The sequence below is a fragment of the Glycine max genome, chromosome 1, assembly GCF_000004515.6.
Source record: "Glycine max cultivar Williams 82 chromosome 1, Glycine_max_v4.0, whole genome shotgun sequence".
NCBI lineage: Eukaryota > Viridiplantae > Streptophyta > Magnoliopsida > Fabales > Fabaceae > Glycine > Glycine max.
Genome location: NC_016088.4, coordinates 47,204,270 through 47,276,358, shown reverse-complemented (window position 1 = coordinate 47,276,358; position 72,089 = coordinate 47,204,270). Strand labels below are relative to the sequence as shown.

General features: G+C 32.8%; 5 protein-coding genes across 6 annotated transcripts; all 5 read right to left on the bottom strand.

The window, feature by feature from the left end:
• Nucleotides 1-10,756: 10,756 nt before the first annotated feature.
• Nucleotides 10,757-12,288, bottom strand: LOC102661578 (root meristem growth factor 10). The gene is made up of 2 exons (XM_006573355.4): nt 11,904-12,288; nt 10,757-11,254 (listed from the first exon to the last, which is right to left on the bottom strand). The coding sequence occupies exons 1-2, from the start codon at nt 12,018-12,020 to the stop codon at nt 10,964-10,966; spliced, it is 408 nt and encodes a 135-aa protein (XP_006573418.1). The 5' UTR covers nt 12,021-12,288; the 3' UTR covers nt 10,757-10,963.
• Nucleotides 12,289-24,559: 12,271 nt separating this feature from the next.
• LOC121174769 (secreted RxLR effector protein 161-like) lies at nt 24,560-25,033 on the bottom strand. Its single transcript, XM_041014833.1, has one exon. The coding sequence runs from the start codon at nt 25,031-25,033 to the stop codon at nt 24,560-24,562; it is 474 nt and encodes a 157-aa protein (XP_040870767.1).
• Nucleotides 25,034-40,384: 15,351 nt separating this feature from the next.
• On the bottom strand, nt 40,385-41,049 carry LOC121174038 (uncharacterized). Its single transcript, XM_041012142.1, has one exon. The coding sequence runs from the start codon at nt 41,047-41,049 to the stop codon at nt 40,483-40,485; it is 567 nt and encodes a 188-aa protein (XP_040868076.1). The 3' UTR covers nt 40,385-40,482.
• Nucleotides 41,050-41,107: 58 nt separating this feature from the next.
• On the bottom strand, nt 41,108-41,592 carry LOC121174768 (uncharacterized protein At2g29880-like). The gene is made up of 2 exons (XM_041014831.1): nt 41,467-41,592; nt 41,108-41,374 (listed from the first exon to the last, which is right to left on the bottom strand). The coding sequence occupies exons 1-2, from the start codon at nt 41,590-41,592 to the stop codon at nt 41,108-41,110; spliced, it is 393 nt and encodes a 130-aa protein (XP_040870765.1).
• A 22,873-nt stretch (nt 41,593-64,465) lies between these two features.
• On the bottom strand, nt 64,466-69,001 carry LOC100802848 (protein ACTIVITY OF BC1 COMPLEX KINASE 3, chloroplastic). Of its 2 annotated transcripts, none has more exons than XM_006573354.4 (8): nt 68,365-69,001; nt 68,027-68,254; nt 67,239-67,574; nt 66,218-66,773; nt 65,860-66,046; nt 65,388-65,754; nt 64,868-65,016; nt 64,466-64,683 (listed from the first exon to the last, which is right to left on the bottom strand). In XM_006573354.4, the coding sequence occupies exons 1-7, from the start codon at nt 68,749-68,751 to the stop codon at nt 64,897-64,899; spliced, it is 2,181 nt and encodes a 726-aa protein (XP_006573417.1). In that variant the 5' UTR covers nt 68,752-69,001; the 3' UTR covers nt 64,466-64,683; nt 64,868-64,896. The 2 variants fall into 2 exon arrangements, with proteins under 2 accessions (XP_006573417.1, XP_003516441.1); XM_003516393.5 differs by having other exon boundaries at nt 64,884-65,016; nt 68,365-68,996.
• Between the last annotated feature and the right edge of the window lie 3,088 nt (nt 69,002-72,089).

Below are 72,089 nucleotides of genomic sequence, written 5' to 3'. Positions count from 1 at the left end.
TGGAAGAACATAACCATGTGCTTCAAAGTTGTTACCCCCCTTATGGTGGTCCTTCAATTGGTGGATTCATATGTAAAACCCGCCATGTGTTTCATATATGAGGAGATGGAAAATGCAAAGGAGAAGATAAAATGCAACTTTAATAACATCAAGAAAGGTAAAATTTCTAAATTTTCTCACATTTAAAATTTACTTGTGTATTATTTTAACTATTTCTAATATAACATATTTGATATCTATGTACTATGTAGCTATGAGCCTATTTGGAAAATTATTGATGAGAGGTGAGATCATCAGCTTCAAGGCCTTTGCATGCAACTGAATATTATCTTAATCCTCATTTGCATTATGAACCTACTTTCAGACATGATGAGTTGATGACCCTCAGGTGAAAGAAGGGGTGCATATGTGTATGAGAAGATTGGTCAAGGATGTTGCAGAAAGGAAAAAAATTAATTTGCAACTTGTTGAGTTTCATTTTGCTAGAGGGATTTTCTCTATGGAAGAGGCAAAGGACACTAGAAAAGTTATGCAACCTGGAGAATGGTGGGAGATGTTTGGTGATGGAACTCCAGAGTTGAAGAGATTTGCTATTCATGTTTTGACCTTGACTTGTAGCTCTTCTGTGTTTAGCATAATTGGAGCTCATTTGAAATGGTAATTCAATTCAACCTTATGACTTTATTTTATTTGTTTGATAATTTTACTTATTTGGTTTATATAGTAATTAAAATTTTATTTTTAATTATAGGTTCATACAAAGAGAAGAAATCGCTTACATCAACAGAAAATGAATGACTTGGTTTATGTGATATATAACTTGAAGCTGAAAAGTAAACAAAATAAAAAAAAAAGTATTGCTCTTCCATTTGATGAGATTGAGTCTGACGATGAATGGATAATTGAAGAGGGATATAATGATGAGGATGAGCAACCTCAAGGTGAAAGTGATGGTGGCAATGTTGAATTAGTGGGAGATGTTGGAGGAAGTTCAAATGATCTAGTTGTAGACATTTTCGATCTAGATAATTTAATTTTGGTGGAACCTAATGATGATGCACAATCTGAGGAAGACCTTGATGATGATGGAGATGGTGATGAAAGTGATGATATTCATGGAGATGATCCTATTAGAGAATTGAGCAAAGTTCTTTAAAGACATTAATTGTGGTTTTTTTAGTTATTTAAATGTTTTAATTTTGAGAACTTATATTTTGTAATAGACTAATAGTATGAATTATAAGGTTATTGTCATTTTGTTTGCAAAATGGTGCCTTTTGGATATATTTACTTATTATTCATAGGTATTTTTTTTATGAAGTAGACTCTTACGAATTAATAAATTGAGTCTACGGAACTCTTAAGAGTCTATGTAAACTCTCAATTTTGATAATTTTAATCTCTTATCTTTGTCAGCATTTTACTACTTTGTACTAGTAGTATTAACTATCTTCCATATATGCCAAATAGAATGATCAGAAGAGGCTTGATGAGTAGCTAGGTTCTTAAAACGTTCAGAGTATAAAATATGCTAAGCCACATATAGCACAATAATTATTGTAATTCACCAAACAAATTAATACTCAAGAAAAAGATTCATCTGCGTATATAAAACTTGAATATATATACCCATAATCCGATCCCTTACACCAAAACATAGTAACTATAAGATTCTTTTAATTAATTTATGTTTTTTAAGAAAAATAATTAATCAAATTAAATATGTTAATTATTTATATTATCATTTTAAAATTATTCTTTTTTATCTCTTTATTTATTTAATTATTTTTCATTAATATTTGAAGAGTGAATAATTAAGTAAGTATATCTAAGAAAAAAAATTATACATCTAAAAATTATAAAAAAATTCTTATAAAAAAAGACAAATAAATTTATGAAAAGAATCTTATAATTATAATTAGAGACTAAAGGAAGTATATAAATTGTTTTGTTGAGTTCACATTTGGAAGAATTAATGCCTATAAAAACAGCATCCGTCTAATGTGTCAAAGGTGGGGCATATGTAAGTGTTCTCGTTTTTTTTTTCTTTGGCACTATCTTATGTTCATAATTTGAGGCAGAAAAATCGACCGCACTTGACGGAGGATATTTAACTACGTGACACACGAGATTTCTCTTCGGGATTCACCAATGGAAGTCAGCTAGCCATGAGCTTGAGTTGAGAGAGACAAACGCACTTCAAAAGGCTGTTTAGTTTAGAGAGCAAAATTTTACGATTTCCATAATATTGTTGGGAATGTCACGTTCTTGTTGTTGTCACCTTCGTGAAGACTAGCATGTGTGTGTGTGTGACAAATATATACAATGCTTGTGCTAGTTTCAAGAAACTGGTTGAGTTACCCTTTTCTCAATCCCAATTGTCTTTATTGGGATTTTATGTTCCATCCGAGTTGAATTCATACTATATTCATATTGCTTACATAGGAGACATACTTGGAACTGTTGCATCTCGTGTCCCTTCCCCTTTGTTTGGTGCGGAACGCCCTGCAGGTTTTGGCTAGTTCCCGCCAGAGACTTAATTTGCACTAAAGCATTAAAAAAAAGTTTCCAATTTTTTTTTAAAAAAAATCTATTTTATGTGTAGAAAGGATCGAGTTTCCAACTAGTACAACAAAATGGAACTTATCTATTTTGAAATAGAAAGAGATTTTTATAACCTCTTCGAATTAATGAAGCTTGGTTTCTAAATATATATAACTAGGACATGTACTTTATATGTGTAAAATTATATTTCTATCTAACAATGCTATCATATAACTTAATGAGTTCACGCATAAAAAAATTAACTTAATGAGTTTAATATTAAACACGTTAAATTATATGCTAACAATTAGATTTTAAATTTGTGCGATACACGGATTCGATTAAACTATATATTTTTATATTTGTATATTTAGTATTTTTATGTTAATTTTTAAATATTTAGAAACATATTAAATAAAATTAGATTAAAATTAAGAAAGATAATTAATTATTTTTAATATATGTTGCAGAAAATGAAGTTTATGATCATTTATTTATTACTTTTAATTTTAAGGCTTAGGCTTAATTAAGTTTTTCATACCTAGAAAATAGGTTATTTTCATATTACTACCTAACATTTATTTTTTCAACTAAGTACCTGAAAAAAAAAATGTTTCAATTTGCTACTTGTCGTTAGTCTCCTTCCGTTAAGTGATGACGTGACAGACAGAATGTCACGTCGTTCCGCCTTGTTAATGAAATCTCAGTATCACGTCATCACTTTCCTTTCCTTCTCCAACGGAAGCCACCACCACCACACCACCATTGTCATCGATTGCCACCACCGTGCCGTCCAACCCCTCTCTTTCTTCTTCCCTTTCTCCAACAGAAAACAACCCACCCCACTCCACCAACACGCGCCGCTTGAAGTCTCGGTGTCGTCTTCACCTTTTTCGCTACCATCGAAGTCAGCGACCAGTACAACGTTGAGTCGCTGACGCACACTTTTGATCCCCCTCTTCGACTGCGAACATCAACAACTTCGGCCTAAACTCTAAAAAGCCTTGAGGATCTGTACACTGTTTCACGAGATGAGTATGGAAAATACGAATCTGGGTCGTCAAACAAAGGGGGAATGTCGTGAATTGGGTGCACTCACTTGCCATTTTGGCTCTCCATCACTACCATCGAAAGTGGGTCATTAGGGAACTAGAAGCACGACTACCATCGAAAAAATGTATGAAACAAAATAGAAACACAAACATTTTTTTTTTGCAACATCTATTTCGTTCCATGTCAATTTTCCCTTTAAATTTTTCTCATAATCCAAACACAATCATAATTGTTTTTTGTTATCTTTGTTTCATTCTCTGTGTAAATCTAGTAGGTTCAAAGAGTTATCTAATTCCTCAAAGAAGAAAGAGTTCACTGGAGTAATGCGGTAGTGGAAGCGGTGAGGTTCAGTTGGATTGGAGGTAAAAAGTAGAAAGAAGAAGATAAGGGGAAGAAGGGGAGAAGGGGTTGGACGGTGCAGTGGTGGCGGTCGGCGACGGTGGTGGCGCAGCGCGGTTGACGGTGGTGGCATGTGGTGGTGGTTTCCGTTGGGGAAGGAGAGCAAGGAAAGAAGGGGAAGAAGGTAATGACGTGACACTAAGATATTAGTGATAAGGCGTGAGGACATGACACTCCATATGCCACGTCATATTAGTGATAAGGCGTGAGGACATGACACTCCATATGCCACGTCATCACTTACTAGAAGAAAACTAATGATAAGTAATAAATTGAAACATAAATTTTTTTCAAGTACTTAGTTGAAAAAAAAATGAATGTTAAGTAGTAATTTAAAAACAATATATTTTTCAAATATGAAAAACTTATAGGGGTGTATTGGATTGGGATTTTGAGAGAATATTTTGACAAAAACAATCTTGAAGATTTTAAAAGATTATGTGGGATTGTATTGATTTTGTGGGATTTTAAAAGATTTTTTTTAAAAGACTTTTTACAATTAGGATTCTTAACCCAAGATTTTAATGGATTTCTAACACAGATTTTTAAGATTTCAAAGTACTTTATAGATTTTTAAGATTTTGAAAGATTAAATACATTTTAAACAAAAAAATAACGGAAGTTACAAAAGTGAATGAAAAAGATGATAAATAAATTATAATGTTTGAATAAAGAAAATAAAAACGATAGAAATTTTAAACCTTTTAATAACAAAGTCATTATTGCCTAAAAAAATAATAACAAAGTGATTCTCACTTCATGTTCGCCTAATTATTAGCATTTCTCCACATATCTGAACCTATATTAGTCCTCCATATATTAGCATCTTCTCGTTCCTGCTCTTGTGTTTGAACAATGGGTTCATGATCATTGTCTTCATAATTTGGTAACACTGAAGATGAAGATGAAGACTCGTCAGTAGGTTCCACTGGAAATTCATCAGAACGACATTCTTTGCGAAGAAAATTATGAAGTGCTGCACATGCCAACACAAGCTCTGCTTGTGTTTTAAATAGAAATGGAGGTGCTGACTTAAAAATTGTGAACCGCGATTTAAAAATACCAAATATCCTCTCAATCACATTCCTTAAGGATGCATGCCGAAGATTAAATAATTCCTTTTCATTTTCAAGGTCATTACCGTGACCTGCAAAATCTTGTAGATGATATCGTACACCTCGATATGGGGCTAAAAATTTGCGTCGATTAGGAAATCCACAATCCACCAGATAATACTTACCTTGGGGCACTTTATGGAAAGTGTTAAGTGTCTTAAGGGCACATGTTAGCATTTTCCATAAAAATAATACTCATATATCATAAAATCATTTAAAAAAAACTATTAACAAAATAACAATAATAATAACACAATAACAATTAAAAAATTATTAACACAATAATAATAATAATAACACGCTGTCAAAAAAATAATAATAACACATTAATAATTAACATTTTAATAATAACACAAGAAAATAATAATAATAATAATGGACGTTGTAAAAAAACAAGTTGAAGAAACAGAAAAAAAAAAAAAGAGTTTTTTATTTTGATTTGCATATACAGTACTAAAAAAAAAGCAATATGAATACGATATGAATACAAAATCTTGAAGCATATACAACACCCTTTTCTTTTGATTTGCGTAATATGAATAGTATGAACAATATTGACTATCAATTGCCATTAAAAAAAATAGGTAAAATTGATTGAAAAGTTGTAAGAGAATGAACCTGGTAGTGGTTTGTGTCTTGTTCGGCAGGAGAAGAAAAAGTCTTTGGAAGATTATGAAAAGTCTCAAGGGTTTGGGTGAGATTGTTGGAGGAGTATTTTATGTGTATTTCTAACTAAAAAGTCTCTCAAAATCCATTCCAGAAAAGAATCCATCAAAATCTATTTACTTTTGAATACCAAAAGACATTTTAAAAGTGGTAAGAAATCTCAATTGAATACCAACAGATTTTGTTGCCCTGAAAAAAAAATCTTTATTGTCTTAATTGAATACCACAAGATTTGTTTATATTTTATAAAAGTCTTGATTGAATACCACAAGACTTTTTAATCATAAAAAAGTCTTTTAAAATCCTTTGAAATCTTAATCCAATACACTCCCCTTAATTAAGCTTAATTTTAAATATTACTTTAAAATTAATTTAATATCTATAAACATCTTATTTGTAGACATATAAAAAAACTCCTTATTTGTAATTACAATTGTTCATAAAATATATTTTAATAATTATTATCAATTTACATTAGTGCAACTTTACACTATACTATATTTTAAGATATTATACATTTGTTTGACTATATTATTATTATTATTATTATTATTATTATTATTATTATTATTATTATTATTATTATTATTATTATTATTATTATTATTATTATTATTATTATTATTATTATTATTATTATTATTACATTGTGTAACTTCCAATAATGTTTGATAGAATTAATTCAAATCAACGGTTATTAGAGTTTAGATTTTGATGAACAGTGAAATTTTAATTTTAGATTGTTTCTTCAGATCAATGGTTATTATAGAATTTACCGTTTGATATAATGGTAGTAAAAGTTTTAAGTGAATCTTACTTTTATATATAAAGAGAATTTAATGAGCTTATTTTTTTACATATTATCTTTATTTTTAAATATAAGATTTTTTAAGTTGTTTCTTGCATTATTTTTTTATTATCAAAATATCCTTAATTACTTAACAATAAATGCTAAAATTAATAAGATAGATTATGTTTGAAAAAATTAACTAAAAGTTAAAAAAACTGACTACTAATACTTAACTAGTAATACTTAAGTGAAAGCTGAAAATATAACTTATTATATTATAAGTATTCAACGTTGAATTAACTGAAAAATATAAAATGACATAAAAACATTAAAATTATAATTTATTTAAAAAGGATAATAAAAAAATTGATAAATATATTAAGGATAAAAATAAATAAAATATAAAAAAATTAAAAGTTAAAAGCATTAGAATCTAATAAAAAAACTACTAAAAGTAGCATTTTAAAAAACATTAAAATATAATAAAAAAACTACTAAAAAAACTTATTTATTGAATAATCAAACAAGTTTTTATTTAGTAAAAAAAATGTCTTGCAATCATAGCCATAAATTCATTCTCTATTTTATGTGAATTCGAGTAGATGACTAACGCATATTAATTTATTACTCCTAGATAGAAAGTTAATTAAGTGGAAAAATTGAGATGATGAGTCCCATAATTTTAAGGGTTTTAATTTTAGGAAGATAATAGAAATTGTTAACAAATTTGATTTTATTTACTAAATTAACCAAATTTTTTAAAGGATGTTAATTAATTAAAACAATATTGTATTAAGGGGCCAAGGTAATAGTTTAATGAGTATAATATTTATTTGACTTTAACCATTTGCTTCCTATAAAATATTTTGTTTTTTGTTTTAGTCCTTAAAAAAAATTGAAGTCCATATAAATTTTTCTAAGCTCTACTATCAAGTAAAGTGTTAACCACTGATTATGTAAAAGTGAAGTTTGGTGTACATTAACTCGTCATATCATTAAAGAGTCTAACAAGTTTAATTTTTTTTTTAAATTATATGTTTTTAATCTTTCATTAACTAGTTTAACATTACAAATTATTTTGAGTAACACGTTTTAAAAACATAATTTATCAAAATAAAATTAGAGGTAACTATTTTGACAAATACATTAATTATGTAACAAGTGTATCAAATCAATGAAATGTTAATGTTGTTATATCATCCGTTAATGTTTTCACTTAACAAACATAGACTAAAACAAAAACAAAAATCCCAGAGCTAAAAAAAACTTTAAAGGATTAAAAAAATAAGACATTTTATCGGGACTAAATTTTTTATTTAAGTATATTTGTTTTAAATTTTTCATACAAAAGTTGATAATATAGATTAAAATATTCTTAAAAAGGTATATATATTATCTTTTAAAAAAAATTAAAATATATTAAATTTTAACACATTGATTTCTAAAAGGAGAGTAGTAAATTGTAATTTTTTTAACTCAAAGTAAATTCTAATTTTAAAAATGGAAGGAAAGACAATGTCATTTTTTTAAAAAATGAAGCAAATGACAGTGCAATTTAATCGTTTTAATTAAAATAAAAAGAAGAGTTTAATTTCTTCGAAATCATTTATTAAACATTATTTTAAATATGAAATAGATTAGTCCAATTAAAGTGCTGTCCAATTGAAAATTTCATGGATATTCCCGGATAGTTATAAATTCATAGGTGCCTCTTTCATGTACCCCACTTATCTATATTTAGTTTAGGTTCAATTACTTGCCTTTCTTTTTCCGTCAATTAATAAAATATGAAAAAATTATCTTCTATTGTTAACGTATTTTATTTTAACATTATTTCCTAGCTAAAACAATTTTTTTATTTTTTTAATATAGGACATCAAAGAAGACAAGTTCCCTCCTTTAATTTGTATTGTTGTGGCAGCAATGGCTTGTAACTTTAAATTATTGAGTGTTTTCTTAAAGGAGTAAATTGAGTTACACGTGTGAAACTACATCCTTTTATGTTAAAATTCATGTAACTTTATCATATGAAAACTTATAAATCTCATAAATTTTGACATGACCCATGCATTGAATGTTTATAAATATACGAATAGATTAAAAGTTGAGCATATTTATAATATACTAAAATATCATCATTTTATTATAAATTATCATATACATAATTTAATTTAAAGCTTTATGGAGTAGCTTTATACAAGAATTTTAAATTATATAAATAATTTCGCATAATTATATACTTAGTCTAGTAATTACATGGATATTTAATTTAAAGCTTTATGGAGTAGTTAGCTTTTCAAATTAACTTTAAAAATCAATACTCCCTTCTCTCATTATAATTATCGTGTAACATAAAATTATCTCAAAATAATTATTATTTAACTTTCCAATTACAAATATTATTTATTTATTTTTATTTTTATCCTTTATAATATTAATGATAGATAAAGAATGCATAAATAAATTAATAATAATATAATATTAATTTTAAAAAATTATTGTATTTTTTTTATTTATTTATTACATTTTTTAATTTGTGTAAAATAATTTAAGATGATTATTATTTTTGAACGGATAGAATACCATATTTTAAAATGCTCAGCGATCTCTCTCTCTCTCTCTCTCTCTCTCTCTCTCACACACACACACACACACACACACATATATATATATATATATATATATATATATATATATATATATATATATATATATATATTTCCGGAGGAACAAAGAGCTAGAAAAAGAAAGTCGGCAAAAATACCAAAACCATGTGCGAAAGAAGATTTGTTGGACCTATAGTTATTGCTATCATTTTCCCTCATTTAAGAAGACCAACTACCCACGTCTTAGAATCAACTTGTATTTACTTGGTTTCTTTTTTATTAACTGAATAAAACGACTGCAACCTCATCACATGATAATGATGTGAGTACGTACTGCAACGTAACCTTTAATGCATCAATTGTATATAAATGCTCAGAATTTTTTTAAAAAAAGGGAAAATAAATACATACAAGATTTCCTACTCTGAATAGGGCACATATATCCATATTAAGGAACTTGTTAGAAAAGTATCTAAAACACTAATGGCAGTCATACTAACCGGTTGGTTTCAGTAGAAATTAAAGACTAGTCCCTTATAACGTAATTAATTAAAGTTTAATTTTTTAAAAAATAAAATATCTTGAAACTGATTATATCTTAAAGAGGATAGATGTGTATAAAAAAAGAAAAAAAAACACTAATAGCCAGTCATGCACATAATTATAAAGTATAAACAACTATTATTAATTAACACACCGTGACCTTTGCACTCTTCTCATATATTTTCTCTTGATTATGATCCTCTACAACTCTTTAGAAAAGCGTTGATGTGAAGTTAGTTAGCATTTTATCAGAATCCTTTTCATCAAACTTCTAGGACCATGAAGAAATTAATGAACTGTTTGACTTCTCAGGTTTTGCTCTCTTCCCGTTTCTTTATAATCTTTATGTAAGAAAAAAAATTAAAAATAATTATTATTTTAATTTTTTTATATAACTTTAATTATTATTTTTGACTTATATCTCTTATAATATTAATGATATAAATTATAAAATTTAAAAATAATTTTTTTATTTATTATTTTTTTAGGTCTGCTTAATTATTATTTCCATGTTGCTACATCAAATATTCAGTTATAAGAAGAGGGAATTTCCCCTTAATAATTAGGATCATATACATTATGGCTTTAAATTGGGATTGCAATCATCCTTTACATTGCAAAAAATTGTAAAAAGAAAATGTTGATGCAATTACAATTGTGGTTGGGATACGGTCGTCGTGAGTCAAGAAACTTTTACAACCATGCAACTGCGATTGCTGATCATTCTCTTAAAACTATGCTGTATGTACTATATACGGAAAAATTAAGAGAAAGAGAGAGCATGACTCTTCATTTAGCCATTACCATGATAAGAGAAGTTAAAGTGAGGATAATGGTATCAATTGCCAAAAAATACAGACCTAGAAGACGAGGGATATAAATTATAGTCATGAGTAATTGTTCTTATAATAATATAAACTATAAAGATCAATATATATATATATATATATATATATATATATATATATATATATATATATATATATATATATATATATATATATATATATATATATATATATATATATATAGGCAAGTACTTTCTGGGAACAGGTCTGATGTACATTATATAATATATATAGAATTAAAAAAAAAGGAACACTGTCAAAACAGTTATTAAGTTTCTGTAGTTATGCTAGCGAAACTTAACATTTTTCAACTAGAATGAAAGGCCCTTAATTTCTTCAATAATGCTGTTCTTTCTCTTCAATATTTCAGGGCTAATTCATACACTTCATTATTGTTGCTTAGTTGTGATGAGGAGGGTGTGTCTTTGGTGGCGAATAGTCCAAGTCAAACCCAGAGTGTTTCTGACGAGGTTTCTTATTATTATTGTGAGGCACACGCCATGAAACTGAAACAAGAGACTTTTGTAAAGAACTACCTGAAGCATTTTCAGTAGCTTTGTGCACCCTATGATGGTTAGTGCTTCTTCGGTTTCTTGGCTTCACAGAATCACCAACCAAGCGAGTCTCCGTCTTGTTGTGGCCTTCATTGAGCTGCTTTGGAGAGGAATCAAGTCCATTTTTCTCATCACTCTGCATAAAATAAAAGCCTAATGAGTAATGAGAGATGTAACTCTTAAAAATGAAGGTTAATATAAAGCACAAGTAACATTATTGTATTAAGAGAGTTCTTGTGGTTCCCGCAAAGAAATCTAAGAGTTATTTGGATAACATTTTTCGTAAGTATTTCTAGAAGAAGAAAGTAAGAAGAAAAAATAAAATGAATTTTTTCATAAATTAAAATAAACTTATGTATAAATTAATTTGTAAAAATCCTCTCATACTAGTTTCTAAAAGTGATAACTTTTAAATTAAGCATAAGCTAATTTTAATTTATAGAAAAATTGATTTCATTTTTTCTTGTTATTTTTTTTTCTTCTAAAAGTGTTTATGAAAATGTTTATCCAAATTTACAAGGATATCAAAGAATTTCTCTTTCAGCCATTACTATGATAAGAGAAGTCATGAGAATTGTTATGATATCCTGAAAACTTTAAAATTTTTGGTACGATTATTTTTTAGGGCCAATAATTGAATGGGTTTGGACATATAACAAAAGAGAAAGAGGGAAAAGTTTCTCAACGTCAATACCAAAATTCTTAAAATTCTGAAGGTTACATATAATTTCTATATATATATCAATACATAATAAACAAATTATAGTACTAGGTAGTTTAGAAACCTTGATAGAGAAGTGGGACTTCTCTTCCATCTTCTTATTCGGAGGGCTAAGATGCCGGGCATAACATGCATGCAATGAAATGCACAGAAAGAAAAGAAGGTATGCAGTTGATGACATGCTATGATGTCTGAAATATTTTTGCGCAAAACTTTGTTGTGGGGTGAGGAAAATGTAGGGAGGGTAGCACGAATATTTGTAGTAGCAAGGAAATAAATGTGCATTAAATGTAATATCTTAAGGAAGAACAAGGAGTTCTCTTATAGAACGTGGAGTTGTAGGGGGTGAAAAGAAGTAAATGAGAGAAAATGTAGATATGATGGCCACCTCTCTTTTGTCCCTTCGTTCTGTCATGCCAATTTATTGGGTGCCAAGAGAGGGGAAAGAGAAGAAACACAAATCCTTCCTCAGAGATATATACAAGAGGAGAGAGAGAGAGAGAGAGAGAGAGAATAGATATTTAATTTTAATTTTGAAAAATGGCATTAGACTCGTTTGAGGGGATATGTAAAGTGAAACATGAACCAAAATCAAGAATGCCACTGCCTCCCATATAGGTTCGACCGAGGAACTTTTCATTAATTCCCTAGCCTGTCCTTTTTGTTTAGGGCTCTCGAACAATATCTAAATGGCTAGTGCCCCCTAGTTTCTTGTCATTCTTTTTTGTCATTTTTTAGTTTTAGAAATTATATGTATAACTAGTTGGTGCACCCGTTCATTATATTCTTAAATCTATTTTTCGTTATTTATTTATTCCTTTGCAATATTGTTATTTTGTTGCTTTTTTATCTTAAAAGAAAATATATACTTCAGTTTAATATAAGCCTGAATTTTTTTATCTTAATTATTACTATCAAGTTTATTGCACCGCATACATAAATATGATCTAAATTCAAGTTGGAACTTTATATTATAATATTTATTTATATGCACAAAATGTGACACACCCCATATTTTGACTTTTTAAATTTATGTTAATATTTTTCTTTCTTTAAACAATTTCTTTATTTAATTTATATAATATATTATAATTGAAATTAAATATTGGTTTTATAATATATAATTAATAATTAATTTAGAAGCATATTAATATAATACATTACAAATTGAAATAACACATGAGCTTCATAAATTTATTTATTTAGTAAAATGACTCTGGATCCACATACCATGAAATACAAAATAAAAATTCCATGAGGATCACTCATTTGTAATTGTTATGAATCAGCCAAAGCTATCACACCAGCCAATACTACCAGACCTAGGGGAGACAAGCACTCACCTGCGGATCAAAAGGCAGAGCACTTGTCCTTAATACATGAGGGACTTCATAACAAACTGAGACCAGAAATGCTGAGCTGGCACCTTAGTATTGGGCAATTAGAATATTCTGTTTGCTGGAATATATCTTTCTGTTAGGATATTTCTAAAATCCGTTATTACTAGCCTCCCTCGTAGGACCTATAGAAGGAACTAGATAAGCAATCGGTGCCTATAAATGGACAATCATTGTAATAGAAATGCAAGCAGGAAAACAAATCCTTCTTTTATCTTGTTTTTTGGAGGACCCCTAAGCCTCGAACTCTAGGGAATTTCACTTATCATAATAACTTGGTGCTTTCATTGAGCACTACCACCATGGTTGAAGCAACTCGATCCAAAACAAATATGGAACACATGGAGGAAGCCATAGCCAAGCTTGCCTCTAACCAACTCCATGCCACCACCAAATTAGACGAACTCATCCAACACATTACTATGTTGGAAACCAGCCAACAACACTCACCCACACCTTCATCTTCCTCAGCTAACCCTCACCCCCCTTCCTATTACCCCAACCTCCCTCGCATGAAGCTCGAGGTTCCTTATTTTGATGGCTCTGATCCTTCGGGGTGGACCTTTAAAATCAACCAATTCTTCAACTACCACGCAACTCCTGAGCCCAAACGCCTAGTCATTGCTTCCTTTGCCATGGAAGGCCCTGCGCTTGCCTGGTTCCAATGGTTTACTCGTAGTGGACAAATTTCTTGCTGGGCAGGTCTCCTTCACGCTCTGGAAGCTCGATTTGCTCCTTCTCAATATGAGGATCCCACGGGGTTGTGCAAGTTAACACAACAAGGATAAGTCAGTGCTTACCTCTCTCAGTTTGAGATGTTAGCCAATCGCATCATTGGCTTGCCGGCACCATTCCTTCTAAGTTTCTTTATCTCTGGATTGGTCCCGGAAATACGCAGGGAGGTTCAGGCGCTTCATCCTCTAACCCTGGTCCAAGCAGCGAGTCTCTCGCGTCTCCAGGAGAAAAAATTGGCTGACCAGTGTCACGGTGTCCTTGGTGGCCTTTGTGGCCGAGCTCCACCCAACCTTGCCTCTCTTCTCCCACCGCTACCACCAACTCCTCCATTATTATCCTCCCCTGCGAAGCCACCACTGCCTCACGTTCGTCGTCTTACGCTGGAAGAGATGACGATGCACCGGGAGAAGGGTCTTTGTTTCAATTGCGATGAAAAGTTTACTCGAGGGCACAGGTGCTCCTCTCGAATTTTCCTTCTCATCGCAGACCCTGAAGAGGAAGATGAAACCCCTTGCAGCGTCCCTAATGTTGGCCCCAATATTCAAGACCCGCCCGCACTAGACCTGACTCAGGCCCAAATTAGCCTCTATGCTCTCTCGGGTCACCTGGCCCCTGAAACACTGCACTTGTTGGGCAGAGTCCTCCAACAACATGTCGTCATCCTCATTGACGAAGGAAGCACACACAATTTTGTGCAGGAATGATTGGTTCATTCTCTCTGTCTTAAGGCCCAACACACACACCCCTTCGGGTAGTCATCGGTAACGACAACGAGTTAGCTTGTCATTAGCTTTTCTCCGATGTGGCCATCCACATTCAAGGATAGATGTTCACCATCGATCTCCATCTCCTTCCTCTCTGTGGGGCGGACTTGGTCCTTAGCGTTCAATGGTTAAAATCCTTGGGCCCATTCTCACAAATTATAATGACCTCACTCTAAAATTCATTCATGATGGAAAAATCATTGAATTAAAAGAGAACTCAGATAATAATCTTCATGCAATCACCCCGACCCAACTTCGCGGAATGGTCCAAACTGACAGTGCTAGTGTCTTCTTCCACATTCGTGTTCTTGAGCCAGACACCCCTACCACTAAACCAGAGGTTACCCAGTACCCAGAAATAGCTAACTTACTTAAACAATTTTTGACCATTTTCCAAACACCGACAACCCTTCCCCCCTCCCGCAATACCAACCATGCCATCCACTTACTACCTAATTCTGAACCCATCAATGTCCACCCTTATCGCTATCCCTATTTCCAAAAGCAAGAGATTGAAGCTCAAGTCAAGTCCATGCTTCAAAGTGGCATCATACATCCAAGCACTAGCCCATTTTCCTCCCCTATTCTATTGGTAAAAAAATGTGATGAATCCAGGCGTTTTTGTGTTGACTAAAGAGCTTTAAATGCTATCACGGTTAAAGATTGATTCCTTATTCTGACTATTGACGAGTTACTGGATGAATTAAGGGGCACATGTTGGTTCTCAAAGCTTGTCCTCTTATAGGGGTATCATCAAATTCTAATGAAGGAAGATGACATATGCAAAATCGCATTTCGTACTCACCATGGCCACTACGAATTCTGTGTGATGCCATTCGGCTTGTGTAATGCTCTATCGTCCTTCCAAGCCACTATGAACAACATCTTTGGACCATACCTACACAAGTTCATTATTGCCTTCTTTGATGATATATTGATTTATAGTAAGACCTTTCCAGAGCATATTGATCACCTCACAAAAGCTTTTGCAGTTTTTCTCGAAGGAAGCTTCTTCCTCAAGCTCACTAAATGTACCTTTGCCCAACAACAAGTGTGGGGCATATTGTATCCCGACAGGGCATAGAACCTGTTCCCACCAAAGTTGAGGCAATTCAGGCATGGCTAGTTCCGCGGTCAACGCGCGGATTATGGGGTTTCCTTGGACTTTCAGTGTTCTATCGCCACTTCACCAAGGGCTATGCATCCATCATAGCTCCTTTGACTCGCCTCCTAGTCAAAGATCAATTTCAATGGTCGTCGAAGGCTCAGCTAGCCTTCGAAACTCTCAAAGACGCCATTTGCAGAGCTCCGGTTTTGGGGCTGTCGGATTTCTCCCAACCATTTGTTGTCAAGACAGATGCTTCCGGTGTTGGCATGAGGGCGGTTCTCACTCAACAGAACCACCCTATTGCTTTCTTCAGCAAACCTTTTTGCACCAAACTTCTTCACTCATAGACTTATGTCAGAGAGTTAGCAGCGATCACGGCGGCCATGAAAAAGTGGCGCTAGTATTTGTTGGGGCACCACTTCATCATCTTGATCGACCACAGGAGCTTAAAAGAACTCATGTCCCAAGTCATACAAACGCCAGAACAACAAGTTTACTTGGCACGCCTTATAGGCTATGACTACTCCATCCAGTATCGATCGGGAAAAGCCAACTCTGTTGCTGATGCTTTATCTCGGGTGCACGAGACCTCAACGGGCCAAATGATAACATTGATTGTTCCTCATTTTACATTTTTGCAAGATCTGAAAATGGAGCTCCATCATCACTCCAGCTATCAGGAACTCAGGCGAAACATCAAGAACAATCCCTAAGCTTACCCAACTTATGTGATCACTCAGGACTTTATCCTATAGCAAAATCGAATTTGATTACCACAAGGGTGTAGCTTCATTCCATTAATTCTGGCAGAGTTCCATTCCACTTTGACAAGGGGTCATATGGGGATTACCAAAACGATGGCTCGCATTGGTTAAAATTTCACTTGGCAAGGAATTAAAGATGATGTTCACAACTTCGTGCTCGCTTGCCTTCAATGCCAACAAACCAAATACGATCACCGCAAAAGCCCAGGCTTCTTATGTCCGTTGCCAGTACCCTCCTAGCCATGGGAAGACTTATCGCTTGATTTTATCGAGGGACTCCCAGCCTTCAGAGGACACACCGTTATCTTGGTGGTGGTTGACCGCTTTTCAAAGGGGGTCCATTTGGGTATGCTCCGACCTAATTACACGGCATCCACCGTAGCCAACCTTTTCATGAAGATCATGGGGAAGATCCATGGCATGCCAAGGAGCTTGGTTTCCGATCGTGACCCTTTGTTCGTGAGTGGTTTCTGGCAAGAATTATTTAAGCTCTTAGGAACGAAGCTTCGGATGAGTTCCGTGTATCACCCTCAGTCAGACGGGCAGATAGAAGTTCTAAATCGGGTCATAGAGCAATATCTCTGATCATTTGTTCATCATCAACCAACATCGTGGGGGAAATTCCTCATTTGGGCAGAGTGGTCATACAACACGTCAATTCATTCCACAACTGGGCTTACTCCATTTGAAATTACTTTTGGCAAGAAACCCCCGAACATCCCCCACTACCTCGCCGGCACCTCCAACATTGATGTTGTTGATGAATTCCTTGTGCATCACGATGCAGCTTTTGCCATGTTAAGGAAGAAATTACTTAAGGCAAGCAGACCATGAAGAAGTTTGCTGACAGCAATAGGCGTGAGGTTCACTTTCAGGAAGGAGATTGGGTGCTGGTTAAGTTGCGACCTGGCCGGCAAATGTCAATCACCGAACAGACAACATCTAAACTAGCCAAATGATACTATGGGCCATTCCAAGTCTTACAGAGAATTGGTCCAGTCGCATATCGACTCCAACTTCCTCCAAATTCAAAGATACATCCTGTCTTTCATTGTTCGCTCCTCAAGCCCTTCCATCAGTACACCACTCTGGACATGCATGCCATTGTTTTGCCTCCTCAGTCAAAAGATAACAAACCCATAATTGCTCGCCTTGTCATTCTGAACACAAAATGGATTACGTCAGACACAAGACCTGAATTGATGGTCCTAGTCCAGTGGCAGGGACTGTTACCTGAAGACACTTCATGGGAACCATGGGCCAAACTAAAGGAAGCCTATCACCTTGAGGGCAGGTGCTTTCAGATGCGCAGAGGGATATTATGAATCAGCCAAAGCTATCAGACCAACGAATACTACCTGACCTAGGGGAGACAAGCACTCACCTGAGGATCAAAAGGCAGAGCACTCATCCTCAATACCTGAGGGACTTCATAACAAACTGAGACCAGGAATGCTGAGCTAACACCTCAGTATTGGGCAATTAGAATATTCTGTCTGCTGAAATATATCTTTCTGCTAGTATATTTCCAAAATCCGTTATTGCTAGCCTCCCTCGTAGGACCTGTAGAAGGAACTAGAATAAGCATTTGGTGCCTATAAATGAACAATCATTGTAATAGAAATGCAAGTAGAAATAAAATTCCCTCTCTTATCTTGTTTTCTGGAGGACCCCTAGGCCTCGAACTCTAGGGAATTTCATTGATCATAACAGTAACATTCGATTTGGTTTGACAACTATCCAAATTTGTTCAGCTATATAGGATAATGAAATCATATTTTGTAGCCTTCTTTGGGTAGATTAGAAATTTGAGATTGAGATCTATAATATTCATCTTGAATACCCCTTGTCCTTTATAAGAGAGAAAAAGCCGAACTCCATGATGCAAATTATAATGTTTTATAACATTCATGAACTCATGAATAAATTCTCCGCTTGTGTTTAATTTGTGTAGCTTGACTCCAAATTTAGTACCCACTTCATCTTCTAACCAAACATTTTTAGGAAACTCATCCTTGTATGATTCATAAAATTGCCATGGTGCATCCTTTTTAACCTGTAATAATCGACAAATATTATTATTAGCTTTTTCTAATTTTATCAATAAAATTTAAACCAACAAAATTGATAAATTACAAATAAATTATAAATATACGTACATCTTCTTCAATATATAGTATAAAATGAGGAAAAATCTTTGCCTGAGATGGTCCACACTCAATTTCCATGTTTTCCTATTTAGACACTAATGGAGTAATTAAAATAAACTTTGCATAAATCATAGGTCATTAAAAACATAAGAATGAAAATACAATACCTGTTTTGGTTTTTTGAAAGAGAAATTTTTAGTTTGATTGATCTGAGCGACTCTTAATAGAAATTTGCTACCAGATGTGTATTTAAATAAAATCCAAGCTCTGATAGGTAAATTTTAATGCTTTAATAGATTATCAGATCCATTTTAGAAAAACCCAATTGTATCGAATTTGGCCAACGAAACTTTGAATTCAAACTTGACTTACTTTGTGAGCAACACAGTGGTGGACATATCTTCCTTGTACATTTGATAGACATAGGATGGAAGGACAAAAATTCAATAAAACCATAAGATTATTCAATTAAGTGGTTAATGAAGACTTTAGTAATTACACTGTTAGACTTGATCAAGAGATAAAATGAGGAGTATGCTAAGGGTCGGGTTGCAATCATGTTAGTTTGCCCCTACAAAATACAAAAATCATCATATTAATATAAATAACAAAAACGTATAGTTTTCAAGAACTTTCACGAACAACAGTCTAAAAAAATTAAAAAGCTTAACTCAATCACATTAACATTATTCGAAGGAACTCTGACCATTTATCTTAAGTGAAAATGACTGAACTATATGGAGTACTCAAACTTATGCTTTTATAGAGGTGCAAGGGCCAAAAGGCATCTATTTGCATCTCACATTTAAATATTCAATAGCATTTACAAATATTGAATTTGAAGGGTCCCGAATGTTTCATAATTAAAAACATTTATCATACACTTTTTTGGAACGAAGAAATAGTTTTGGTGAATAATAAGCACTTCATTATATGATTTACACATGGATATTTTTTTGGGTTTATATTGATTACTTTATTTACCGTCTAATAAAAATAATAATATAATCTACTCTCTTTTTTACTTATTTTAGTTAAACATTATTTTATTATCTAATGGTTTCAGTTTAATATATCACCTCAACAAATTAACAAGTTTTTGACAGGAAGCAATTGTTTAGTTTTTAATACTTCAAACAAAATTGATTATTTCTGTAGTACTTTTTAGTCTCGATAATGGTTTAAAAATAAGTCCATTCATATCACATTAAAAAAAAAAAACATTCCTACCGTAAGGAGAACAAAAAGTAAACTGCTTACACTAACATGAACGTCATTTTTTAAAGTTTAAATAATTAAAATCATTGATCTATTACAAATTTCAGAAAAAAATTTGATAAAAACTTTAGAAGTAATGTTTGTTTCTTCACTCTCACTGTTTGTGACCAATATCTTTAATCATTTCGAGACGTGACTCTTGAAATTGCCAAATTTAACTGTCCATGAGAAAACATTTTTTTGTGGCAAATAAATTTCATCGTACTTCAAGGATTTGCTCTGGGAAATCTTCCTAAAGAGTAGATTAAATAGATTTATTCCTAATACACAAAATTTGAAACACATCAGAAAGTGCAATATGTAAAATAACTTTTGGTAGAGGGTTGTTGATTTATAGATTTTACTCAAGAACCTGAAGCATGATGTCAATGGCTTTGCTTAGTTTGTCATTTTTATGCGTTTCTTTGATGTTGTCTTTCTCAACGACATGACCGATGCCGTCGGCAAGAAAATAGATCATTTTTAAATATTATTTGCATGAAACAAAGTTGATTTAAACACTAAAAAAAGATACTTTATTAACAGATATTACCTAGCAAGATATCTTCACTTGTAGCAGCAAGTATGTCTAGGTACATCATGAAATCAAACTGATATTTAGGAATATCTTCTCCAACTATTTTTTTGCACTCAGATGTACCCATTTAATTCAGTTTGAATTTGTGTTTGGTTGTTCTAAACTGATGATCATTTGCAGCAACCAATAAATTTTCCATCACGTAAGTCTGCCCCTCTTCCAAGACTGTTTTGAAATCATTTATCACACTTTTCTTCACATGAGCATGAATCTTGCCACCCTGAAAAACAATGTTATTAAAACATCTAATTATAAAATTGAAGTGGACATTTTGTGCTCTTAAATGGGACCAAATGGATTATTAGTGATTTCTAATGAGAAGCTGAAATATAAATGTATGTTCATACCTTTCCATCAACCAATAGCATCTCCAAGCTATTTTCTGTGGACGGATTGTTGAAATCAGTCACTATCCACAAACACATTATCCTACATTTTAGCTCCCAATGTATCCTACCACCACAATGTTCGAAATCGAGTTAAACCTTGACACCATACTCAATTCTATCACAGTAGTTAGAGTAAAACATCAAAGAAATCATTTTTACTACGGGTTCCAAAGAGAAAAACAAAATTAAGATGAAAAAAATATGTTCTCGACTTTTTAATTACAATAAACATCAAAGTTTAAAAACTACCAAGGGAAGTAAAAGTAAAAGCTACAAATTCAAAATTGTTATTGTTAAACAAATTTCGCAGAAAATGTATAAGGATTCGACATTTTAATCAAAATAAATATCAATGCTTAAAAACTATAAACATGATTTATATCACAGAAGTAAGAATGAAAGCTACAAATTGTCTGTTATTAGTGTTTTCCTATTAAAAATGGAAAATTCCAATATGAAGAAACAATATAAGGATTCAACTATCATATAGAGTTTACATGAAGAAGAAGATGAAAAAACAATATACAGAGGAAGGAAACTAAAGGGAGAGGAAGATAACAAAATATCACTTTGTTATATAAAAGAGAGTGAACCATAATCGTAAATATAAAACTTACAGGAAAAGGAAGATGAAAAAACGAAAGAGGAAGGGAACTTAAGGTAGAAGAAGATAACAAAATATCACTCTGTTATATAAAAGAAAGTGAACAATAATCGTAACCAGCTGGTTGTAATTAATATAGTTTCGGGACTATACAAAATAGGAGGAATACAAAAACCCAAATCAAGTTTCCAGAGAATAATATATCAATGCAATAACGTATATTCACATTTCGAAAAAATAAACAGCCATATTTAATGTTTAATGTGATAAAAAAAACAGCATACAAAGAAGAAAGGGCTTTAAATGATGGACTTTTCGTTTAATGATGGACTTTACGGAATGAAGCATCGCATGAAAACCTATGGGAATAAAAATATTTACGTAAAACAAGCGGCAAAATAACATGCAGTTTGAGCGGGAATGGAATAAGTGGAGAACTTCTAGGATTTATAATAAGAAGATATTTTAGAAAAATTATATTTTTTAGTTCATATACTTTCACGAAATCTTGTTTTTAATTTTCTTAGTTTCATATCATTCAATTTACAAAAAACTTGTTTTTGGTTTCTCCTCAAGAGATGATATTACTGTCATTTCCTACCTGACAAATATATTACATTGTCATTTATCGTGTGAATTCATAAAAGTCACGCTCAATAAACAAAAAAAAAAAAAATCCAGAAGAAGACGTAAAATACATATTAATAGCCTGTTTAAAAAAAGACATAAAATAAAGCCCTTGAAAGTTATGATTCAATATATTTGGGGGAAACATATTAATAGCTCCTTAACAAAAAATTTCACATCAGTTTAATCAATTTTTAAAAAATACACTTTGTTTATCACGTTAGCCATAAGTTAATGTCGTTTGTGAGAATTTTGTGAGGAGTGATTAAGTTTTCTGTAAAATACAAATACTAAATTGGATGATATGAAACTTTGAGAACTAAAAACAAGATTTCATGAAAGTAGAAGAACTAAAAACATATTTTTCCTAAGTATATTTTTTGTGCAACTTTTCTTACAAGTGAAAAAGATGAAATGAGAAGAGATGAACATATAGAAAAAGTTAATAATGTAATGGTATAAATAAAAGTAATAATATTAGCATGAGTTAAAAAAAAAATGATCTCACTCTTTTAATTTTAACATAATATTTACGGTGGAAATTTGTTTAAGTAATTGAAATGTAATCTGTTATTGTTTTCACACTTGATTCTTATTAATCACAAACAACTTATTTTATTTAGTGTGATAGAATTGCAATTATAAGTTCTTTTTATTCAAATTAGCAGTTGGTATGTATAACTTTCAATCCAAAGAATTATGAGATTAGTAGAAAACATTAGATTTTCATTTAATCATGTAGTATTGCATTGTCATCGAAAATAGTCATTTTGATGCTTAGAATACACAAATGATTTTCAATATTCAAAAGATCAATATGTTATAGATCGAAAATACATTTTTTATCAATATCACCAAAGTAGTTTTCTATTAAGTTTGTAGTTTTTTCATAATAAATATGTTTTTTTGAAACAATTAAAAGTTCAATTAAAAAGTAAAGTTATAATGTAAATAGATTAAAAGATTTGTAAAGTAAAATGGTTCGAAAGTAAATCAAATTGAATGTAAACAAAGATGAAATGGAAAAAAAGTAAAGTGTTGTCGAAATGTAGATCGAATTGAAATGCAAGACAAGATAAAAGTTGCAGAAAAATAAAGAACAAGTAAATGAGTATGAGTTTAGAGAAAAAATGTAGAAGAAAAAAATTGCATGAAACGTAAATTAATCAAAGTAAAGCAATTGTAGAAATTGTAAATTGCATTAAGATATGGGTTCTAACATACACTTCATCTAGGTGACCGGTAGCCATTTTCCTTGTGCGGCGTGTTGATGTAAAGGTCTATGTGTGATCTTCATAACCAAGGAAAAATGGCCATCGTTGTGCCTATTTATAATCTAATTTGACTCAACGACCGATTTATAAGATTCGTACAAATATACAACTTATTCAAACTAATTATCTACGATGTTGATGTAAGATTAAAGGTGATCAAAACATATTAACAATTAACAAATAAACACATTTAGATTAAACTGATAGCAAAAGCATAATTGAAAACTAACCTCCAGCCATTGCAAGCTCCAACATACACAGACCTTGGACAATTTTGGCTTTCCTAAACCTTCGCTAACTCAACACGATGGTGTTTCATTTTTTGAATGAGCAATAGGCTTAGTGAATGTGATTCAAAACAGTGAGCAAGACTTCTTATGTAGAACTCTACCCATCATGGAGTTCAAAACGTGGAGAGGTTAGTGGGAACCACAAAATCCACACATGATCTCATTCAGAATGTTAGTATTGATAATAAGTTTGAATTCAGGTTGAAAAATGGACCAAATTCAATATAAAAAAAAAACTATCAGATAATTGTTTCCACTCACTTTGAATGTAAAACAAAGCATATATTTTGTTCCTTAAATATCAAAAACAACCAATAACCAACATTCTCTCACTTGGTCCATTTATCCCATTATCAATCATAACAAGGAACCAAATATATGAATCATAATGATAGGTCCTCTAATAGTGAGTATTATGTCCCATGTATTATAATATATCAAGTCTCTCAACACTAACTTTTAACTTAATGAATAAATCACATGTTTTTTCTATGTCAAAACTAAATGATGCTTCTCAAGATAAATAAATGAGAAAACATCAAACTGAATAAGAGTTTCATTAAAACAATAATTGTACGTACAATAAATATCACATCATGGAACTAAGTCTCACTCGTACTACATGATCCTTAAAATTCTTTGGTGGCATGCCTTTAGTCAAAGGATTAGCTACCATCAACTTAGTGCTAACATGTTCAATGAATACTTTATTTTCTTTAACATATAGTCTTATGGCTAAATATTTAATGTTGATGTTCCTACTTCAACTTTCACTCTTATTGTTCTTAGCCATAAACACCACAACATCGTTGTCACAGTACAACTTCAACGGCCTAAAAATAAAGTCTACAACTCTGAGCCTGGATATAAAACTCTTCAACCATACATCATGCGAAGTAGCCTCAAAATAAGAAATGAACTCAGCCTCCAAAGTGGAAGTAACAGTCAAGGACTGCTTTGCACTTTTCCAAGATATAGCTCCACCAACTAGCATAAAAACATAACCATAAGTAGAACTCCTGGTATCAATGCAACCAACAAATTTTGAATCAGAGTAGCCAATCACCTCCAAATCATTAGTTTTTCTATACATGAGCATGTAGTCCCTTGTTCCTTGAGTATATCTCATTACCTTCTTTGCATCTTTCCAATGGTCAATACTTAGATTACTTCGATATCTTCCCAAAACTCCAACAGCAAATGCAATGTCAAGTTTGATGCAAACTTGAGCATACATAAGGCTTGCAATAACTTAAGCATATGGAATATTTCTCATGTGTTCTCGCTCAAGATTATTTTTCGAGCACTGACTTAATTTAAGTCTATCACCCTTCACAATGGGAGCTACACTCGGTGAATAATTTTTCATGTTAAACCTCTCTAAAATTTTGTTGATATAGGTCTCTTGAGACAAACCTAAAATGCCTCGAGATCTCTCTCTCTATGGATCTTATGGCCTATGACATAAGATGCATCACCCATATCCTTCATATCAAAGTTCTTTGAGAGAAATTGTTTCACCTCATATAGCATACCCTTATCATTAGCCTCAAGCAAAATATCAAAGTTCTTTGAGAGAAATTGTTTCACCTCATATAACATACCCTTATCATTAGCCTCAAGCAAAATATCATCCACATATAAAACAAGAAAACAAATCTTACTCGTACTAACCTTTTGATATATACACGAATCCATGACGTTCTCTTCAAAATAGAATCAAGATATAACCTCACGAAATTTCAAATACCATTGATGGAAAGCTTGTTTCAATCCATATATGGATTTATTAAGTTTGCATACTAAGTGCTCACAGTTACTAGAGAAGAATCCTTCAAGTTGTTTCATGTAAACGTCTTCATCTAGATCACCTTGAGGAATGTTGTTTTCACATCCATTTGATGTAACTCAAGGTCAAAATGAGCTACTAATGTCATAATTACTTGAAGTGAATCTTTCTTAGATGCAGGAGAGAATGTCTCCTTGTAATTGATTCCATCTCTTTAGTGAATCCTTTGGCAACAAGGCTTGCCTTATGTCTCTCAATGTTGCCTTGTGAGTCTTTCTTTGTTTTAAAGACCCACGTACATCCAATAGCTTTTACACCATTAGGCAACTCAATGAGATCCTAGACTCGATTTAATGTCATAGAATCCATCTCATCTTTCATAGCACTATACCATAAAGCTTATTCTTTAGAACTCATGGCTTCAGAAAACATTTCAAGATCATTTTTGGCTCCAATGTTATATTCTGATTCTTACAAATAAACTTAAAAATCACTAAGAATTGCTGACCTTTTGACTCTAATAGATCTTCTTAATGTTGTATCATTATCTTGTTGAAGAACTTTTTGTTCAACCGATTGTTCAACATTGACTTGTTGTTCCTTGTTAACAACTAGATATACATGATTATCTTCAACGACTTGTGAAACTTCAACTATTGGTTGTCTAACACCCACTTGAACTTGAGGGGGATGAATGACTACCAATGTGTTACTTGATCCAGAGGGTTAAGCCTCATAGTGATCCTTTTCAAAAGCAATGTCTTGAAATCGATCACACCTACTGATCAAGTCATTTTCAAGAAATTTTCCATTTCTTGATTCCACAATTCTAGTGTTGTGAAATGGACAATAGAATCTATAACCTTTAGACTTTTCAGCATATCCAATGAAATACCACTAATAGTCCTCGAGTCTAGTTTCTTCTTTTATGGGTTATAAATTCTCACTTCAAACGGGCATCCCTGAACGCATATATGTCACAAACTAGGTTTCAAACCTTTGAATAACTCAAAAGGTGTCTTTGAGACAACCTTGGTTGGAACTCTATTAAATATATACACAATCATCTTAAGTGTTTCAATCCACAAGAACTGAGGAAGTTTTGTGTTACTCCTCATACTTCTTACCATGTCCATTAAAGTTCAATTTCTTCTTTCTGCCACATTATTCTAATTTGGAGAACTAGACATAGTGTACTGGGCAACAATCCCATGTTCTTAAAGAAATTTTGCAAATGGACCAGGTGCTTGTCCACTCTCTGTGTACTTACCATAATACTCTCCTTTCTATCTAATCTCACAATCTTAATTTATTTTCCACATTGTTTCTCTACTTTAGCATTAAAAACTTTAAAGGCGTCCAAAGCTTCATCCTTAGAATGAAGTAAGTAAAGATACATATATCGTGAGTAATCATCTATGAAGGTGATAAAGTATCTCGTATTACTTGCTTCCATGTTTAGACAACAAATATCTGTATGAATAATATCCAATAGGTTTGAACTTCTCTTTGCACCAATTTTCAACTTGTTAGTTTGCTGACCCTTAATGCAATCCACACAAGTCTCAAAATTAGCAAAATCTGAAGTACTAAGTACCCCATCATTTACTAATCGCTTAATTCTCTCAATGGAGATGTATCCCCATCTCTGGTGCCACAACATAGAGGAATCCTCATTTACAACACATTGTTTTAACCCACCAGAAACATTCATAGAATTATAAGCAACACCATTTTCTAAATTAATAGAGTAAAGATCATTATGTAGTTCACCAAAAACCAACAATTTCATATTTATTCGATAAAGTAAAACCAGAATTCAAAAAATTAAAATAAAATCCCAGAGGTGCAAGTCTTGAAATAGAAATCAAGTTCTTAGAAAAACTGGGAACATAGAAAGTCTTTTCTAAATGCAAAATAAAACCACTACTTAAAACTAAACTGCAAGTCCCAACAGCCTCTACATGTGAAGTCATCTTGCTTCCTGAATAGATATATTGATCACTTCCCATTGGCCTCCTTAGGTTTTTCGTACCCTGCAAGGTATTAGAAACATGGTTTGTAGAAACAGAATCAATCCACCATGTATTATGGTTAACATTAATCATATTAGATTCATAACAGACAAAAACAAAAGGAGTATTTTTCTTTTCGAGCCAATTCTTAAACTTCTAGCAGTCTTTCTTCATGTGTCCCTTCTGATGTGAACCTGACTAGGAGCGGATCGCTTGATACAGGCTACGGAGATTTGGATGACGCCACTTCCAGTGAAGGAAGATAAGTCAGGGTAGACGCCACTTTCGGTGAAGGAAGATAAGTCAGGATAGACGCCACAAGGATTACCTTGATAAGTCTGAGATTGGTTCAACAAGGAACCCAAAGAGAAACTCTCACCAAATTTTATCAAATGCCAAAAGTTTTTTTTATTGAAAATAGAAATCAATACTTATAGTGTATCTGAACAAAAAGATAAAAATAGACATGGGCCTTCTAAACAGTTTGGGCTAAAATTACAATAAATAAAAATTATAACTAAAAACATATTTAACTTGGGCTTTTAAATTAGTTTGGGCCTTCAGCAACAATTAATAGTCTTGATAGTGTCTCTGCCTTTGGGCCTTCATCCTTCTCCACTTGGACCTTCATCCTTCTTCACTCGGGGGCTTTGTCCTTCTCCATTTGGGCCTTTAGCCTGTATTTGGTCAATTTCATGATTCTCATCACCTTCTTCTTGCAGAAGAAACACTTTGACTCCTTCTTTATCACTTGCTAAACAAAAATCTTTCCCTTGTGATTAACTTGATTCCTCTTGTTCTTTCAAAGGTGGTCAAGTTCACCCTGTCACCCTCTTCCATTAGTAACATGTCCTCCTCCTGAACGCACATGGTCAACAACTTATTACCAAATCATTTATCCTTATGTGTATTATAGGAGATCTTAAAAGGGGCATAATGATAAGGCAGGATGCACAAAATGAAATGTACTAGGAAAGAATCTGACATGATAACCTCCAAGGGTTTCAGTTGAGCCACAATGTCCTTTATGTGCATGATGTGTCTAATCCCAATGAGCTTCATGGATGAAAACTGCATTATAAGGGTACTGGCAAGGGATTTATCAAATGTCATAAATTGCTCGTCTATAGCCTTTAATAAATCCTTGACTTTATCATGCTAGTCAACAAAACCCTGAATACCAGTAGAAATGTTGGTCTTTATGAATGTCACTGAAAGTCTATTAGACCTTTCCCACTTTTAATAAAGATCAACCACATCTGGAGTATTGGTCTCAGTGATAGTTTGTTGTTCTTCCCAAATGAAGTAGAACTTTCTCCTTCCAAACCTTATAATTGTCACCTCTTAACTTGGGAATGCCACATGTGATATCATAAAAATTCACAGATTAAGAAACTGCAAAATTCAAAAACACATGTTCATCATCACAATTTGAGACTAAATAAATGTCATGTTTTGCCGATGCAAACACGTCCTAATTCTTGAATCTAGCGACATAAAACTTGCTCGTGGGCTATAGTCCTACTCAACTAGATTCATTTAATAACCTTGTGACAAAACTATCAAATTATGTTCCTTTCCTTAATTCTTGTAGGTAGATTAAAAAATATAATCTGATATGTTATGCAACCAAGGGGGTAAATATCAAGGAGAATTACACCCATGGGTCATGAGCAACCACATAAGCGAACTTGACACCACACTTTAACCCAAAACCTTAAGGTTCAAGTTTATGGGTCTATCCTTCACTTATATGGTGTTCAACCTTCTCATTCCTACATAATATGGGACTTAACCTCACACTTGTGGACCAAAAATCTCTCCCTCAAGTGTGAGTCTCATCCACATGGTAGCCTTGCCCTCGAGCGAAAGCCATTTTCATCCATGAGTATTTCTATGGTGGCCATTAGAGCCTACATGTTCTAGATATTTGCACCGTCGCTCCACCCACACAATACCAATTGTTGTGTGTCTAAGGAGGGTAAACACCGGGAAGATTTACACCAATGGGTCATCAGCAATCATATAAGTGAACGTGACACTACACCTTAACCCAAAACCTTAAGGGTTAGGTTTATGAGTCTTTCCTTTACTTATATGGCATTCAACCTTCTCATTCCTATACAATATAGGACTTCACATCACACTTATACTCCAACAATCTCCCCCTCAAGTGTGAGTCTCTTTCACATGGTAGTCTCCCCCTCGAGCGAAAGTCATTATCACCCACAAGTATTCCATGGTGGCCATTAGAGTTCACATGCTCTAGATACTTGTACCGCCACTCCACCCACAAGACACGTTGCCTGGACCTACTGCCAGGATGACTTTTAATACAAGGAATCCTCAAGCCTACGATCCACTGTCATCATCTTACTCGTTTGAGCTGGTCGTTGGTCACCAAGTTGAACCATCAATTTTGGTAGCAATCGTTGAGAAACTGAGGGATACATACCAGGGAGATTTACACCAATGAGTCACGAGCAAACATATAAGTGAACGAGATCCTCAAGCCTACGATCCATTGTCATCATCTTACTCATTTGAGCTGGTCACTGGTCACAAAGTTGAACCATTGACTTTGGTAGCAATCGTTGAGAAACTGAGGGGTACATATCGGGGAGATTTATATCAATGAGTCACGAGCAAACATATAAGTGAACCTGATACCACATCTTAACCCAAAACCTTAAGGCTCAAGTTTATGGGTCTTGCCTTCACTTATATGGTGCTTAACTTTCTCATTCCTACACAATGTGGAACTTCACCTCATACTTGTACTTCAACACTATATTTTATCCCAATTAATCATACAAACATAATAAAATTCCTCTAGGTATATTTCATCACATTACATATGATTAATTACAATTAATGTTTCTAATATGGTTCTGAAATTTAAATATAATTATAATCAATTAAAGATGTTGTGGCTACTCTCTAATTCGTTAAAATTATATCCACCACTTAACATTAAATCTCTGAACTGTTCATACAACACATAAATATTTAATATTGCATGTTTAATTAAAGAAGAATAAACATACAATTTTTTTTACCAAATAAATATCTAATATGCAATTTGTAAATCCAATAAAAAGATTATATAAACTTAGAAAACACTCTAATTATATGAAATTGTGAATATGGCATAGTGGTAGGCTCACATGCTAGGCACAAAAGGAAATACGGTTTTACTCTGGTTAGGGCAAAATTGCTGGTTTTATTTTTATTTTAAAGAAAAAACACGTTAAATGGTTGAAAAAAAACACATAACTAGGTTTAAACTCAATTATAAAGACTTTAAGGAAACATGTTATACCACTGCACCACATTCGCTTTTGTGCTTAATATCCAAATCGTGTTGATATAACTTTATACGCATTTCTTAATTTAAACACATAAAACAACCAAGTATCCAAAAACTGAAAAATTCAAACTCAAACGAAAATAAGAACAAGCAAGGCAAAGGCATAAACACAGCTCTGATACCAAATGTATGACTTAAAGGTGATCAAAATATGTTAACAATTAACAAATAAACACATTTAGATCAAACTAAGAGCAGAAGCATAATCGAAAACTAACCTCCAGCCATTGCAAGCTCCAACGTACACAGACCTCAGACAATTGTGGCTTTTCTAAACCTTCACTGACTCAACGTGATGGTGTTTCATTTTCTGAAGGAGCAATAGGTTTAGCAAGTGTGACCCAAAATAGTGAGCAAGGCTTCTTATATAGAACTCTACCCATCATGAAGTTCAAAACATGGAGAGGTTTATGGGAACCACAAATTAAAATCCGCAAATGATATCATTTAAAACGTTAGTATTGATAATGAGTTTGAATTAACGATGAAAAATGGACCAAATTCAACAACAAACTATCATATAATTGTTTCCACTCACTTTGAATGTAAAACAAAGCATATATTTTGTTCCTTGAATATCGAAAACAACCAACAACGAACAGTTGACCAAAACAATATATCTTCGATGATATTTTCTCCACGCTTTTGACGAGTATACAACTTCAATAGCTTGTCTTCAGAAATACTCTTTATCTTGCAAGCTTTCTCTTCTCAACTTATCATCGAACCTGATTAGCTTATGCCATTTTCGATGACTAATCAAACTTAACATCAGTATTATGTTTTTCAACTCCATTCAATCTCCATAGACTTTCTAAGTTCTATACTTAGAAAATTCTACTTACACTCCTAACACATAGATTTTAGAAATTAAATTCAATGTATTTTAAGGATTGGTTCAAAGCGATACTAATCATCCTAACATAGTTTAATGTTCTATATTTTTTAAGAAATAATATTTCTGGTATTTTTATAAGAAACTATTAAGTATATTCTTTGTCATCGTAACATAGTCAAACAATCAATATTCCTTGTTGTTTTTGTTTAAGGTTTGAGTCTTGTGAATGGAGAAAACATGATTGAAAGGTGAGATTTTACTAAAAATAATCAATTAGGTTTTTAAGTAGAGATTAATCATCAACAAAATTAATAGATACTTTTCACCAATGTTATGGCAAAAAAAAATTCTAAATGACTAGTGCCCCCTTAGTTTCTTGCCATTTTGCCTAATTCTTTAGAAATTTTGTTTACTAAATATTTTTATGCAACTTTTCTTACAACTAAAAAACGTATAAAATGAAAAGAGAGAAAAATTCAAAAAAGAAGAATGAAAGGTGTATCAACTTCATTGGTGTGGCTTGAAATTAGGTGCGATTAATATAGTGTTATTAAATATATAAGTACCACTTAAATCATTTAACTTTTTATGTATTTTTAAAATAAAATATGATATTATTAATTAAAATTAACTGACTTAAGTATTTTTTTTAATCTTTATGAATTAATTATTTATTTCTTGTAAAAATCAGAAGTATGTTTTTTTTAAGTTATATATTAATAATAAAATTTCTTATTAATTTGGTGAATAATATTTTATATAATATGATAATATATTTATATAATTCTATTTATCTTAATATATATATGTGTGTGTGTAACAAACTTAATATTGATATGCAGTAAAAATTGATCGAATCTTATTTATATTTTATCGAGTGTTATGAATTGCATTGGGATTCAGATAAACAACCTTATCAAAATTTCAGGTAAAAGGTAGAATCAGAGATAGACTCATTCTACAAACACCTAGCTAATTTCATTCTCTTCTAAGTTTTCTGTTTAACGTAGTTGTATGGTTATTTTAAGGTGCTCAACAACATCATATACATCTGAGTCTTTCTTGACAATTGTGTGACACATTTCTCTCCTTCTCTCTTATTCTGAAATTTTCTGTGGTAGGTGTGGATTATACGTGTTTTGCCACTCTGCTGATTTGTTTACCCCAAGCAAAGAAAAACCTGTTATTATAGGAATAAATCCTCAAGAGTAGCTCTTGTATATGTTTCACGCTAAGACTTTTGTCGTTATTAATTTTCCTACCGAGAGAGTTGGAACACTTCCATAAGAAAACCGGTTATGGAAAAACTGAGGGCAAGGTTTAGAAAGTATACTATATTTGGTATAGTTTGAGAAGGTTAAGGTAGAGAGAGGGTCGGCAATTATGTGAGCCCTAGCAAAATCGGTGTTGTAATCTTCTTAACATATATAATATATAGAGAGAGAGACGATGATGTACCTCGATCTGACTAATTTGTTTTGTAAACTTACTAGTTACTTTCCTTTCTTTTTTTTAATGTATTGTATATATATTCTTTTTTATTAATTCAATCATTAATATTTTTAAATTAATTTGTATGCAAAATTTTATATGAAATAAATATTTGTTGTTATATATACTTTTAAAAAAAAGTATTATAAATTATTAAATTTATTTAATAAAGTGCCAGATAATTTTAATATTTTATAATAAGTGCCGACTTTACTCATTACTTTTAGTTTAATGATTAAATTAATAAATATATATTCTTTTTTATTAATTCAATCATTAATATTTTTAAATTAATTTGTATGCAAAATTTTATATGAAATAAATATTTGTTGTTATATATACTTTTAAAAAAAGTATTATAAATTATTAAATTTATTTAATAAAGTGCCAGATAATTTTAATATTTTATAATAAGTGCCGACTTTACTCATTACTTTTAGTTTAATGATTAAATTAATAAATTTATCTCATGGGTGTGACAAACAGAAGAAATCAACTTATACTTGTGTGAGTTGTACTTTATTTTATACGAGTTGTACTTTGTTTTATGTTGGACATTTTAGTGTAATTGATCTCTTTATTATGTTAAAATAAGAGTACACGCTTGTTTTAATGTAATAACGAGATGTTCGGTTTAGGCAAATTTTGGAAATTACATGGAAGTGACTTTCAGGAAAAGGCAGTTTTTAAAAAGATAAAACTTCCATCAACCGCCAAAAACCACCTGTTGGCAGTTTTTTTTTTAAAAAGATAAAACTTCCATCAACCGCCAAAAACCACCTGTTCTTTGATCATAAATAATCATTCTGGTTCAGAAAGTATAGCGGGTGACAAAACATACAAGACCAAAACAAAACTCTTGAATTATAACCTTCTGATTTTATCCGATTGAACAATTTTGGTTGAACCCCGAAATTTGATTCAATCTGAAAGTGTTATACACGACTTCAGATTTATCCAGTATTATCTCGATTTTCAAATTAACCAACAAAAGATTGAATCAAATTTTTCGAGATGACGAACGATAGTTCGAAGATGACAAGCAAGTTTGCGAAGTTGGACAAGTTTGAAGGGCATGATTTCAGAAGATGGCAGAAGAAGATGCACTTTCTCTTGACAACATTGAAGGTGGTATATGTGTTGAGTACACCAATGCTGGTGTTTATGGAAGACGAAACTCTAGATCAAACAAGGAAGCGTTCGAAATGGGAGAACGACGATTACATTTGTCGTGGACACATTCTGAACGGTATGTCTGACTCTCTCTTTGATATTTATCAAAATGTTGAGTCTGCTAAGGAATTATGGGACTCTCTTGAATCCAAGTATATGGCAGAAGATGCCTCAAGTAACAAATTCTTAGTTAGTAATTTATTTAATTATAAAATGATTGATTCGAGGCCTGTTATGGAACAATATAATGAACTGCTACGGATTTTGGGTCAGTTTACTCAATATGATTTGAAAATGGATGAATCCATTGCAGTTTCATCTATAATTGATAAACTGCCTTCTTCTTGGAAAGACTTCAAGTATACCTTGAAACATAAGAAGGAAGAGTTGACTCTGGTTCAACTCGGTAGTCATTTCATGATTGAGGAATCGCTGAGGGCTCAGGAAATTGACAAAGTCAATGATAAAAACGTAGCAAGTTCCTCTTCCGTTAATATAGTAGAGGAAAGTGGAACAGTTAAGCAAAATTACAATGCTAAAGGTAACAAACGAAAATTTCAAGGAAATAAGAACAAAGGTCCAAACAAACAGACAAAATTGTTATGTTGGAAATGTGGGAAACCTGGTCATTTAAAGAGGGATTGTCGGGTGTTCAAAGGAAAGAACAAGGCTGGTCCAAGTGGGTCTAATGATCCTGAAAAGCAACAAGGTCAGATTGTAGTGAATAATTTTAATTCGAATACGAATTCAAATTATGTATCACTAATATCTGATGCATTCTATGTGCAGGATGATGACGTTGCTTGGTGGTTTGATTCGGGAGCAACAAGCCATGTGTGCAAAGATCGTCGTTGGTTCAAGGAATTTAGACTAATCGATGATGGCTCTATTGTGAAGATAGGCAATGTTGCAACTGAACCAATCCTAGGATTAGGTTGTGTAAATTTAGTTTTTACTTCCGGAAAAAGTTTGTATTTGGATAATGTCTTATTTGTACCTGGTATTCGTAAGAACTTATTGTCTGGTATGGTTTTAAATAATTGTGGTTTCAAGCAAGTACTTGAAAGTGACAAGTACATCTTGTCAAGACATGGTTCGTTTGTTGGATTTGGTTATCGTTGTAATGGAATGTTTAAATTAAACATTGATGTTCCTTTTGTTCATGAATCTGTTTGTATGGCCTCGTGTAGTTCTATAACTAATATGACAAAATCAGAAATTTGGCATGCTAGATTAGGACATGTTCATTACAAAAGATTAAAAGATATGTCAAAAACAAGTATGATTCATCCTTTTGATATGAACATTGAAAAATGCAAAACTTGCATGTTGACCAAGATCACTAGGAAACCTTTTAAGGATGTTAAAAGTGAGACTAAAGTCTTAGACCTTATTCATAGTGATTTGTGTGATTTGCATGCTACTCCATCATTAGGTCATAAAAAATATCTTGTTACTTTTATTGATGATGCATCAAGGTATTGTTATGTATATTTATTAAATACAAAAGATGAAGCTCTTGATAAATTTAAAATTTATAAGAAAGAGGTAGAACTTCATCAAAATGGGCTAATCAAAACTCTTCGTACGGATAGGGGAGGTGAGTATTATGATCCGGTTTATTTTCAATCTACTGGAATAATACATCAAACTACAGCTCCCTATACACCATAACAGAATGGTGTAGCCGAAAGGAAGAATAGAACCTTGAAAGAAATGGTGAATTCCATGTTATCCTATTCGGGTTTAAGTGAAGGATTTTGGGGTGAGGCTATGTTGACAGCCTGTTACTTGTTGAACCGAATCCCTAACAAAAGGAATAAGGTTACCCCATATGAACTTTGGCACAAAAAGACATCAAATTTGAGTTATCTCAAAATTTGGGGATGTAAGGCATGTAGTCAAGTTATAATGGGAAGTCTAGACACTTGGGTGTTAGACACAACATGGTTCGGGAGTTAATCATGCATGGTGTGATATCAGTAGAGTTTGTGAGAACTCAGCATAATTTGGCCGATCATTTAACCAAAGGGTTAAGTAGAGATCTCGTGAAAAGATCGGCTGTGAGATTAGGATTAAAGTCCATCTGAAATTTCTTATGTTAAGATACCCAATTCCCATCTAATATGACATTAGGTGCTGAATTCAATGTGGAAAGCTTAACATGTAGAGATTGGAACACATCATCGAAAGTATCCCAAAAGGTATGTGTTCAGTTCTGTAAGTTAAGGAGGTTGGAGTATAACTCCTCAATGGTTCTTTTGAAAAATTGCATTTGTAGGTGCAAGAAAGAAAAGGACTAGCTATATAAGCATGAAGTTTAGCCGCTTCAAGAAGCTGGGACTTGGCTTTGATATGCTTATGAAGGATAGGGACACAGGCTAGTATACTAGTGTCGAGCAAGAGTAATGTTATAAACTATTGTGCAGATTATCTTCATGTATTCATTATGAATAGAAAGGGTTCAATCCTTAGTGACACCCTGATATTCGAATATTTGAAACGTGTAATTTGCTAAGATGAAATTCAATCGTCACGATATTTCATCTATGCAGTAGTTTGTTGTATGTTATGACTTTGGTGATTTGATCGGTAATTACACTAAAATGGGGGAGGTTTGTTGGACATTTTAGTGTAATTGATCTCTTTATTATGTTAAAATAAGAGTGCACGCTTGTTTTAATGTAATAACAAGATGTTCGGTTTAGGCAAATTTTGGAAATTACATGGAAGTGACTTTCAGGAAAAGACAGTTTTTAAAAAGATAAAATTTTCATCAACCACCAAAAACCACCTATTGGCGGTTTTTTTTTAAAAAAAAGATAAAACTTTCATCAACCACCAAAAACCACATGTTCTTTGATCATAAATAATCATTCTGGTTCAGAAAGCATAACGGGTGACAAAACATACAAGACCAAAATAAAACTCTTGAATTATAATATTCTGATTTTATCCGATTGAACAATTTTGGTTGAACCCCAAAATTTGATTCAATCTGAAAGTGTTATACACGACTTCAGATTTATCCAGTATTATCTCAATTTTCAAATTAACCAACATTTTATACTCCAGTATAAATTATACTAATTTATACATCTTCAATAACTTTGTATAAAATATAATTTTTATCACCAAGAGATTTGGCTTATTTAGTTAAATAACAAATGTGAATTGTTATGAAGTTTTTAATATATGTTTTTGATTCTTACTCATAAAATATATATAATTTTTATTAAATCAATCATTAAATTATAAGTAAATATCACCTAAATTATTCGTATCAAATCTTATTATAAAATGGAACAATTATAAGATAATTAAATGTTTCATAATTTTTTCATAATTTTTTTATTGTGAAAGTTCATATTATATTAATTTTGATGTATATTTTTTTATTCATAGAAATTGAAGATAAATATCAAACAATTTGTAGTAGTTCATGTATTCCACTGGACCAATTGAATTAGACTTAGTAATTTTGATGTATATGCATGAATAATGTATCAACTAATTTTAGATTATCATATTATTTTGTAATTTGAGTATTATTCATAATACATCGATTTTATCATTAATGTGGAGCTGAATTTAAATACAGAATCGCAAATCCCACTTGGCATTGGTAAATTGGTTTTAAAATATCTTCCATAGGGGCATACTGCATATATACATACGCGCGTCTTTAGTCTTAGCTTTCTTTCAAAAGTTTGAAAAAAACATGGCTAGAAAAAAATAAAAAGTGTATTAGTACTACAGCAACCCCTGAATTTTCGTGCCATGGATTCGACCACCCATAGCACGTATTTCTGAGCAAAAACCCTCTTCTTTGCAATTTATTGCATAGCTTTCATCAAATCTTGTGTAATCTTAGTATGTAAGAGAGTTAGGATAGTGATATATGGGAGATACGATTTTCAGTACAGATTCATTTTAGGAATGGATATGGAACCTTAATGGAGAGCTTCCTTGGCTTCTTCTTTGTCTCCTTATGTTATGTTATGTTGTTTTTTTTTCATTTGTTTTGTAATGATTGAATCAAAATTTTATGAACTTTTAGACTATTTAGTTGCGTTTTAAACACATGCTTTATGTTTCAATTTCCTTTCTTTGTGCTTAATATTATATGGGTGTGAAATTAGGCAATTGAATCTAGCATAGGGTTAACTCTAGATTTTGAGTTGAACTGAGATTTGGAACACATAATTTGCATAAGCAATAGGAATGAAAATGTGTAGGTTATGTGCACTCTTTGAGAATCCAAGTGTAATGGACGAGTGCTTAATGAGTGCGCCTAAGAAATTAAGGTTATTTGCTTTGCCAACAAGGGGACACATTGCTAAGGAATTGGAACAAGATTATTTAGTGAATTTGTGCATTGAACTAAGGTGTAGTTGAGATTCAAGAGAACAAGCCTAGGAGCTAAGAGTGGAGAATCACGAGTTATTTTGTGTATTTATTTTTATTTTTTAAGTCTTGTGTGTTGATTTTGTGAGGTCTGAACTCTAACATAGATAAATTTAATTTTGACAATTAACCATCCGTCAGAATTTAACCTATATATGATTTGTTTTACTAATGTCAAAGATTAGTGTACGGTGTTCATCATCCTAGTCGTTTGAGACGATGATACTTTTTTATCACTTTATTACTTTTTGACTAGTACATACTAATGCAGCAACACATGCCATAGGGTAGAGTCCAAAGGAGAAGAAATCAAGAAAAGAGTGCTAAATCTAAACATGAATTCTAAAATTTCCTAATTCTTATTTTCTTAATGTTTTACAGTTAAAAACAATAGTAATGTACCATATCAACCCATCTTGATCATATTTATGATGGTTTAAAAAAGATGGAAGAGGATCCTCTCCCGCGGGCCGCGGCTCCCGTCTCTAGCCTTCTCCAACATTTCTTTCAACCGTTGGATGATATTATTTGTTAATGAATGTGATCCTCTCCGTGAGAGAAAAAATACAACACTTGCATTACTTTAAAATTATCATAAATAAACAATTTTTAGTACATAAATTGTACTATAATTAAAATTGTTATATATATTAATAAGTATTTTAGGTTATACTAATAAATATTTAAAATTTATACTTAAAATTTATAATAAAATTTTCTCTATCTATCCCAAAATTTATCTTTATATGCGCATTTGGACTTCTTAATTCCTTATCTCTTTCAATCTATCATCTTTTATCTTTATCTAATAGTTTTATTTTTTTAAAATTACAAATAGTTAATGTACATTATACCACAATTTAAATTTAAATTATATAAAAAATATTTATCATGTCCAATTGTAAAATATAAATTATATTTTAATTGAAAGGGTCTCACTCTCTAAATTTTGCATTTTAATTTTATAATATAGAAATAAGTTATACATACAATTTAGTTTGAATTAATTTTCAAAATTACACTTAAAATTCAAATTAGTACCGTTAAAAATTTAGTATTTCAGTTTTTTCTCATTTCTTTTGACTCGATCATTAATATTTTTTTAATTTATATAAATTTGTAGTTATTTTTTTTAGCTATTATTTTTTTATGATGAAGGATAATTTTAAATATTTTATCATGGAGTTAGGGTTTTACACAGCTTTAGGGGGTGTATTGGATTGGGATTTTGAGAGAATATTTTGACAAAAACAATCTTGAAGATTTTAAAAGATTATGTGAGATTGTATTGATTTTGTGGGATTTTAAAAGATTTTCTTTAAAAGACTTTTTACAATCAGGATTCTTAACCCAAGATTTTAATGGATTTCTAACACAGATTTTTAAGATTTCAAAGTACTTTATGGATTTTTAAGATTTTGAAAGATTAATACATTTTAAACAAAAAAATAACGGAAGTTACAAAAGTGAATGAAAAAGATGATAAATAAATTATAATGTTTGAATAAAGAAAATAAAAACGATAGAAATTTTAAACCTTTTAATAACAAAGTCATTATTACCTAAAAAAATAATAACAAAGTGATTCTCACTTCATGTTCGCCTAATTATTAGCATTTCTCCACATATCTGAACCTATATTAGTCCTCCATATATTAGCATCTTCTCGTTCCTGCTCTTGTGTTTGAACAATGGGTTCATGATCATTGTCTTCGTAATTTGGTAACACTGAAGATGAAGATGAAGACTCGTCAGTAGGTTCCACTGGAAATTCATCAGAACGACATTCTTTGCGAAGAAAATTATGAAGTGCTGCACATGCCAACACAAGCTCTGCTTGTGTTTTAAATAGAAATGGAGGTGCTGACTTAAAAATTGTGAACCGCGATTTAAAAATACCAAATATCCTCTCAATCACATTCCTTAAGGATGCATGCCGAAGATTAAATAATTCCTTTTCATTTTCAGGGTCATTACCGTGACCTGCAAAATCTTGTAGATGATATCGTACACCTCGATATGGGGCTAAAAATTTGCGTCGATTAGGAAATCCACAATCCACCAGATAATACTTACCTTGGGGCACTTTAAGTCCATTCTTCCTTGCCAAAGCATCACTTAACACCTTGGAATCATGTGCTGAACCCTCCCACCCGCTAAGAACGTACATGAATTCCAAATCAAAGTTACAAGCAGCTAATACATTTTGTGATATATTTCCATGACGATCACGATAACTGCTTACATCTTGGTGATGGAGGCTGATATGCTGGTTCATAGTTATTTGGTGTTATGAATGTATCACTATTAGGATCATATGAAAATTCTTCTATCCCAACAGTTCTATTTTCTGGCTCAAAAGTTGTTGCATCAGTATCATCTGGATCGACTGATATAGAATTATTCCCACTAGAAACTCCACCCCCAACAACGATCTTCAAATACTCATAATCAACCATACTTTTTCCTCGAAGTTTGTTGTGACTTGGGTGGGACTAAAAAAAATCATTGTTAATATACTACAAATATTATAATTTACTAAATTTATAACTATTAATATATTTAAAAGATTATGAACTTAGCTCACCTTTAAGTAATCTTTCCATACATCCTCATGAGCAGTGAAAGTTTTTCCAATTGGGTCCCATCCAAAGCCAGAGTTGTTGCGCATAAGGGTTGACATCATGTTATACTGGTTTCGAAACCACTTCATCCTTAGTTTTTGCATTGAGTTGAGGAAGTATTATTCGTTCTACATTTTGTTTGCTAAGTGACCCATTGGCATCACGCAATCCCCTATTCATAGCATCCACCAAGAGGTGCAACAACTCATTGGTATCCTCCATAGTCCAAGATACATAATTATCTTTGTCTCTACTCTTTCCTTTGTTATTTTCTTGTGAATCCCCCATTTGATCGCTAATATATATATAAGAAACTAGTTATTTGACAAAAATAGTTATTGTTTCCTAATTGTCAAAAGTATAGTGACTATATCCCGAATAATATACAATTCAATAGAAAAACCAATAAAAAACTACCTAATAATAAAATAAGGGTCATGCTAACATGCGCACTTAGGGCACATGTTAAGGATACTTCCAATAGTAACTATGTCTTAAAAACAACAATTTTTTACTTTTAAAAAAGTAAATTGCACAACTTTCAATATAAAATTTCTATACATAATACACTAACAAGTGTCTTAAGGGCACATGTTAGCATTTTCCATAAAAATAATACTCATATATCATAAAATCGTTTTAAAAAAAAAACTATTAACAAAATAACAATAATAATAACACAATAACAATTAAAAAATTATTAACACAATAATAATAATAATAACACGCTGTCAAAAAAATAATAATAACACATTAATAATTAACATTTTATTAATAACACAAGAAAATAATAATAATAATAATGGACGTTGTAAAAAAACAAGTTGAAGAAACAGAAAAAAAAAAAGAGTTTTTTATTTTGATTTGCATATACAGTACTAAAAAAAAAGCAATATGAAATCTTGATGCATATCAATTGTCATTCTTTTGATGCATATTCATTGCCTGGACGTTGAAAACAATATGAATACGAAATCTTGAAGCATATACAACACCCTTTTCTTTTGATTTGCGTAATATACATATAGTATGAACAATATTGACTATCGATTGCCATTAAAAAAATAGGTAAAATTGATTGAAAAGTTGTAAGAGAATGAACCTGGTAGTGGTTTGTGTCTTGTTCGGCAGGAGAAGAAAAAATCTTTGGAAGATTATGAAAAGCCTCAAGGGTTTGGGTGAGATTGTTGGAGGAGTATTTTATGTGTATTTCTAACTAAAAAGTCTCTCAAAATCCATTCCACAAAAGAATCCATCAAAATCTATTTACTTTTGAATACCAAAAGACATTTTAAAAGTGATAAGAAATCTCAATTGAATACCAACAGATTTTGTTGCCCTGAAAAAAAAATCTTTATTGTCTTAATTGAATACCACAAGATTTGTTTATATTTTATAAAAGTCTTGATTGAATACCACAAGACTTTTTAATCATAAAAAAGTCTTTTAAAATCCTTTGAAATCTTAATCCAATCTTTTAAAAGTCTTAATTGAATACCACAAGATTTGTTTATATTTTTCATGTATTCATATCGATAAAATGCGAATGTCAAATGAAATGTGAGTCTGCATTCAATTTCTTAGTGTGCCATTTTTTCTTTTTGAAATAAGAATCATTAAATCAATCTAACAAATTATGCTTGTGCTGGAGAGAGCAGGAGGGAAAATCACGCTGGACAGGATCCGAATCCAACAAAGACAAATTGAAATGGTCAACAGGTTATAATATCCAGCCAAACCCATTAAAAGGTATGGGGTTACGCGAGTCAGTCTGTCAAAATCATAGCCATAGTGCCCTTACAAGGAGTGGGAATAAATAATTAAATTCATGACATATGCAGAAAATAAAATTCACGTAATGTAAACAAGTTACTGAAGAAACAAAAAATAAAACTTATAATTATCAAATGAAAAATTATACATATATGATAAATTATGCGTGAAATTATTTAAATTTCTTTGGCAATTCTTTTATGAACAGCTACGGCTTTTTTACTTTCCATCAATAAAAATTTCAATATTGCATGCGAATTTTCCTGTAAATTTTTATATTTCACTTTCAACTCCCTCATAGAAATGAAACTCTCACTTTGATATGATTTGAAAATTTGATCCGTTTCGTTTCTTTAATAAAATATACAATCTAAAACTTCATGGTATAACTATAGTTAGATAAACTTTTGTTTTATTCTCAAATATAAAAAAATTTATAATAATTTATGCGATTTAGTCAACTAATTGTGCTACACTTCTTGGTAGCTAACCCTTTCGCATCACTTAACAATAACTCTATAAAACATTTTTTTTGTGTGTGTGTGTTTTTATTACAGAGTTTCAAATGAGAATTTGAATGAATCCAATGCAACTAAGTGATCTCTCACCAACAGTATAAACTGTATAGCAATTAAATTGGAGCCAAAAGCCACATCTATTGAAAGAAGCAGTGGGACCTACAAGAACAAAGGTAGAAGTAAGGGCAGCAGACAAAGATACATGGTAACGTTGCCTCAGTGTTCCTCAATCAACGGGCACAGTTGAGTGTTCCAACCGCCAGTACCGACGTGGCACAATCTCACGGACACATGGGTAACCGCTAAATCTCAACTGATGAAAAAAAAAAGTTGGGAACAGTAATTTCCTTTTGGCGTGTTTGATTTGATGTTGAATTTTTTAAAATTAATTATATTAAAATATTAGATTTGTTTGAGGTATTTTCTCATTTTTAGTTTTAAAATTCTTAAAAATTAAAATTAATTTTTGTTTATTTTTTTAATTTTTAAAAGGACGTTACAAATTGAAGATAAATAAAATGAATTAATTATTTTATCTTATATCTCTATTATGAAATAATGACAATGATAAAGATAACAGATGAGAGTAGAGTAACGACAGTGACGATAGTAACAATAATGGTGATGATGGTGACAACGACAATGGTGGTGGGGTGGAATAAGGGCACCATCGATGGTGGCTATGGTGGTGAAATGGTGATGGTAATGATAATAGTGGTAGAATGATAATGGTTGTGTTTTAAAAGCCAGACCAACCCGACTGGTCGGATCAATTCGAACGCGACCTGAAGGTCTGGTCTAGTCAAGTTACCTATTGAATCAATCATGCATTGAACCTGGTGTAACCTAGTACAACCCGAATGAGTTTGTTGTTTAACCGTTGGCCCACTAACCTGGGTCTGGTCACGCCCAAGGCAAGAAACATGTTGGATCATGCAAGTGAATTAAGTTTGGGTATAAAGTTTTAATGTTTTTTTTTATTAAAGATCAAGTCATGCGGTTCAATTAGTGACTAATTAATTCAACCATTGACCAAGTGACACAATGTCTTGATCGGGTCAATCACCGGTTTGATTTTAAAATGGGTGGTGATGGTGGGGTGGAATAGTAGCAACGACCACAACAACAACAATAAGACGATGGAATGGTGGTGGTGGTTGTGGTGGTGACAACACTAGTGGTAGTAGTGGTGATAACAGTGGAGAAACGATAGTGGTGGCGACGACAATACTAATAGTTGTAGTAGTGGAATGGTGGAGGTAGCAATGACGATGTGGTGGAGACAACGACAATGGTGGTGGCAGGCGTGGTGGTGGTGATTAGAATGTATTTTTTAAAACTAAAAATCAAATTCACAAAACTTTTTTCCTTGGTTTTGATAATGAATGTAAAATTATTTTGAAATTGAGGTAAAAATCAATTCAGCTTCAACACATTTTATTTTAAAAATTACGTTTAAAAATAAAAAATCAGAAACTCACCACCACCTCCAAAGGAGCCTTAGCTAATGTGATTTTAGGTACATGTTAATTTTTTAATTTGCATGTCTGGATTAATATTAAATAATTGATTTTAGATTTAAAATTAATTTTAAAGTAAAATAATTTTAGGTAACTTTAACGTTAAATAGAAAATTTTATATTGAATTTTGTTATTAACTTATTTTTAAAATAAAAACATTCAAACATTTTTTTATTTTATAAAAATATTCAAACATAAATTATATCACTTTAAAATTAATTTTAATTAAAATCAATTTTATAAAATTAATTTAGACAACACTACTCGTCCAAACATGCACTTTAATTTGATCTTTAATTTCCTCACTTTTGCTGGTCAAAATTTGGAGAGTACACTATCCTTTTCCTGTATTAATTAGAGTTGGTGAGACGCGAGGAATGAAATTAGCAAAAATGTCCAATTTGTCTTATGAATAACTAGTTCTTAGTTAAGACTAACACATGATGTTTTCTCATTTTGTCCCCCAACTAAATATCCTTTTATTAATTAGTTTGTACCATATCCGATTATTGAACGTGTATAAACATAGTTCTTCCTGAACGGGTGGGTTATGAAAAAGGCTCAACCCTCCAAAACTACAACCTATTATGGTGACCATTGACCAATCGATCGACATTGATGAGATATGTTATGTCGACATGTATATTTCTATAGCCATGCATTAAATGAGTATCTCTACCATGACTAAGACAAATCAATCTATTGAAAGTGTTTGAGGTGACTTGACTATAGATAAGAACCAACCCATGCATAAGATAGCTTAACATGCATAAGATAGCCAAATATAATCGCAAAAGAATGATTTAATATTAGTATTAGGATTTAAATATGTTTTTATTTCTATAATATATCACTTTTTTTATTTTGATCTTTGTAAAGTTTGTTTCAAATGATCCAAGTAATTTTATAATTTATTTTAGTTTTTGTTATTTTATTTTAATATTTCTAATATATTTATTTATTAGTTTCTATAATATTTTATTCATTTTGAGTTAATTTATTTTTTAGAAATGATAGCTAGGGACAAAAAGCAAATTATTCACATGTTAACAAAAACGAGAAAAAAAAAAGCATTTATATTACAAAGACTAAATTAAAATAACAAAAACCAAAATAAAAAAAAATGATAATGAATATTTAAAAAAAATTATAAGAACCAAAACAAAAAAATGTGATATATTACAACAAACAAAAACATATTTAAGTTTAGTACTCATAAAACTTTTATCATTAGTTAGCCAATGGTAACTAGCGTGTGTTTTTTTGCTAGATGATAAGGTTCAACCCTAACTTGTGCAAAAAATTACATTTACTCTATGCAGGATCTTAATTAATTTTTAATTTCAATTAAATGGTGTCCCTCAATAACTCAATATTTGCAAATTGACTATACCAAACGTCATTCTCTTTCAATCTAAGGACAACTCCAATGAGAGTTTTTATCTAACGGTAACACTAAATAAAAACTCATGAGTGAGTTTTATGTTATTGGAGAGCAACTCCTCTTACAGCAAGCTAGATACACATCTGCATATAGAGAGGAATAAAAGGAAGAATGAAGAGAATGCAATATGAGAGAAAATAGGCTTTCTCATTAAGTGTAGTAAAGTCAATACAAGAAATGGATTTATATACAACAACATACAAATGGATGGTTACCCATGTATATTTGTAACCATATTAACTAACTTTCAGATTTGGATTACACTCTAACATTTCCCCTTAATCCAAAACAATCTGATTCTAAATTCAGTAAGGTTCTTGACTTCTCAAATCTTTCATATTTCAAAGGTTTGGTAAAAACATCAGCAACTTTGTCATTGGTGCTGCAATATACAAGCTCCAATCTTCCTTTACTTACTTGATCTCAAAGGAAATGATATTTAGTTTCAATGTGCTTGCTTTTTGCATGAGAAAGTGGATTCTTTAACAAGCTAATGGTTGATTTATTGTCAACATACATTTGTACTGTCCTTTCATACTGTAATTTCATCTCTTTAAGTAGAGCACAAACTTTGACAAGCGGCTTCAGCTGACCTTATATATTTAGCTTCACAAGAGGAGAGTGCCACTACACTTTGCTTCTTTGAACACCAGGATATTGGTGCATCCAGTTACTTAAACAAGTATCCAAAGGTGCTTTTTCTCTCAACCTTATCACCACACCAGTCTGAATCAGACCAGGCTTCAATGCATGATCTGTTTTGATCATTCCCTATTGGAAACAATAAACCAAAATCACTTGTTCCCTTGAAATACCTCAGGATATGCTTAGTTGCGGTCATGTGAGGAGCTAGAGGATTACCCATAAATCTGCTAAGCAATCCCATTCCATAACTAATGTCAGGTTTGCTGTTGCATAGGAACCTGAGTGAGCCAATAATCTACTTGAACAATGTTGCATCAACTAGCTTTTCATCTAGTTCTTCTGTTAATTTCAAGTTTGGCATCATGGGTATTGGAGTTGTGTTGCAATTCTCCATATTAAAGTGTTTCAGAACCTCACCAGTATATTTTCTCTGGTGTAGGAAAATTCCCTTTTGAGTATGCATAAATTCAAAACCAAGGAATGTAGGATTCCAAGGTCTGTCATGTCAAACTCTGACTTCATCTTTTCTTTGAATTGCTTGATTTCTTCATTCACATCTCTTGTAATTATCAGATCATCCACATACAAGCATACAAATAGCAAGTTCTTGTGCTGAATTTCCCTTACATACACACTAAACTCTATTATGCATTTCACAAATCCTTGTTTGCTAAGGAAATTGTCAATCAATATGTTCCAAGCTCGAGGGGCCTGCTTGAGGCCATAAAGAGCTTTAAGTAATCAGTATACTTTGCGTTCCTTCCCTTTTATTTCAAATCTTGGTGGCTTCAAGATGTATACTTCTTCTAGTGGACCATTCAAAAAGGTAGATTTGATGACATATGGTCCAATTTTTAGAACTGGCAACGGCAATTAGTAATCTAATTATTTCCATTCTTGCAACTGGGGCATATACTTTTGTATAATCAATTCCTTGTTTATGAAGGAATCCTTTTGCAACAAGCCTGGCTTTGTGTTTTCCAATTGAGCCATCTGGTTTGAGCTTTACTTTAAACACCTACCTCACATCAATTGGATGTTTATTATGTGGTAAATCAACCAGCTCCCAAGTTCTATTTTTCTCTATGGCATCCAACTCTTCTTTCATAGCAGCATTCATTCTCTGATATCCAGGGCATGCTTCCAATGTACAAGTTCAGTGTCAACCATAAAAGCGAAATGTACCATTTCACCATCATTAGAGATTGAACTATTATTGTATAGTTCATAATCTGTAAGTCTTGTGGAGGGAAATCTTGTTCTCTGTGACCTTCTTACAGGAGGTTGCGTTGAGCTAGTAGGGTTAACATCCTTGGTTCTTGGGCTGTCCTTGAGAATATATGAGCTAGGAATTTTAGACTCATTTTCCCACTTCTAGGCTGCAGTTCCATCTACCACGACATCTCTGCTAATCACCACCTGCTGCTTCAAGGGGCTGTAAAGTTTGTATGCACCAGTTGGATGATATCCATTTAGGATAAGAGCTTCACTCTTATCATATAGCTTTCTTCTCCTTTCATCTGGGATGTGTATGTAGCTAAGAGACCCAAAAATCCTCAGATGATTCACCATAGGCTTGTCCCCAATCCAAGCTTCTTCAAGTGTTACAGATTGAAGTCTCTTGGTGGGACATCTATTCAAAACATATGTTGTTTGTGGTGACAGTTTATCCCCAGTAGCAATTTGGTAGTCCTTTCCCTTTAAGCATACACGTAGCCATATCCAGTTGGGTTTTGTTTTTGCTTTCTGCCAAGCCATTGTACTGAGGTGTATAGGGAGTTGTTACCTCATGTTCAATTCCTTTAGCTTCATAGAATTCTTTGAACTCCTTAGAGTTATATTAACCCCTTCATCTGTTATAAGGATCTTTAGCTTCAATTTAGATTGTCTTTCACCTGAGGTGCAAAATTTCACAAAGAGAGAAAACACTGAACCTTTCTCTTTTAGCAAATATATCCAAATCTTCTTGGTAAATTCATCCACAAAAGTTAGGAAATACCTATTACAACCAAGGGATGGAGTATCGAATGGTCCACACACGTCTAAATGGACTATTACAAGAGGTTGTTTGGCTCTTTGTGGTGCCTTGGTCTTGAAAGCTTTTCTGGGTTGTTTGCCAATCAAGCATCCATCACAGGTTTTCTGGGGTGAGTGAATGGATGGCATTCCAAGCGCCATTTGTTTGGTGCTTAGTTGATGCTGACTCTTAAAATTTAAATGGCCATATCTATAGTGCTATAGCTACCTATCTTCTTTTATGTTAACAGTGGACAAGCATTGAATGGCAGCAGTACTTAAATTCACCTTGAATGTCCTATTTCTGGATAATGGTGCCTTGAGCACTAGTCTTTGTTTATCATCAAAGATCTCAATATAGTTTGCCTACATTGCCATGGTATATCCTTTCTCAAGAAGCTACCCCAAGCTAAGTAGATTCTTGTTCATTGAAGGTACATACAGCACATCATGCATATATGTTATTTCTCCATTCTATCATGTGATCATCACCTTTCCTATACCTTCTGCAAGGATGGTGCTATTATCTACAAACCTCACACTAGTGGTGACATTTGTCAGACCCTAATTTCATTTGGGAACTATCATTCGTTAACATTTTGATTATCGCTAGCTAAATTGAGCTGTTTGACACCAATTGTCACGCAAGATGAAATATTATTCGATGTTTCGGTAAAAAATGCAAAAAATACCCAAAAAAGAGGGTAAAAGGATCATTTTAAGCCTTTTTCTGAACCCTGGCTCACCCAGGCTAGCCTTTGGCTCGCCTAGGCCCCCAAATAGCTTAGGGGTGAAGTAACCAGCTCGCCTGGGTGAGCTGAGGTCGCTTAGGCGAGCAAGGTTACTTCAGGTTGAAGCAACAGCTCGCCTGGGCGAGCTCCAGATCCACTAAACCCCCTCATTTCCTATAAATAGGCGTGAGGGGGGCTGAAGGAAGGGTCCAACATCTGAATATTGAGAGGATTTCAGTGAAATTTGAAGAGAAGAAGAAGAAAAATGAGGCTGAGGCGCTACCGAATTGCGACCATAATTAACTTCTACATCGTTCTTCGTTCGATGTTCTTCTTATAAAGTGAATTTTGACCAATCATTTACATCACAAATTATCTTTTAATGAGATTGAAAGTTAATAAGTGAAACCAAGATGAAACCAGCATGTAATTGAGTTTTTATCCATAAAAAAGTCGCTTGAATCCGTTCAAGGTCCAACGTCTTAACGGTCCCTTTTGTTTTTGTTGGTTAAAATGAACCTTTCAAAAGTTTAAAATCAATTCTAACACCCAACTTTCTCACTTTTAAAGAATTATGTAGGTATGAGTTCCTCATTGCACTTGAGGATACATAGGAGTAAGGGCAACACCCTTGTCGACCTCAAAAAATAAAGAAACATAAAAAGGGAAAATAAATAATATTGAAGTCATGTTTTTGTACACTCGATTAAAGGCTGTCATCCCTTGTGACGGACGTGTGGGGTGCTAATACCTTCCCCGCACGTAAACAACTCCCGAATCCTTTTATTTGAAATTCGCAAACCCCTTTTGGGTTTTTCTAACGTTTTCCTCAAATAAACGCTGGTGGCGAGATTTGATCTAAATCAGATCCATCTTTACTGCTCCTGGTTACCATAAGCAAAATTTGATCTGAATAAGATCCATCTTCCTCCTATTCCAAGTGTGCCTGATCATTCTTCTTATATTTGCTATGGACATTGTTGTTGCCAATCTGCTAGCATTCATGGGAAAAGTGCCCAAATTTATCACAATTGTAACACTGGATCTTTCTTTTGTCAATAAGCCTTTTACCACCTCGACTTCTGAAAGAGTTTCCTCCTCTAGAACTGGAATTATCATGCTGCTCATTTGAATTGCTTCCAAGACTATGATCTTGGGAAGTTGAACTGTGTGTTTCTGCATTTTGATCACTACTACAATGTGATCAAAGTTGGGTGTTAATGTTCTGAGCACCTTCTCCATAATCTTTGAATCGTCCATTGCTTTATCACAGGCTCGCATGGAGTTTGTCACCACCAGAATTCGATTAAAATAGTTTGTGATGGTTTCCTGCTCTATCATTGATAACAACTCATGTTGTCTTCTAAATTGTAGCTTGACCTTCTTTGTTCTCCCAATATTGCCATATACTTGTTGCAAAATATCCCATGCTTGCTTCAAGGTTGCAGCTTATGAAATTTTTTGAAACACTTTTGCAGAAACACATTGATTCAAAAGAACTCGAGCCTTGCAGTCTAGTCGCTTGTTCTCTCGATGCGTCTAATCCTGTTCTGCTAAAGCATTATTGGAGGGTTCTTGAAACCCATCTCTCACGATCTCATCAAGTTCTTGGAATCCAAGAATAGCATCCATCTTCATGCACCAATCTTCATAACCTTTCCCATCAAACATAGGGAGATTTCTAGGTATGGCATTCACAGTAGCCATAAGAGCATGCTTGCAGCAGTGCTCTCAATAGCAACAACAATGGTGCTTCCTTTTCACAGGTCCCTGTTTATGCACAAGCTCTAATACCAATCTGTTAGAGCAAGCTAGATACACATTTGCATATTGAGAGGAATAAGAGGAAGAATGAAGAGAACGCAAGATGAGAGAAAAGAGGTTTTCTCATTAACTGTAGTAAAGTCACTACAAGAAATGGGTTTATATACAATAACATACAACTGGATGGTTACCCATGTATATCTATAACCATATTAACTAACTTTCAGCTTTGGATTACACTCCAACAATTGTGTGGGACTCACTTATTGTTTGGGACTCACTCCTTAAAAATTTATTATGTGGGGTCCATATGAAAAAAAATTTAGTAAGTTTTATGGTTGAAGTTAAAGTTAATTGAGTTGCTTAGAGTAAAAAATGTGTTATAATATTATATAGAAAAAAACTAATATGATCTTATTCTGATTTGGGTTTATGTTCTCCCTTGTAACCACGAATTACAATGCCACGATGGTTGGGTTCTGAGAAGAAGAAAAAGTAGTAATTGTGACAAAAATGCATATTGAATAGGGGAACAACTTTTCCCACTATTACTTTTGTTATTCCCACTACCTAGATTTCAAAATTCTAAGGAAAAGACCAAAATAACCCTTATGCAATTTCTTACACCCTCACCCCTTCCTCTTCAGTCTTCCCCTCTTTCCTTTGGCTTGTTTCCCTAAACAAGACACATCGGGGATGGCGGTGGCGTCATTGCCACCAACGATGGGATGGTGGTGGTTTCCATCCATGAGCTCCATGTTCTCCCACTCCTCTTCCACGGTGGCATCATCGCGGCAAACAAAGTTGGAGTGCCACACCAGCTAGATCTAGCCTAACCAAATTGAATCCCCCATTCCTTCGTGTTGCACGACACCAACCAAATCTCACCCAACTAGATCGGCATCGCACCACATTGACCACCTCTCCCCCACCATATTTGTGTCACGATGTGTCAAGATCTAGGTTGATTTGTGTGCCCCATTACCCTTGCTCCCACTAGATCTATTTCTCTTTTTTGGATCTTTTTTTGCAATTTTGTTGTTGAATCATTGTTGTTGTTGCTGTAATCAATGGGTTTGGGATGGTAGCTTTGGGATATTGAGGTGGTTGCAATTCTAGTTGGGGAATGGGAATGTTTGACAACAATGGAAATATAATTTTGTTATTGTACAATGTACAACGGAATCATATTTTTGTTGCATAGATGGGGTGGAAAAAATAAAATAATGGAAATACGATTCCATTGTCACTGTACAAAGAAATCATATTTTCATTTTTTTTCACCCTCACTTTAAAATAGAAACACAATTCCATTGTACATGGTACAACGAAATCATATTTATGTTGTTTTATATTTTTCACCCCCATATGTGCAACAAAAACACGATTACATTGTACAAGAGTGAAATGGAATCATTTTTCTATTGGAAGAGTAATTTTAAAAAATGCAAAAAGCTACCCACATGGGTAGTGCCAATAGTAGTTCCCATTAAATAGGCTTAAGAGATTGAAGGGTAAGAAGCCTACACCCACCCAAAAGTTTGGACTCAGAGCTCATTGTAGTTCTTCCGAGATTTGTTCATGTCATTAGGAATTGCAAATAAACTCAAAAGAGTGTTGCTAGGTGCACTCAACAATATTGCTTGTGCACCCAACAATTTAAGTGAAGTGGCAAAAATGCGCTTCACTTAAATTTTAAAAGCCAGCGACCTCCCCTCTCCCTCGTGCATTCCGTACATTCTCTAGCGGCAACGTACCTTCTTCCTCATCCATCTCTGTGTTATCTTTGTTATATATTAGTTTTTTTGTAACAAAAATAGACAAGGAGACATAGTTTGTTTTTTATGTAATTAATTAATTGTAGTTTTTTTTTTAAGTTTCTTTTTAATAAAGAAGTTGTTTTGATTACATAAAATTAATTAAAAAGAAATTTTGAAAGTATATATATAAAATAATTTTTTTTATTTATGAATAATTATATAGTAATTGATTGAAGTATTGTTTGAATTTTAACATAAATTTGCATGTATGTTCAAATTTGTAGACAAAGGTTTGGGTCGTGCTTTAGGCAGAGTTATAGGAAGAGCCTTGGGAAGAGAAGATAATCGTGATTCAGATGAAGTTCCCTAGTAACGAAGGCCCACAGCATCCGCACATAGGCAACGGGAAGTTGTCGTTGTTGCTAAGGATGTTCATCACGTCGATGACGCAACTGACGAGGCCTTCTAATAGCCTCAAGAAGTAGTTGTTGATGCCCATGGTTTTCCAGGCGGGCTGCGTGACACATTAGTTCTAATTGCCTATGCTGATCATGTTGCAGTCATTGTTTGGAATGGAAAGGTATGTATATGATAACTGCTAAATAATAGTAAATTAATAGTGGAAAATCAGTCTAAAATTAACTTAGAATTAATTATTTAGCAGTTATTTATGCTTTAATTTGGAAAGATTTAATTAATTTCAAATTTTGATTGCAGATGAGAAAAGGGAGGTACAACAAGCAAAAATAAAGGAAAAAAAAGAAGAAAATCAGAAGAAGCCCAAGTCCAACAAGGCGTTAAGCGCAGGACGCGCTCAACGCGCAAGAAGTCAAGGCGCTAAGCGCACTACACGCGCTGAGCGCGACGTGGCGCTGAGCACGAGGCTTTGCGCTCAGCGAGACTACGAAAAGCCCAAGCCCAAGTTTGCACCTATAAATAAGAGGGTCAGCCTAGGAAAACGAACACACTTCCTGAGAGCTCAGTTTTCAGACCTCTGGCACTCAGTTCTCTCCTTTTCCTTCCCTTTCCTTATATTCTTATTATCTTTCTTTCACCCCTTTCTCATTGTAAAGACCTCATGACTATGAGTGGCTAATCCCCTAGCTAGGGCCTGGCAGGCCTAAAAAGCCAATGATGTATGGAGCATTTCAAGAGTTATCAACAAAAAGAGGAATTCCCTCCAGGTTCTGTTAGGGTTTAGTCCACTCGGGAGAGGGTAAAGCCTAATTAGGGGTAAGGAATGAATACTTGAATCTGTTTTAAGGGTTAGGCCACTCGGGAGAGGGTAACGCTTAATAGAACACTAAAAGGAAGAAATTATCGGGTTATCTTTTAGAGGGTTTTCCTTCCAGGTTCTTTTATCTGCTTTTATTTCTTATTTATTCTGCATCTCAGACTTTATTTTCTGTTAGTCTTTAGGCCACTCGGGAGAGGGTAAAGCCTAATTAGGGATAAGGAATGAATGTGTGAATCGGTTTTAAGGGTTAGGCCACTCGGGAGAGGGTAACGCTTTATAGAACAATAAAAGAAAGAAATCATTGGGTTAGCATGACCTAATGCCCCAATGCCCATGCTTTAGCAAACATCTAGAATGTAATCTTAATGCATCTTAGTTATTGAGTCTTCGCAAAGGGCATTTGGAAGATAGGTAATTAAGGTAGACTTGTCATCGTGAGGCATCAGGGGCAAGTAGATGGATAGATGTGGGGCAGAATTAGTTCACTGGTATTGATAACAGACAAATCCTGAATTCATATACCTAGGCTAATTAGACTTGTCAGGTTTTAGCGATTTTAATATATAGATTTTATTCCCTATTTTTCTATTGTTGGTTTTTCTTAGAAGTAGTTATTCCTTATTTTACTGTTGGGTTTTATTAGGAGTAAGTAGTTAGGCTTAGTAGATTTAGACTTTATTTGAATTTCATAGAAGTAGTTATCTTTATCGCAATTTAAATATTTTATCTTTTAATTTTATCTTTCAATCTTATCCTTAAATCTTTTATCTTATCTTATCTATTATCTTTATCTTTTATTTTAAATTTCTTATCCTTTGCTAGATTTAGATTACATTTACTTTAATACGCTAAATTTACAATTTACAAACTAAAAACTACTTCACATAAGTGCAACAAAATCCCTGTGGTACGACACTCGGCTTACCGATAAATTATTACTACGAGCGATTTGGTACACTTGCCAAAGAGCTAACAGTATAGTTTTAAATAAATTATATTTCAATAAGTATTTGTTATTATTGTTAAAATTATTTAATTTTTTTTAGGAACATCCTGAATTGAAGTTATCCTCCCATGGAAGGAAGGTTTACCAAGCAATAGCTGAAAGGTTGTTGATGAAGTCAGTGGAATTACTTGAAGTCAGTGCAGATGAAGCCAGAGTTGAGGCAGTACAGTGTCATGGGGCATATGTATGACTATCATGCCTACGAGACATTTATCGTAGCGAATGTGATGTCGCATACTGGACTGTAGCAACTCGAGATTATCTACTGCATTTGTTAGGTTACACTTTTTTTACTAACAACAGTGAACAGACGTGCATGTGGTGTTCTTGGACGCCTTTCGAGACCTCAGTTAGAGAGGAAGCTACGCATGGGGAGTTTCTGCCTTAGTGCATATGTAAGATAATTTGAATGATGCATCTAAGAGCAGCGGCAAACAACTTGTTGGATATATCACACTATTACAGGTAATTGTAATTGAATTTGATTTATTTTTTTGTTTTTTGATTTTTTATTTATTGATTTGATATTTTTTGTTTTGAAAATATGTATAGTGTTGGATTTATGAGCATTTTTCATCTGTTGCTAAGGCTATTACTGCTACAGACTATCATGAAAGGAAACCACGTGTTTGTCGCTGGACCTCTGCAAAGGCATTACCAGTGTCGACATATTGAAAGCGTCTAGATCGACTGACATCTGATGATGTTTCTTAGATGCCTTACTGTGACCACCGTGCAGTTAGAGAGTTTGAGCTCATTTCTTGTTTTTCTGGACATATCCAATGGGGTCCCGTTGTTGTCATACACTGACCAAAGAGGGTTGTGCGACAGTTTGGGTATGTTCAGACGATTCCTCCACACTCTCCGAGTTCAGGATTATGCTTAGAAGATATTGACAAATGGAAATACGTCTCTAAGTACCTTGCATCGGTGGATCAGATTTGTCTTGTGCCTGAATAATGTTCATCAAACTACATGGACTGGTTTTACATGATTTCGCATCCATTCATGAGGCCGACACAACCCAAAGATCCAGTCAGACATCCATCTGTCGTGCAAGATAACACATATGTTGAACTAGATATGCCTCAGTACCCAGTGGTGACAACAACTATGGAGGAAGCACCTGTGCATGCACCTTCTCATATGGAGCAGCCTAAACATGCAATGGTAACATATATATTCATCTTACTCTTAATTTCATTTTATTTAAACATGCAATATGGTTAAACCTTATCCATTGTTGTGAATGTCATAAGAGGTTTGCCAAGCAATAGCTGAAAGGTTGGAGCGATTGTTCAACCTAAGGATAGTGACTGAAGGCACAGAAGCATACGATGTCATGCAAGAATATCTAAGGATCGCTAGAGGTGTGATTGTGGATCGCAATGTATATGTGCGGTCGCGACGAAGGCGGCGCATGGAAGACGCATGAAGACATTTAGAATTTTTTAGCAAATGTGTACACAATGTTTATCATTTTATTTTGTTTGACATTATTTTTATTTTACCAATTTTATTTGAAATGTTTTTTATATTACTATCGAAGCGCTTATATCAACACACGTGAATTAAACCATAAACCTTATTTTCCACACGTTAAAATTTTTTTAATAAGTTTCAAATTAACCCTAAAGTGTAACACTAAACCCTAGTCAGCAAAACCCCTACATTTTGATGTTCTACTAAACCCTAGTTTTCACGTCACAGTTAAACCTAACAACGCACGTAACACTAAACCCTACATATTATAGTAACCCTAAACCATTTGAACATAAGGTATAATACATAATTATGTGAATTTCTAATGAAACAACTGTATATTATTGTAGTACATGACAATGACATAGGTACCTAAATGTTCACTCTTCACTTAAATCAACATAGTTTGTTTTCAACATCATCAAATTTATGTATTGTTGCATTCTACTAATATATGGAGTTAGTCACTGCATAAATTAAAAAAAAAAGATTATGATGAATCTACCTAAACAAAATGATTGTCATACACGTAACCAATACATATTACGTGATGCACAGAAGAATCTGTTGGTGGTTGATTTCTAAGAGGAAAAAACATCATGCTTTGTTGTAGATACAGAGATACAAGGATAACATTATACCTTGATGCAATGACATATCTCATGTCGGTTATATTCATCCACTTGTCCATGGTAACCTGCATGTTATAGTTATACGGATTACATTTATTTAAACTAAATTTTAAATAAAAAATAAAACATAAATTACATACCATGGATAATCCATCAACAAGTAGGGACCTCTTTAGTTCCTCAAATCTGTCTATGTCACCAAGGAGATTGATATACTCATCAGACCATTTGGTAAGTTCTTTAAGCAAATGGTTGCAAACCAACGACCATGAATCTTCACCCGTACCTAATAAGGCAGCAATTACATGATATCCACAGTTACCGTCAACTTTGACATTGACAATTTTTTCAATGGAATCGTGAATGCACGGATGAAATTGATCCAATGTCAACATAGTCTTTCTTGGAATTGCCTGGTCAGATGATGATGCACTACGTTTAACTGAAGAATTACTATTTTGCACAGAATATAAAGCATCAACATACTTCCAGTAAGACAGATCACGCTTTGTTGATCTTTGATGTTTCGTCATCGGTTTCTTCTTAGCACCTTTGGTGTTGACCTTTTTTGGAGGAGGACACATAGAGTTTAGATCAGGGTAGGCAATTTCTTGGAGTTTACTCTTTAGAGTAACTTTGCCACAAACATCAAACTCTTCAAATCGCTTGGATATGATTTTCATTTCTTTGGTTATGCTCACTTGGGGCTCAGATAACTCTTGGTCTGAAAAACTTAGCCTCCGCCAAAACATATGGATTGTCTCAAGTGATATGTTACCAACAACATATTTGGATAACTCACATGCATATGGAAGACCATGAGTAGTTCTCATGACACATCTACAACGAGAAGGATTTTTGTCAGCATAATGTACACGCTCAAACTCAACAACAATCTGATTTAAAGCATACCTTGATATCATGCCAAGTAGTCTCTTGTATAAGGTAACTTTAAAAACTTGTCCAACCATATGTGTACTTGTCTCAAAGGATGCCTTAATTTCAGTGTGTTGCAGCGTGATCATGTTGTTCATGGCTTCCCAAACACGTACTACATAGGTCTCCAAGGCTATTTTGTAATAGTCTTTTTAAAGCCCAATGAGTAGATTCAACCCTACATATGAAATACACATAAAACAATAAACTAATACAAGTATTTTTATCCACTAATTCCTAAACCCTAATAAAAAATGACAATTTTCATACCTATTTGTTGTTGTGTTTCCTAAGTGCATCACCTTATTCCTCCAGGCTTTAACAAATTTTTCTTTGTGGGGAATTATCCATGTTTGGTTAACATAGTCAACAAACATTGACCATGGTGACCAAACAATTTCAAACTTCTTAAGGCAATCATCAAACTGATGCTCGAAAGGACAATCAACCAAACTCCCCCAGGCATCCATCACATAATCCCATGCATTTTTTTGACCAATTAGGGATTTAGATTTTGCCTTGACATTCTTGTCGATGTGAAACCTACACAACAAGTTGGTACACTCAAGGAATACAGTTTTCACTGCATTCATCAATGCTAAGTCTCTGTCGGTAACAATAACTCCAAGGAGGGCATCAAATCTTAGAAAAATACCTCGAAACCGTTCTAAAGCCTAAACTTCATTATTTACATGTTCTCCCTCCAAATAGGAAAAATCTGTAGAGAATGTCATCCCCGTTGGTGTCACACCAACAAAGTCAAGAAACGGGAGCCTGTAATTGTTTGTTTTGTAGGTATTATCTATCAAAAATATAAAATTATAGACATTGCATAACTTCACTGCATCAGGATGATACTAGAAGATATCGCATACAACATCTTCATCCTTTAATCTATGTCAATGAATATACTGATCTCGTTCAAGAAGCTTCATTAGTTGTTGCATTTCAGTATCACTGCCTCTTACGGAAGAAAGATATGCACTTCTTGCATTGTATATTTGTTTGATTGTTGTATAACTATTGGTATTGTGCTCCTTCAGCGTTAGCAGAATATTTCTTGGTTTCACCATTGACTTTTTCATATCAATAATAATTGTCTTTTCATCCTTAGTCAATCGACCAACGTATGGATGTCCAACTAATAACTTTGTCATTTCATGATTGTGACTCCCACTCATTAATTTCACCATCCATCATTGGCCTCCAACCACTGGTTTCCCACGAAGCTTAAAGGGACACCCACATTTCCTACTGCCAATATCTCTTCTTACAAAATCTTTCTTCCTAAACCTATGTTGATCGCTCCTTTCACAACCAATCAAGACAAATGAAGTATTTCCTCTCATACCAGTGTTTGTGTCTGATCTCATAATCACCGCCATAAATCCAATTTCATAAGCAATAAATAGAGTCTAATGCAAAACATCATCTCGAGTAGTAAACACCTACAATACAATCCAAACAAGTTTAGTCTTCAAGGGACATTCATTTTATTACTTTAATAACAATAAATCATATTAATACCTGAGAAATATTGAACGCATCAAAACAATCAACATGTTCTTCATTCACACCAGTTTCATCTTCATTTTGTTCATTCATATCAACTTCTTCAGACATTATATTGTCACACATCTATTGATCTCCGTCCATCTTAACAAGACATTCAAAAATTTCAACATCACAAACAAACAACCCCTAACTGCACCATACATATACTATCATACAAAACCCTATGTAATTTTTTTACTGCATATAATATTATAAAGCATTAAAATTGATAACACTATATATTAAAAACCAATAACATCAACTTTTTCTACTTAAAATTGATAACCATATAATACATAAAAAAGTATAACCTAACCAATTGTAGTAAAATAAATTATATTATTCAACTTAATTCTAATTCATGAAATTATAACCACAAAAAACAATCAATTTTAGACCACAACAATTCAAATAAATTATACATAAATTACAAGTTTAAATTATTTCACAATTAATATCATTTCCAAAATATAAAATTAAATACTTACAAATTAATTATCAATCTACACTTATTTAAAAATATTTAAAATAATAATACGAATTACATTTCAAATAAACAAATAAACAAGTAAATTTTTTATACACGTTAATTTTTTTAACAATCATATTAATATATTTATAATTTAAAAAAATTCAAAAATTTAATATTTCTTTTAATTAAAAAATTCGTATAATTCATACGGATTGGTTTCGTATAACTCATATGGATTAACCAATCTGTAAGTTTTATATAACTTATGGATTCTTTAATCCATATTTTATGCAAAAAAAAAAAAAAAACAAACAAAGAACGTCGACGTACCTCCGAAGTACCTCCGTTAACAACAATCAACCACCGTCACAACCACCACCAACATACCTCTGTAAAACTTTCACCTCGACCGAAGCAGCACAATGCATCTCTCACGACAATGAAAAAACCAAAAAAACCGAGACAACGAACGAATGAATGTGCTACCATAAAAAAATTAACTTAAAAAGAAGAAGAAAACACTTAAGGCCATTTTCAGAATTTTCTTTTGCTGGGTGCACAAGCAATATGCCTGGTGAAGCTAGCAACATCCAACTCAAAAAAGGCTTGGATGCAAGAGCTTTCAATTCAGTCCTTTACCGAGCCATCTTTTCCCTTCTCGCAATAATGAGTTTACACCTCCTATATTATACTTTTGTACTCATATATAGACAAAAATAATTAATTTCATACTAATTAAGAAAGTTAATTGACATCATTTAATCTTCTTAATCTCAAGTAAAAAATAAGATTATTTTTAAAATATCTTTATTAGAATTCATTGTCATGAATAAAAATGAGTCACTGAAAATAGAATTAAAATTAAATGAAGAATATTTTAGGAATTATAACATTAAATAAGATAAAATTAGTCAGATTTACATATATTTATTTAAGTCTAACATACAAAATCACTTTTTAACTTATATATGAATTCAGATAAATTACATAACTAACAAAAACTTCAAAATCCTTAAAATCTTTTCTTTAATTTCTTTTATTAATCATCTAAAACGCTAACAATGCAGCCAACTGGTGTGATTAGTCAGCTAGTTGTTAACTTTCCATCATAAAAGTCTCCGATTATTAATAGGGAATTTGTAACCATCAGTCAATCATTGAAGTTAGAAGTTTATCTATCCTAACTAAGTCCCAATCTTAAACTAACCGGTATTAACTAAACTCCAATAATTTTGGGGAAAATATCACTGGTACAAGTAATTATTCGTCTGAAAATTTAATTTCACTTTTAAATTTATTCCAATTAACTTTCCAATCCACTTGAAAGCTCATCATTCGAGTTTTTAAATCCTCTTGAAAAACTATGGATGCATGTCTCAACTCTAAACTACTTGAGCAATCATTAGGAGACTAGACTTTGGTTATTGAAGATTGCTAATTTGTGGTGCCTAGGAACTAAAATACCTACGGAACAGAGAAGAGGGAGAATTCAATTCTGATTTCAGATACAAATAGATACAAGTTTTCCTCGTATGTAGGTGACATAATTAAAACGAAAGAACAACAAACTTACCACCTGGCTGTAATCCTATAAACAGAAATTGCAGAACTTATTCACCAATCAAATTTGGTAGATGTTTCATTTTGTTAATGTGATTTTAGTTTTTTTTTTAACAACTAATTATAGTTACTAAGTTTTTTCAAGTTAAATTTACCGAGTAGTAATCAAGGATATAACTCACTTGATTGAGCAAGGATTATAAACCCCCTTATCTGTCTTTAATTTTCACGGATCAAAAATTAAATTTACCAAATAGTAAAATATAAATTAAACATGAATTGTTCAATCGCCAAGTGTGTAAATGCGTGATTCTCATTGACAACATCAAATACGAGCCCGAAACGCATAAATAACTTCTCTCCATTTCTCTCTCATGTGGAACGTATGTCCCTATAATTTCGGGTTATGGTTTTTCACTTCTTTATCATACACTACGCATCTATTAAAGTAGATAATTCATTTGGCACAAGCAAGTGATCACACTTATTGGGAACACCGGACCGGGGGAATAAACAAAATTCTGCTACCCATATGTTTTTTAAGACCATGCTCTTTGTCTTCTTTCTTGAGGATGGTAGCCATCTAATGATATTGTAGAATTAAAATAAAGAAAAGCCTCCAATTCTTCTTCTAAGTGTTATATTCTGAAGGATAAATTATACACTAAATTTCTCTAATGGGTATTACAGTTACAGTCAAAACCACCACAAAAAACATGGAATTGAATTTGGTGCATTCAAGCAATCATGCGGTCGCAAATCCAAAAACATCTTTTGGATTTGTATGGCAGAAAGAGTTTGGATTGTGATCATATTCTGTGGTGAAATAGACATTGCACCAGAAGTACTTCAGAATCTATGTACTTGCCATATACACACAATGAGTGGACAAAAATACAATGAATCACCTGCTGATATGATAATAACACCTCGTTCAAAAATACAGATTGCCATGTGCAATTTGACCCAAATTTCACTTCTTTGCAGGAGTGCACCTTTTTTTTTAGAGAAAGTCAAGAAGTGCACCTTAAAGAATGGTTAACACCATTTATAAGAAAAGTTAAGATTGAAATGATAATAAAATACAAGCACAAGATTAACAAACTATAAAATAGTGGTGTGGTTTGGATAGTATGCAAGAAGTCAAAGGTTATAACTTCATGTCACCATCATAACAAGAACAAAAGAACCAAAACAAAAACCTCATTTGGGTAAAATGAAAACCTGGAAACAATAAAATCTCATTTTTAGTGTTTTTAATTGAAAACAAAAACCTCGTTTGGGTAAAATGAAAATACGGTGACAAAGAATGTAATTTTAAGCAAATCTAAAAATACGTTTCCTTTTGAAAACACATTTTCAATATTTTTATTTCTTGAAAGTAAAAAACAAGAAATCAAACCAAGCATATTTTCAGAACTCTAATCTTTTAAAAATAAAAACAGTTTTCAGAAAATGAAAACAAGAAATGGAAACATAAAATGAAAATACAAACCAAACACTACAGCTATAAATACACTTTATTTATTTATTTATTTCTAAGTGCATCCCCTTTCTTTAAGGGGGTTAAATACCCTAATTAAGTCAGCTGGACTAAGTACAATATATCCACAATAATGTAATTCAAGCTATTAATGTTAAAAGTTTTCATAGTTCGAGAACATGAAATATCTCATGCTATAAGGAATAAAATTAATGTTCAATTAGTTTACCAATCCCTCCCACAACTCACCAACTCATAGCAGCCACAATGACCAAACGACAAGTGAGTGCACATATTATTGATCTGTATAACCCCTCCAGAAAACTTTAAAAGCAAGTCACTAAAACAATTTCGCGTGCAGTACATGTAAGAGAAATATGTGTGCCATATCAAAAAGTAAACAGCAACTGTGCATGTAACAACAATGATATACCAATTGCTTTTATAATATTGTGATCTCTTGAATGTTGATGCTGATCATGATATCCAGCATCAATAATGATGAGCAAATCATATATACAGATTCTTGGACAAAATTGGAGGATAAGAAACAAAGGAAAATCAAACAATTTTCGCAAGAATCAATATCTCACTTCCATTTTCTTGTGTTAGGAATGTAACTCCTATCTTCTCTGTCCACAATAGCCTGACAAAAAAAAGAATGAAAAACCAAAAATATTAGCAGAAGCAAGGACAGAATACCATTGTGTGACATATGGTCCAGTCAATCAATATGAAGACAATAATGTCACAGCACAATGAAACCAGTAATTAGATCTCAATAAACCTTGAGCAACACAAAAGTAATTCAAACTTCATAAGATGCATGCCTTATCTAGCATTTACATTGGCACGGAATCTATTCTGAAGCTGTTGTTGGAACTCGGAGTACTTGCTGAAGAAAGCGTGCTGCGAGTCGTTGAGTGATCCCACCCACAACACGCCCCCCAAGTCTGCGTGCCTCAGGTTGCTCAAGGACCTGTTCATATTAAATGTCATTTTTTGTAAAATTACAACTACAAAAAAAGGCTGAAATGGTTTTAAAGAAATTAATTTATTAATGTAAATTTCAAAGTTAACTGAGTCCTATATTAAAACTATAAGTTCAGTTTTGAAGATCATCTAAGCTCTTAATATCATTGCTTATGTTTTAATGTTGATTAAGGGCTATAGTAATTGTTTGCTATATTTTGATTGCACGGACACATCTTTTCAACTATCAAATTCCTTGATCCATTACTCCATCATACAACATCTTTAGATGCTCCAAGATAGAAATGTTCCACCAACTCCCTTTCAATTAGTATGCAATGATATTTACAAAATGCTCTGTTAAAATAATATAATCACCTGTAGTATTGGTAACAGCATAGCTGGATCAAAATCACTGGAGGATCGAAGAAGTCCCCATATTCTAATCACTTGATCTCTAAGCTCTAGCATGCTTTGCATTTCACTTTCTGACATCATAAAGGGTCCATTTGCATTGCCGTTGAAGACAAGGGTCCTAATGAAGTCAGGAATATACAGGTATGTTTCAGACATTGTGCCAAGGGTAAAAGCTTCAGATACCCGAGCAGCCTCTTTTATAACTAGATTCCTCAGCTCTTCACCATCTGGACTCAATAATACCTTTAGGACAGGTTGTAAAGCCTCTTTAGCAGAAAAATCTCTATCCTTTTTCCCCTGATCTAGCAGGTTTTCAAGTCTATTCCATCTGCACTGGACCAGATTAATGAATATTCAACTGCACTTCTTATAAATTATTCTACAGCATCAAATTCAAACAACAATGGATTTAAGATAGAAGCAGATTTCAAACCTGAACTTCCCATCCTTGAAAAGCAACTCAATAAGAGCATCTCTTAGATATGGATTTGGATCTGTTAGGAGCCTTTTAGCAAAATACGGGTATGATGCAGCAAGTACCTTAAAATTGGGATCAGCATACAATGCTAAACCTTCTAAAACAGTGAGAGACCTAAATATTAATGCGTAGTATGCTGGAACTGTCAACAGAAGGGGAAAAGAACAGAAAAACAAAAGTCAACCGATCAGAGTCTGCAAGAAAGTTAGGATTTAGGAATAAGAAGTAAATATTTTATATTTATAAATCACTCTAATATAGGAAAATAAATTATAGGAAATGATAAGTCACTGAAAAGCATAGTTTATCTCACCATTAAATGGATACTGATACAAAACATTTCCCAGACCATCCACTAGTGTCTTAAAGTTGAGCTCACTCACAGTATAATTAAGTGCATCATCAAAAAAGTTTCGAAGTGCTGGCACAATTGGAGATACATCAACATCCCTTGATAAAAAATTAAGATCATAGTAGTCACGAGCCATGGCCTCATAGTCTCGGTTAACCAAGTGAACAACATGACCAATTATGGCATATCTTGCTTCTTCTGGAGTCTCGCTCATCATGCCGAAATCAAGAAAAGCAAGCTTTCCCTCAGGTGTTGCCAAAAGATTCCCAGGATGAGGATCCGCATGAAAATATCCGTACTCGAGTAACTGTCTGAGACTGCACTGTATGCCTGCATTTACCAGATCCAAGACTTTTAATCCTTGTCTCTCAATTGCTTCTTGCTCATTTAGTTTGACCCCATCAACCCAATCCATTGTTAGTACTTTAGCACTTGTATAGTCCCAGAAAACATCAGGAACAAAGATATCTTCCTTGTCAGCATACAATTTTTTGAACCTCCTTGCATTTAGTCCCTCCTGCATGAACCTGTCAAAATTAACATTCAATCCCAACAAATATCTTACATAATTTAGAAACATGTATCTTTATCCATTAACATACGACACATACATCACCCTAGGGAAGATTTGAATAACAAATGAAAAAAGATACCATGGTTGTATGCTTGCCTTTGGCCTAAAAATTGGCAAAACTGCAAAGGGTTCAATGTTTATTTTTGTTTTTTATTTTCATTAGGTTTTAGAAAACAGTTTGTGACCACGGTTTTGGCTGCAGTGTCAAGGTTTTTGGAGTCACTGACTCACCGTGACCACAATTACCACATCATCAAGGATTGCAACGAAACTGCAATCGCGACCACAACCATGATTTAAAACCTTGTTCATAAAGAAAAATATAAGATGCAAAATTTGGTAATACATGAATCATGCATGCTTGGCCTCAACTAAGATACAAAGTTTGATATTGGCTGAAGAACTAACCTGCACATAGTTAAGCTCTTGAAAGACTCTACGTGCAAATTCATCAATAAGAGCAACAACATCACTGGTGATAAAGTCCACATATTTATTTATGAGAGACCCTAAACCTCTAATTAGGTAGAAGTCCATTCCTATAGCTTCTTCAATATCAGGGCGTTGCACCTTAACAGCAACAAGTTTCCCAGAGTACTTCAACCGGGCTTTATAAACTTGACCCAAACTGGCTGCTGCTACAGCCGTTGGAGATATAGTAGAAAAGATAGAGTCAATAGATAGTCCTAATTCCCTCTCAATGCATGCAAAGGCCTCCTCATCAGGAAATGTTGGCAATCCATCCTGGTAAAGCACAGAAATAATCAAGGCTACCTAAGTAACCAGTTTATTCATAAACATCTTCACAGCACAAACGAATATATAAAGGCCACAACACAACTCACTACTACTAGTGACTCCACCACATTAGTGAATAAATTTTTATTGGATATCATTCACATTGTCCATTGACAAACAGCAGCAACAACAACAACAACAACAAATGTTGTATCACACGAAGATCGGCTACATGAATCACAAAACGTCAGTCAATTCAGTTAAAGACAGATCTTCAAAGACCATAAAGTCAAATGAAGTAGTCCATAGCTTCTTATGCTGCATATAGACATAATCACTGAAGCAATCAAAATTCCCACACAATGCCAAGTTAATCAACCCCTAGAACCAATAAAAAATCTAACAGGCTACACTACACCAATCAAGTCAAGAGCTAAAAGGGTAGATAAATTCAATACCTGAAGTTCAGTGAGCTCCTCCAGATACTCAGCTGGGCATATATCAGGCCTAGTAGACAATCCCTGACCCAATTTGACAAAAGTTGGTCCCAGCCGAGTGAATGTGTCCCTAAGCTCAATTGCACGAATCCTTTTATTCTGATCAAGCACTCCACTTTTCTGGTCCAATAAAAGCTTCAATCCAAACAAACCCACCGCACTCAGAACCTGAAGGGCCCTCCCCACCACCTACCAAGAAAAAGGGTCAAATCAAATCACAAAAACCAGTCACACCCACGAAAGATATCACCAAAAAGACTCAAACTTTGGGAGAAACATAAGAAGAAAAAGTGAAAAACCTTGATGGGTTGGGAGCCATATTTGGAGGCCACAAGCTGAGGGGTGTAGGCAGTTGCATTGGCAGCACGAGCCAGGGCTCTAGCCTCAGCTTGAATGTCATCAGCACGGTTCTCTGGAAGCGCAAGCACCTTGATAGATCCATCTTTTGGGGAAGGAGGTGAACTTGTTGGTGGTGGTGTTGCCTCAACCAAAGCACCACGAGGGTGAGGATTCAGCCATGTTAACCTCGTTGTTCTAGTTCTGGTTTTTGTTCTTGGTCTTGTCCTGGTAATAGCTTTGGTTTTGAAAGAGAGCGATGATGATGATGAGTTGGGGTTTGAAAAGGAACAAAAGGGTTGACTCGAGGGCGAAGACGATGCAACCATTGATGATGCCACTGTAGCCATGAGCACTTGCTTCCTTGCTCCACCACTTTGGTGATGATGTTGTGAAAAGCCAAATCTGAAACCTTTTTTGGATTATGGAAATGAATGACCAATTGAAGAATTTTGGGAAGAAATGGTGAATTTGGACAACCTTAGTTATTCGGAATTTGGCATAAAGCAAAATCGGGGCATAGGTTATTTAGGTTTGGATTATATATGGGAATGGATAACTGGAATAGCGGAATGATCTTGTGACATGTCAAAATGTTACACTTCAGAAATTTTAATTGGTACGAAACCTTTACATACATGTTTGGTCTGTTTTAGTTTTGTTTTTAGTTTGATTTTTTTATGCTTTAGAGAAGTTCCAATTCAATTATTTATATTTTTAAACTATGTCAACATATTTTTTTTGAAAAAATAGTTATTTCATGATTGATTAATTAAAGAAAAGATTGTAGATCAATTGTAATCCATGGAAACGAAAGAAAATAGATTTTAGAAATGGTAATTGCTAGGTACTATAGTAAGGTAAGAAACCTTTACATGTTTGGTGTGTTTTAGTTTGATTTTTTTTTTTATGTTTTAGAAGAAGCTCCAATTCAATCATTTATAATTTTAAATTATGTCAAAATATGTTTTTGAAAAAATGATTGTTTCCTGATTGGTTAACCAGAGAAAAGATTGTGGATGTGATCCACAAAACCCAAAGGAAATAGACTTTAAAAATGATAATTAGTAGGTACTAGTAAGGTAAGAAACCTTTACATGTTTGGTTCGTTTTAGTTTTTTTTTTTAGTTTGATTTTTTTTATGTTTTAGAAGAAGCTCCAATTCTTTTATAATAATAAAAAAATATTTCATTAGATTTACTTACATGAAACTTACTCATGTTTTAATAAAAAATGTGATTAACATAATAAAAAATGGACATGGATTCAATGACTTTGGCTATATTTGACAAAACATATTCAGCAAATAATTTTTTTTTTAATTTCTTATTAGCTTCTAGTGTTTTTTAAAATGTGACTTGAAGTAACGTTTTTTAAAATGCTAGTTTTTAACTTTTTATATTTTCTTCCATTTTTTTCTCAATATATTTATCCAATTTTCTAGTTATCATTTTTAAATAAATTATGATTTTATTATTTTTTTGATATTTTATATTTATCATTTACTTCGATCGTTAGTTTTCTTATAATTTAATAAATTAATTTGTCAGCTTCCAACTTTAAAGTATCAGCTAGTTTTTTCAATTAATTTTATCTAGGCATGACAATGGGTGGGACGAGGGTGGATTTAGTCTCCCCACCCCCACCCCCCGCCACCAATTTATGTTGGGGTCCAAAAATTAGATTCATCTTTGTCCTCGCTTGGGGATCGGGTTTTCTCACCCCGCCCTTGATCCTATTTTATAATAATAAAAAAATATTCCATTAGATTTACTTACATGAAACTTACTCATGTTTTAATAAAAAAAGTGTGATTAACATAATAAAAAATGGACATGGATTCAATGACTTTGGCTATATTTGACAAAACATATTCGGCAAATAAGTTTTTTTTTTGTAACGTTTTTTAAAATGTTAGTTTCTAACTTTTTATATTTTCTTCCATTTTTTTCTCAATATATTTATCGAATTTCCTAGTTATCATTTTTAAATAAATTATGATTTTATTATTTTTCTACCATTTTATATTTGTCAGTTACTTCGATTGTTAGTTTTCTTATAATTTAATAAGCTAATTTGTCAGCTTCCAACTTTAAAGTATTAGCTAGTTTTTTCAATTAATTTTATCTAGGCAAGGCAACGGGTGGGACGAGGGTGAATTTAGTCTTTCCACCCACACCCTCGACTCCCCAAGTCCTTGCCGGCCCCAGCCCCGCCTCTGATTTATGTCGGGGTCCAAAAATTAGATCCATCTTTGCCCTCGCTTGGGATCGGGTTTTCTCACCCTGCCCTTGATCCTATTTTATAATAATAAAAAAATATTTCATTAGATTTACTTACATGAAAATTACTCATGTTTTAATAAAAAAAAATGTGATTAACATAATAAAAAAATGGGCATGGATTCAATGACTTTGACTATATTTGACAAAACATATTCGACAAATAAGTTTTTTTTTTTGTAATTTCTTATTAGCTTCTGGTGTTTTTTAAAATGTGACTTGAAGTAACGTTTTTTAAAATGCTAGTTTCTAACTTTTTATATTTTCTTCCATTTTTTTTCTCAATATATTTATCCAATTTCCTAATTATCATTTTTAAATAAATTATGATTTTATTATTTTTCTACCATTTTATATTTTTCAATTACTTCGATTGTTAGTTTTCTTATAATTTAATAAGCTAATTTGTCAGCTTCCAACTTTAAAGTATCAGCTAGTTTTTTCAATTAATTTTATCTAGGCATGGCAACGGGTGGGACGAGGGTGAATTTAGTCTTTCCACCCCCACCCTCAACTCCCCAAGTCCTTGCCGCCCCCACCCCCGCCTCCGATTTATGTTGGGGTCCAAAAATTAGATCCATCTTTGCCCTTACTTGGGATCGGGTTTTCTCACCCCGCCCTTGATCCTATTTTATAATAATAAAAAAATATTTCATTAGATTTACTTACATGAAAATTACTCATGTTTTAATAAAAAAAAATGTGATTAACATAATAAAAAAAGGGGCATGGATTCAATGACTTTGACTATATTTGACAAAACATATTCGACAAATAAGTTTTTTTTTTTTTGTAATTTCTTATTAGCTTCTAGTGTTTTTTAAAATATGACTTGAAGTAACGTTTTTTAAAATGATAGTTTCTAACTTTTTATATTTTTTTTCATTTTTTTCTCAATATATTTATCCAATTTCCTAGTTATCATTTTTAAATAAATTATGATTTTATTATTTTTTTGTCATTTTATATTTGTCAGTTACTTCGATCGTTAGTTTTCTTATAATTTAATAAGCTAATTTGTCAACTTCCAACTTTAAAGTATCAGCTAGTTTTTTCAATTAATTTTATCTAGGCATGGCAACGAGTGGGACGATGGTGGATTTAGTCTCCCCACCCCCACCCTCAACTCCCCAAGTCCTTGTCGCCCCCACTGCTGCCTCCAATTTATGTCGGAGTCCAAAAATTCGATTCATCTTTGTCCTCGCTTGGGGATCGGGTTTTCTCACCCAGCCCTTGATCTTATTTTATTTTTTTTTCATTAAAAATGAAGAAAATAGGACAATTTTTTTTTGGTAATTGGACTAAATCTATTACAACATGCTAAATTGAAATTTCAAGTGAAAATTTTTTGATCTCATTTATTTTTGAATAGCTTAAAGAAATATTGATCATGACACTTTGTTTAT

Coding starts and splice junctions, on each gene's coding strand:
- LOC102661578 (XM_006573355.4), bottom strand. CDS start 12,020: ATGTCATCAACTGCATACCTTCTTTTCTTTCTGTGCATTTCATTGCAT. Junction 11,255..11,903: donor AGTCCCACTTCTCTATCAAG/GTTTCTAAACTA, acceptor TATTTTATGCAG/AGTGATGAGAAAAATGGACT.
- LOC100802848 (XM_006573354.4), bottom strand. CDS start 68,751: ATGGCTACAGTGGCATCATCAATGGTTGCATCGTCTTCGCCCTCGAGT. Junction 68,255..68,364: donor ATGGCTCCCAACCCATCAAG/GTTTTTCACTTT, acceptor TTTTCTTGGTAG/GTGGTGGGGAGGGCCCTTCA. Junction 66,047..66,217: donor GTATCAGTATCCATTTAATG/GTGAGATAAACT, acceptor TTCTGTTGACAG/TTCCAGCATACTACGCATTA.
- LOC121174038 (XM_041012142.1), bottom strand. CDS start 41,049: ATGTACGTTCTTAGCGGGTGGGAGGGTTCAGCACATGATTCCAAGGTG.
- LOC121174769 (XM_041014833.1), bottom strand. CDS start 25,033: ATGTATGCTCAAGTTTGCATCAAACTTGACATTGCATTTGCTGTTGGA.
- LOC121174768 (XM_041014831.1), bottom strand. CDS start 41,592: ATGAAGTGGTTTCGAAACCAGTATAACATGATGTCAACCCTTATGCGC. Junction 41,375..41,466: donor TATGGAAAGATTACTTAAAG/GTGAGCTAAGTT, acceptor GATTTTTTTTAG/TCCCACCCAAGTCACAACAA.